Raw genomic sequence first — 72,089 nt, forward strand, 5'->3', positions numbered from 1 at the left:
TTTCTTAGCACAAGCATTAATATGAAACTTAGAAAAATTTGAAACTGTCAAATAATCTCTTTCTTCTGGAACAAAGCCAAACCACCATTACGACCTACACTATCAACAACAAAACAATTCTCAAAGCTCAAATAATACTTCAACTTTTCTACTTTCTTCACGGCCAACTTTGTTTCTTGCATAAAAAGAATAAAGTGAGCTTACTTCTTGACTAGGTTTTGAAGGACATATTTGATATTTGAAATATTATATATAGAAGCCACTGTTTATTGAAGTCAATTTTGCACACATTAGATGTCAAAATATATACCACATGTTTGAGAGGGAAAACGAGAGAGAGAGAGCGAGAGCATAGATGAGAGAGAGAGAGCGGAGATGAGAGAGAGAGCGAGAGCAGAGATGAGAGAGAGTTGAGGAGAGAGAGAGCCCGAGATGAGAGAGAGAGAGAGTGACAATGAGAGAGACCGAGATGAGAGAGAGCTCGAGATGAGAGAGAGCGGAGATGAGAGAGAGAGAGTCGAGGAGAGAGAGAGCCCGAGATGAGAGAGAGAGTCGATCTGATGAGAGAGAGTTGAGGAGAGAGAGAGCCCGAGATGAGAGAGAGAGTTGTTCTGATGAGAGAGAGTCAATGAGAGAGAGAGAGAGAGAGAGAGAGAGAGAGAGAGGGAGGATGAGAGAGAGAGCGTCGAGATGAGAGAGAGAAATGATGAGAGAGAGAGTCGAGGAGAGAGAGCCCGAGATTAGAGAGAGAGTCGTTCTGATGAGAGAGAGTCGAGGAGAGAGAGAGGATGAGAGAGATCTGATGAGAGAGAGAGCGTCGAGATGAGAAAGAGAAACGATGAGAGAGACGATGGGAGGGATGAGAGAGACGGGAGAATCTGTCTGGTGAAAAAAAAAAATACATGGACCATAAGCATCCACGTAGTGAGTGCATTGTGTGCACCCACTATAGTGGATGCTATGTAGCAGCTCTCTTGATATTTATGTTAAGAGACAATTGCTAAAAAAAAAAAAAGAAGAAGAGAGAAATGCACGACTATAATTATAGTTTTATGCACCCGTGTCAACTACTGTTTTAAAAATTTAAAATTCAAAAAATTCGAACTAAAAAACATGATAAAATAGAGCAAGACTTGTAATGTCGTGATTAAAGTTTGGGAAATGATTGTTAGAAATCTAAATTAGACAAATTTTATGCAAGTTTCTGTAGACTTTCTTAAAAAGTTATAAAAAAGTTATTTTTTATTAATACGACTTTTTTTTTTTAATAAAAGAATTATAGAAAATTTATATATTTAATACTTATAAATTGAATTAGTTTTAGAGAATCTTCATTAGCTTGGCCAAATGAGGAAATTAGTTAAAATTTAAATAATTTATATTAAAAAGAATTTATATTGGATTGGTTATCTCTAAAATAATTTAGATTTCTACTACAGTGATTGACCAAATATATAGAATCATAATTGATTTATCAAACATTAAAATAATAACTTTTCACTCCAACTAAAATATTAAATTATTATTAATATTAAATTAATAGAATTATAAAATATGATACAAATAAATTCAATAAAAAAATTATTAGTTTAATAATATTTTATTATTATATAGAGAGTAAATATTTAATCTAATATAGAGATTGAATTTAAATAAAATAAATAAATATAAAAAAATATAATGTAGATGGATTTAATCAATCCAACGACGATGCTGTTAACGGAATAACACGTTTGGATACAGTCATATTGTCCGTACGAAAGCAGTCAAATTTCTCATCTGGTCTGACTGTCCAAACACCGCCTTAAATCAATAAGATGGCAGATAGTTATGCTACTCTCGAACAACCATCGGAAAAAATGTCTCCGGCTAACCTTAAGGACAGTATGGAAGAGCTTCTGAGGTTTACTCTGGAGTCTCATATAGACGAAACCCTACAATTCGATCTACAGCTCTCCAAGGCCTTCTGCTACAACCTCCTCAAAGACGACCCCACCGACACCAACTCTTCCCCGATCGGTAATATTTTGTAGAAAGAAAAAGAATTCGATTTTTTTACAAGTTACTTCCCGTTTGGTTCCCGGTAAAATTTAGGAAAAGAACAAAGAGAAGCAGTGAAAAAAATGTGGCGGTTTGGGAGCCCGGAAATAGAAGAAGTACTCTGAATTTTCAGTTTGTGGGGGTTCAATAAGTGCTGATTTGAAAGGAAAAAAAATCGATTTGTGGGAGCATATTGTATGTTTTTGGAGTTCGAAATAGTACAATTGGAAAATGGGGAAAAATAAAAGAAATGCGAAAACTTTGTTTAATCTGCTTGGTCTCTAACTTGATGTAGGGAAGGAAAGAACAATTAACGATGTCGGCATCTTGAGTATTTGATTTTGTTCGGAACTCAGAAAGAAGTTTGGATTGCCGATCAAAAAAAAAAAGAGGAAGAAAAGTGTTTGGACAACACCAGTATCGAGTATAATATCAAGCTAGAAATATGTAACCTACTAATGTAAGGGTAATGCATTAAGTTCACCATAGGAAGTCGATCGGTTTTGATATAAAGAGACACCTTTGGTCCCAGGGACATGTAATGCCCTGGATGAAATGTAGAGAATGAGTAAGTCCTCGTTTATTTGTTGAGTTAAGGTCAGAAAACAAAAGAGCTAAGGATTCCAGATTTGTAAATCGAAAAATTCTAGACATAAGCCCCACACTCCTCACAACACTTAAAAAGATATGATTTTACTCTTTTATCATCATATTTCATGAATATGATGATAAAAGAGTAAAATCATATATTTTTTAAATGGTGTGCAGAATATGGAGTTTCTGTGTAGCATAACTCTTGTAAATCGCACCTTTCGGAACTCAATGAGATGAAAGAAAAAAGGGTTCACTTGGGTCTATTGCATTTATTTCCTTTGCCTTATGAAATAAAGATATAAAAGGCAGAGATTCAAATTTCCAATTAGTTTTATTTCCAGGGTTTTCGTGGCTATTAAATGGAGTGTTAACTTTCAGATTTAGAAAATTCTTATTCACAAATTTTCTTTTGTATATCATACTCTGTTTGGATGCTAAGAGTGTCTCAGATCATCTGTGAATAGTAGTAAAATAGTTTGTGAATAATAGTGAAATAGTTGTGAATGGTAATGAACTGTTTGTGAATAGTGGTGAAGTAGTCTGAGAAGAGAACAATTGTGTTCCCAAACAGAGCCTTAATACCCTTTGTCATCTGAAACAAACTAGTAGTAATTCATGTCAAGAATCATAGTGAAACTTTCTTCATTTTATTCAGGGGTCATGTTATCTATTATTCGTCTGCAAGAAAATGCAAATGAAATACAAAAAATTCATTAAATGGAACGCAATAATCAAATTGAAAGGTCTAGTCATACAATATGCGTTCTAGGTCAAAGATCACATTCTGATGAAGAACTTCTGTTACTTCTTTTGTTTACATAATTTCTAAAGAGAGTGGTCTGAATTGATTCTATTTTGATTGTAGATGTCTGCTTCATTAAATTAGAGGATTCTAATTCATCATACTCGTTTGACAGATTCTTCTCTAGGAGTCCCGTCATATCCTTTATACAAGCAACTGGCATCGTCATTATTAGAATCAATAGATTCTAAAACCTTCTGTAGGTCACACTGCAATTTTATGTTGATCCCCAAAGGAATCTCCTTTAAGCAGAAAGAAGCTGAATGGCAGAAACTGGTTTTCCATAAGGGATCTGAACTAGTGAATGTAAGTTTTGATTGATGGTGTTATTTGATGCCAATTTTTGTTGATGTATGAAATGTTGAGGCTCACTTCATATAAACATAACTTATGCTGAATTTTAATAGCTTATGAAGACTGCAGTCCATGAACTTCATGTTCAGGAGCCTTTCTTTTCACAGCTAAAAGGTATCCAAGTGTTTCTACTGTGAATTTCGTGTTTCTTGTCTGAACATGACTAAATAATATCTATGTTGTAATAGGAGAATTAGCTATTTCTATGTTGATTACCAATCATTTTCGAAGCATATCTATCTTATCTGGTAATTTTGACATTGGATGTAGATGGCCGGAAAACAATTGAAGGAAGGTGTGCTGTTGGTGACTACAATAGGTATACAAATTCGATCATTTGTAAATTTACTGATAAATGCTTTTTTTTTTTTTAATGCATTTCTCATATTGTATTGTTAGAGATAATATTCTTGGGTTTATGACTTTTTAATGAGGATTTTGGTGCCTAACATGGATATCTAATGCAGTCACCTAATGCAATGCAGAAATTGAGATATTTATTTTGTTGGTTTATCATTGAAACTAAACTAACGTAAAGGCCAATAGGATTAGTTGGGGGCCCAAACTAAACTAACTGAATTTGATGTAACAAGACATAACTAGAGCCATGTTCCACTCCCAATCTAAGAGTCCTCCCCAAGAAGGTTGTCATTGCAATTTTTAACTTGAATGGTTTTTGATCAAATTTTGTCTTCCCAAAAGTAGTCACAATAAACCCATTTAGATCATTGATTAGGTTGGAGTAATGCTAGATACAAGTCTAGGACTTGCAAACCTCCTGCAAGCCTTTTGAAAAAAAAGGAGGTCACAAAAGTTGGTTCAGGTGGTTTTTTCCAAAGGGCTTTTACAGGGCTTGCACACCTTATGCTTGGACAAATAAGTTTCCTTTAGGTTGTTGATCTTGGATTAGGTCAATAGATCAAGTTCAGCCTAAACCACCTCAAATGACATTTGTGGGCTATGAGGGCAGGGTGTAGAAGACCGCTAGAAGAGGTTGAGGTATTTCTCTCATTTCATTATCTATGAGTTGACTGATGGGTCTAATTTTAGATTTTGACATGATGTGTGATTCAGGGGCCAGTTTGAAGACTTTCTCCTTCCGTCCCATTGTAATGGTGCTTCAATTGCATAACATTTGTAGATTTCTGAAAATATGTCCTACTATAATATTACTTTCATCAAATCAGCCCATGATTGGAGTTGAAGTTGTTCTCTTTGTTCTTCAACAAGTTGTATTCTTTTAGTTGGATTATAGGCGGCGATGATCAAGTATGTTTGGTCCCGTCCAAAATATGGATATTTGGGGTTAAATCCTTCTTTAATGCCCTCATCCCTCTAGTCGGCTCACCATTTCTTAGAAATATAATTGGAGAAACAAGTCGCCTTTGAGGGCAGCTTTTTCTTTTTTGTTTGGGTGTCTGCCTTAGGATAGATTTAATTGACATATAATTTGAAAAAGAGACATATTGTACTACCAAACATTGGTGTTCTATGTACAAGTAGAATGAGGAAAGCATTGATTATTTTCTGCTATGTTTTGAGCATTGATCATCTTCAGCACTTTTGAGTATGGGGGTAATCGGTCCGGTCGGTACATGGGGAATTTTCAGACCGGACCGAAAATTTCGATCCACCCATTTTTCGGGCCGAGATCGGACCGATTACCCCTATAGACCAGACTGGACCAGACCATTATCTATTGGTCCGATCGGTCCATTCCGGGCCAGTGCAAAATGGGCCACATACAAAAAGCCCAAAATTACATTCTAATGTGTAGTTTTGCCCAATTATATAGAAAAAACTCAAAATTTTTCCAATTTTGAACATCAACTATTTAACTTTATTTGCACATTTTGTTCTAGAAAATAGCCTAAAGAAAAGTTGGAAAAATTATCAAAATTATCCATATCCATCCATTAAAATTAGCAATCATCATAATAAAATTGAAAACAAAAAATAGAGAAAGAGAAATTGAAAAATGCAATATCATCCAAACTCCAAATAAAAGAAAAAAATAGAAAATGAAAGGAAACAAAATTATGTATCATTGCATATAATATATTAGTTAATTGCTAGTATATTAGTTAATAGTCTATTTAACATTTTATATGGTCAATGGTGATAGTTAGATGAAAATTACCTATTTAATTATTCAACTACTATATAAAATAATATACATAAAAAATATTTAAAAACTATATATACACTTTGGTCGGTCTGGTCCAAAAAAGCCACACCCTTGGGCCAGACCAAAAACTGAAATTCTAAGGTTATATGGACTGAAACTGACCAATATACTTATCAGTCCGGAACCATTCGGTCCAGTCATGTTTTCTGGCCCGGACCGGTAAACTTACACCCCTACTTTTGAGCTTAAGTGGGTCATCCTTGGCAAGTAGTGGAGTTGTTTGCATGCTAGTGGAGCCCTTTCGGAAGTCATTGAGATTCATAATTTTGTAGGATGGCCCTTTTGTGCTTAATCTTGTGCATTTGGCAAGAGACAACTCTGGACTTTTGAAGACAGCAAGAGGATGGTAACATAGTTAAAAAATACAAAATTCAGCACCCCTTGACTACTTACAACAGCTCCTAACTCTCTAGCTTTCTAGATTTCAAAGACTTGCTTCTTCTTGTCGTTACTAGTTGGGTGCATCCTTTTTTATACTTCATATTTACTGGGTTGCACCTTTTATGCTTTGAATAAAACTACGTTATCTATCAAGGAAGAATTTTGGTTTTAGTTTATTAACATAAGTATGAATGGACAACATTCATTGCAAGTTTTATTTCAGCATGCTTGTTAATAACTACATTACTTTTCAGAAGATAACCCTTATATGATAGTGTGCAAGTGATGGCATGATATATACATAAAGATGGCATATGCAACAGGATAATAAGTCAAAAAAGGACAAAGTAAAAACAGCAAGAAAACCTCACGTCTGAAAACTAAGTGGGAAATAATAGAGCAGGGAAAATTCTTGAAATTTCTCTTTAAGGAGACCATAGATTTATATATCTAGGAATTGTAATTCAGTTGGTCATGAAAGAGGTTGTGTCTCTTCTTGTTCTATAATTGTTTGTGTGGAAGTATTTTGGGGGATCTTAGTACTCTATTTCATTTGTAACCTGCTTTTATTGCTTGTTTTCCTGCTTGTGCTTCTGAATCCAATGCCGCATGGACATGGATTTTGGCCTATTTTTTGAACTTCATAATGTAACACCCAGGATTGATTATAAGAAGGTGGTGAATGAGATCTCACATTACTTAGAAGGGATAAGTTCTTGTACTTTATAATGACATGTTTGTAGCATTAATTAGTTACTTTGGAGTATAGACTTAGATGTGGTTTGGGCCTTTATTGGATTGTTACAAATGGTATTAGAGATCCAACCAGAAGTCTAGGTCTTGAGCTATGCCACCTATATTGAAATGACCTGATAAGGACTTCAAAGATTTAAGGGGTGGAGATTGTAATAACTCGGATTTGATTATAGGTTGGTATTAAAGAGAAATGATAGTTGCAGTAGTGAAAGTGCAAGCGTGTGTAGTCACTTTGAAAAAAGTGAATAAATATGGGGCCCACATGAAAAAATAATAATTTTTTAATAGTGAACCCCACTCTTTTTCAAAGCAACTGTACGGCGCTTGCGCATTCCACGACTGCATTTAGCATTACTCATATTAAATGGGATCTCCCATTGCTTGGGTGGGAGAAATTATTGCCCTTTATAATGATTATAAGGGAGTTCAATTGTGTCATTGACAAGTTCTTTTAAAGTATTAGTCTAGATGATGCTTGGACCTTCGTTTGATCGTTGAACATAGAACTTGCTTTTCCATCTTTTATTATAACCCATCCTGGGCTGCTCAATTACATGGACTATCTCTGTGTGTGTTTGTTTTGATCTCCAGTAATGGTTGATCCCATTTTAAGGGCTTCTTAATTCTTAATTCTTGTCCCTTTTATGGTGATAGTTAGGTGTGGAAATAATACACTAAAAGATTTATTCCCCTCAGTATTCAGGATTGCATGTGAGAAAGAAGCTTCAGTGGTTAGTTTTATGGTGATAGCTTGGGATCAAATACAGTGGAACATCATCTTTAGCAGAGCGGCTCAAGACTGGGAAGTTGGTAGTTTTGAGTTCTTTCGACTTTTGTATTCTGTGAGACCGAGCATCCAAGGAAATGACAAGTTGTGGGGGGTACTGGCAGGTAAAGGCAGATTCTCGGTTTGATTGTTCTATAAGTCTTCTCACACAGGTGCAGAACACTCAGTTTTCATGGAAGAGGATTTGGCGGAATAAGGCGTCTCTCAAAGCGACTTTCTTTGCAGGGACAACTTCACTGGGAAAGATCTTGGCGACGGCTAATTTGCGGAGACGTGGGATGATCATCATAGATTAGTGCTGCATGTGCAAGAAGAGTGGTGAAACTGTGGATCATCTTCTATTGCATTGTGATGTTGCTAAAGCATTATTGGTTGAGGTGTTCAGCATATTAGAGTTAGTGTGGGTTATGCCCGCCACAGTGGATCTTGGCTTGTTGGACAAATCTAGGAGGTATTTCACAAATCAAAGCCTTGTGGAAGATGGTTCTTATTTGTATTCTATGGTGCTTATGGTAGGAGTGAAATGATAGGACATTCGAAGACAATGAGAGATCTTTTGAGGATCTTAGATATTTTTTTGTTAGAATGTTATTCATATGGGCCATAGCTATAGATTTTAATTGTTTAGACCTGCATGATTTTCTTGTTTCCTTTTCTTCATCCTAGATAGGCGTTTTCTCTTGTATACTATCTTTTGTGTACTTAGGCTATGCCTATTCTATTAATACAATCGTTTACTTACAAAAAAAAAAAAATTATTGTCCCTTTTTTTTCCTGAGAAGACTTATGGTTTCAATAAGTCGATTTTTCCCATGTTGACTAATTGATTATGTTTTTATTGGCTTTGTATGTGTTTTCATTTTACTTCTCTTTTTCTTTATGATTATGCTTACCTTTTACCTTTATGATTACAGGATTGCATCAGGATCTTTGATCCTTTTTAACAAATGTGTGATTTTTGAAGTCCAGGTGTGAGTGCTTTTATTCATTTTTATTTCATTTTTTTTGGCTCTGCTCTTTGTAACTCCATAAATTTGTAGGATGTACATCGTTATGCTTCATTCTCCAATATGTTGGGTGCGGAGAGTCTTGCAAAAGTTCTTCCTGGAGTTGCAACCATTGAAGAAGGTAAAAACTTCTATTTGTATTGAGTTTCTTGTGGGTGTGATGTTACAATTTGTTCATTTAGGAAAATGAAGTTTTTAGCTCTGATAAATAGCTAGAAAGACTTGATTAGGAAAAAAAAAAATTAGCTAGAAAGAGCTACTTCTCACAAACATATTTATGTACCTTAGTGAAATTGGAGAAATAAATTAATCTTGCATCAAAATATTGCGGTGACCATAGCAAGAACAAAACTTTGTTTTGCATTGTGTGTATTAGTAATAGCAATCAACAATAATGATAGTAAGAACAATAAGAGTATAAAAGCAATAGGAACAGTAATAATACTAGGTCTCTCCAGGATTGGAGAGCTGCTACTGGTTCACACTATTTACCGAATCTTGGGAGTTCTTTTGATCTTTTAAAAATTAGATGCTGGTTTTTATTTGGGCTATCTTTCTTATATACATCCTGTGCATTAGGTAATTTCCCTTTGTTGCACTATTTTAGTGAATCTTATTAATGTACAGAAAATAGCAATGACTATAGTAAACGCTGTGGAAATAAACCGGAAAAATTAGCTTTTAAAATCTAACGACCAAAGGAAAGTCCAAGTCACATCTAGGCCTATTATCCAAAAGGACTAGTCAAGGTTAGAATTAGAACCTAATGGAGTCATTATTAAGGTCTCTTTCTCAAGCAATGTGGGTCCCATTCACAATTTTTCTCTACTCAATCCAGAGTATTGCAATCTCTCCCCTTAAATCATTATCATCCTCTTTAGGCATCTCATCTTAGGAGGCATGGCTCAGGTTCCACACTTCTGTTTGTCTCTAAGATCATTTGTAATGACCTAAGGAAAGCTCAAGCCACATATAAACCTATACTCCAAAATGACTAGTCAAGGTTAGAATTTGTAATCATTCTAATGGGCTCCCGAATAAACAATGTGGGATCCCATTCACCATCTTCCTATACTTAGTTTGGGGTATTACACAAAAAGCTTCACCAATGTTTCAAGCTTATGCGCTGGTCAACTCTGCATGAACTCTTGGAAATCAGTCTTAATACCAATGGAAGGTGTGTAGTAACTCACCTTGAAGTACAACTAAGTTTTAGGGATGTAGGTAGCTTAAATGCCATATCATACAAAATGAAATTTATGAAGTGAAGACGTGGAAGGAGTAGAAAAGGAAAAGAGAGAAACTTTGTTTATGCTCTATATACTTATCATGAAAAAGAAGGAAAAAAAATGAAAAGTTTCTCTTGAAGGTAGCATTATCATTGGAAAATTTGGAAAGTCTCCCTGTGCTTCACCATGATTGAGATTTGCCCCTTGTGCATTTGTTTGAGGAATAATCCCATGTGATATGAAAAATTTGATTTTTGACCCTCTATTACTATTTCCGTCCATCTGACTGAACATAAACACATGGCAGTTTGTTAGACTGACACACGGAAATTCATCTTCTTTTTAATCTTTGGACCGGACATGGTGATAAACTGGGTTTTACACCAACCAATAGGAGGCTGACGTGTTAGTCTTCAATATCTTTAACAAAAAATGTGCCACACAAGATATTTTATCATGAAAGATCCTAGAGTCTGACACATCTTCACTCCATCAAGTTCAGATCCATCTTGATTCTCTTCATCCCCCCATCTATCTTAGTGGTCACACTCTCTTGGTTTTGTAAAAATCCTTCACAGAACGAGTCACTCTGTCCTCTTAGTCACTGCAACACATTTTCGGTTTGCTGGTTTTTAACCATTAAAGAGCTCTTGGATGTGCTGCTTTAGCTCATGAACCCAGGTATTGAGAATGCTAGCCTTGATGAATCTGTTAGCTGCTTGTCGCAATTTCTTATTTGAATTGATAGATTTCAGAATAACAGAAGATCTATGGTTTTAGTTTCATTCAGTTCAGATGTTGAAGGTGCATAATATAAATTTTCAAGAAAACCCACTAGCTCAGAAGAAGTAAGTTTTAGTCTGCTGAAATGGAGAAAAATGGTACAGCCGATGAATTTTATCGTTGTATATGCGATGTGCTCATATTTTATGAAAATTTGTCCGAAAAGTAGTTTTTGGTGGTGAAAAGTGATGGATTACCACAACAAAACCTAACCTGAAGGACTTCAAGTTCCCCCCCAAATCATGGCACACGAAAAAATAAAAAGCCATGAAATCTGGAGTGGAAGCTAGACAGTTTTTTAAAACACACCAAACTCACAAAAGTACCAGCACAGGTTTTCAAACTGAGATCTTGAGACCACAACGGGCGGCATGGATCATGACTATGGTGCAGCAGAACTACGCACAGGCAAGCGAGACTGTCTTGGAATAGGCAAAAGCTCTGGTAACGGGTCATATACAAGAGCAACGCCTAGGAGTGATGTTCTAGTGAGACAAGAATATCATGGATGGTCATGCCATTAAAGTCAATTACAATCGACCATTGGAACAAAGTGGAAAAAAAGAAAGTTCTGAGTACGCAGGGAGAACACTGGGAGAGTATACTCCCTGTGTATTTGGGTTATGCCTAATTGTGTGAATTAATGAAAAAGATTATATTCTGTGGGCAGGGGAAATACACTGTTACCTTAGCACAAACTTGTCAATTAAACCATAGCTCTTAAATTAAGCATCTTTTTGGTCTGGGAGTCTCCAAACTCTTTTTTTTTTTTGGCTTTGTGTTAAGTTATCTTTATAGTCACTGTGATTGGTATGATTAATTGACCACTGAATAAAACTGATTTTTGAATTTTATTTGTGCTTTAAAGTTCTTTTTACTTTTTTCAGTCCTGGAATAATAGGCATGCTGCTTTTCAGGTGTACAAATCTTCAGGAGATTTTACACAGAAGAGAAGGAAATGTCAAATGGTGTTCTTGCAATCTATGTTTCAAAAGTGGATATTCAGCCATACATTTTGTTGGCAACCCTACTTTCTGTACGTGTTTACTTGCTGCCATGTATGATTTGAATATATTATTGAAAGAAAAGAATAACTTCATCCCTTTTAGAAAAGAACGTGCTCCTGATTTCTTGGTATGACTGTCTTGGTTTTCATCATGTTGTCTTCATGTTGGATATGTTCACAAGAGATTCATTTTTCTTTTTGGCTGGAGGTAAGGAATATATGATAGAATATGTAGAATTCATATCTGTTAAGGTAAACGCATTCTCCCTCCATCCCACAGTCCATATTTTTCTTTCCTTTTGAAGGATCCTAGTGAGTGTCCACTGTTCAAAGTTAGAAACACTGACATTTTGCTAATCAACCGCACTTTAAAAAAAAAATGTGGAGACGATTCTCCTTAAAATCTCAGGAAGATTAATAAAATTTTTCCTTATCAATATACTTATTTTTGGATGCAGAGTATATCCAATGCTTCATGCTTAATAGTGTTGTGGCAGAGAAATTACTGGTAAAATTAGTCTGTTATAACTACTTTCTTTTGGTCAAACAAGAGATGAAATCTAATAATGGAAATGATAAACTGATGACCTCAATTTGTTGGGAAAACAGAAATATCATTTGAAATATGAGGATATCCTGCTTGTTTACATGCAGCATGAATTCTGTAGCCTTCCAGTTAAAGTGTACAAACTGAATGCTTGAGCTATTAAGTGGAGACACCAAATTAATACATAAAATCCACGTCAAGTCCCAAATGCAAGTGATATGGATTCCCTAACCTTTTCAAGTTAAAAGGCATTGTTAATCCCAAGTGGTTGGCCTAAGTGGTGAAGGCCTTGGTCTTGAAGTATCACTTCCATCAAGGTCTAAGGTTCAACACCTCATGGGTGTAAACAATCCTTTGGGGCCACACCCCCTGGTAAAAAGCCAGCAATTTAACCAGTTTCGTGTAGGGAAACTTCTAAGGGTGTGGTGTACGGGACTGTGGTTTACTTTGCAGGGGTAGGTCCAAAAGGCCCTGCCTTGGAGAGGTTCCCCAACATAAAAAAAAAGTGGCATTGTTTTTTATATCATTGGTTTTAGATGTTGGGAGTAACAAGCTTTAGTCATGGTAAAAGCGGACTTCTCAAACTTGGGCTAAATCTTTGAAGGCTGAAAATGTTGACATTTCAATAGGATTCAAATTAATAATGCAATGGAATTTTGGAAATTTCGTTGAAATCTTTGAAGGCTGAAAATGTTGACATTTCAATAGGATTCAAATTAATAATGCAATGGAATTTTGGAAATTCCGTTGAAGTCTGTAATTATGATGCAATTTCACCATGATAATTTATTATTTGTTGCTACCAATTCTCACAATTTTTGGACCATGAATCAATTTGTTATTTGAACAAACCAACCAAGAGTAGTGACCTTATGGACAGCTTTTGGTTACTGAACCTTTTGTACCATTTGAGACTCATGCTATTGCTGTTTGGCTCCTTTTGGTTATTGTAATTTTACTTTTTAATAAAGCAATCATGCTAATTGCTATGTATCCTTAAATTTGGGGATATGTATCTTGCAATCATTTTATTGGTTAAGATGGCTTCACTTGCTTGTGGCCTTTTTATTTTTTAACTTTTTTCTGTGTGTGGCCTCTTTCACATGTTTGCATCCCAAGAATGTATAATCATAGTGCTTCTGATAACTTTCACATTCAGCTCTCTAGATTGCCTTTTATTGTCTTTTTTCCCGTCCTGTCCCTCAAGGTGTTGTTAGTGTTCAGCTTGTGATCACCATTCACTTTTTGTTAATATGATCAGTAATATTATTACTCCTCAGTACCTGTGCACCTGCATGCTCGTGCACATATATACACACGTCATATATCTCTGTCTGACTACCTGTACACCTAGTGGCTAGTGCTCCAATGTCCTGATATATGGAGTATTTATCTTCAGGGTCTGCTATATGCCTCCCATATTTGCAATTTTAAGTGAATCAGACTTTTTATATTTTTTTTTTCCAGGAATTGAGTTATGGGGGTGTTCAAGGCCTTCTAGGTCTGACACATACCACAGGGACAGTTCCAGATGCACTTCCCCCACCAAGATCAACTCTTCTATCATCATTTATGCTGCCATGTAAGCCAAATGTAAGATTATTAATTGCTCTGTTCTTCAACTGCTTTCAAAAGACTTTCTTCCTTGTTAGAAGTTGCTTTCTTCATAGATTTTGGAACTGCTTGTTTAATCTTTTAATATCACTATATTGATTCCTGGCACCTCTTGTTGGTAATCCCGTTAATTTTTTCCTTTTGCCCACTTCTTCTATAGGTCGTTTCTTTCCGTTTCTGTCTATTTTCATTCCTACTTTTGTGGGTTGTCTGGTTGGATGCAATGAATACTGTGAGGAGTTTATTGGTTGATACCAAGGTTTTTGAATTCTCAAGGGATGGTGCGTCTCTGTTCTGATTACAGAAAGAAGCTGGAATGACATTAATTTCATTACTATTGGCAAATCGATGATGAGTTGGCTGGCGACTGGCAGTGATGGATTTTACAAAACATTGCGAGAGGGGTAATCACATATTTTTTGCACAATGTTGGTCAAACACCTATGGATGCTACCTGATGATGGTGGAATATGGGGACGGAGCTTAGACGTGGTTTCATCATCATCCTTGAGGGTGTCAAGGGGATGGGCTGGAGAAGTTTCCCTGATACAATCACATCCCAGTGACTGGTAGCAGCAATATATGGTTGTAAGGGAAAGGGACCGTATAGAATTGAGAATACATGGGAAAGATGAGGTTGGGGATGATCCTGTCTCTCTGTATGCCTTGCCACCAGGTCTGAACAGGGCTGGTTTTTCCTTGCATTGGGTATCGCTAAAAGTGAAGGAGATTGAAGATTAGCCTCTAAAAGAGATACAGAATTAAAGAGACTCGTTTGATAAATTGTGATGTTAGAGAGGGAAGCGTAACTAGAGGAGGGACGAAAAGGGGATGGCACTAAACCTTTCTTTATGAAGCCAAAGAAGATTCTTGTGGAATGTTTTGGGGCTGAATGATATTAACAAGTGCCTCCATGTAAAGAATATTCTTTGTCATTGGGAGGTGGACGTTGTTTGTTTGTAGGAAACTAAGCTGGAATTTATTGCTAGAAGTATGATTAGAAGTTTGTGGGAGATATTTACGTGGGATGGACGTTCCTTGCCTTTAAGAGGGCTTCAACTGGTATCCTAGTGCCGTGTGATAAGAGGGTTGCAGAACACCTTGTGGTTGAGATTGCTGGTATGTGCAGTTAGTGGGACGTGCTTTGGTGTAATGGAGGGGATTTAAACATCACTCGGTTTCTAAGTGAGAAGTTGGGAGAGTCTCATCTAAGTCCAATTATGTCAGGATTTGCTGACTTCTTGTTTGATTTGTATGGATTTTCCCCTGGGCTGGGGGTGAATTCACGTGGTCCAATAACTGGGTCCTGTCTAGTTTGTACAAATACCAGTTTGGGGGGAGTCTCATCTAAGTCTGGCCATGGCAGAATTTTTTGACTTCATCTTTAATTTAGATCTCATGAATTTTCCACTGGTCAGGGGTGAGTTCACATTGTCCAATAACCAGGTACAATCTAGTTTGGATAGATTTCTAGTTTCTTCATCTTGGGAAGCGCATTTTCTTGAAGTTATTTCAGAAGAGATTACCTTGGGTTTGCTGACCACTATACAATCAGGTTGAATTGTGGGGGTATCCATGAGGCTCACAGATGCTTCAAGTTTGAAACATGTGTTTAAAAGCTGATGCGTTTGTGAAAAAGTTGAGGCATTAGTGGTCATGTTATTAGATTTCCGGCACTCAAGTTTTATATTGGCGGGCAAGCTTAAAGTTTTGAAGAACAACTTGAAGAAGTAGAATTTGGAAGTCTTTGGCAATGTTGATTGCTTGAAGAAGTCTCTTCTTGAGGAGATGCATGGCTTTGAGGGTAAGGAAGAGATGAGGGTAGTTTTGGATGAGGAGATGTTGATAAAAATTCATGTTGCTACTAGACTTGAGAAGGTAATCCTGATGGAGAAAATAATCATTTGGAGGCAAAAATCTCGGGCTCTTTGGTTGATTGAAGGGTACAAGTGTACAAGTTTTTTCATCGGTGGCCAATTCACATTGGAGAAATAATGCCATTGAGATGCTCCACATTGAAGGTCTTGTTCTTTCGGACCACTTTGAGATCAAGGCTCACATTGTTCACTGCTATGAGAGACTACCCACAAAACAATTTGCTTCGAGGCCTAAACTTGATGGTTTAGCTTTCGAGTCTATTGTTCTTATGAATGCAAATTGGCTGGAAAGACCATTCGAAGAGGAAGAGGTTCATTAGGTGATAAGTGGAATGGCTAATGACAAAGTTCTGGGACCGTGGCTTTTCCATGGAATTCTCAGGCTTTTCCATGTCACAAGGGTTTTTCATGAATTTTATTATTTTAGGAAGTTTGAGAAAAGCCTTAATGCGAGTTTCATTGCACTCATCTTGAAAAGAGCCATGGCCTCAGATGTGTGGGGGTTTCGCCCAGTTAGCCTTGTGAATGGGATGTACAAGATCATATCCGAGGTTCTTGCCAAACGCTTGAGCATGGTCATGGAAAGATTATTTCAAGGTCTCAAAATGCCTTCGTCAAGGAGAGACAAATTTTAGACTCGGTGCTCATTGCCAATGAATGTTTGGAGAGTAGAATCAAATCTGGAGTGCCAAGAATTTTATGCAAATTGGATATAGAGAAGACTTATGACTATATGAATTGGGAATTACTATTTTTTTTGCTTGGGAGGCCCATTTTGGGGAGAGGTCAATAATGTAGATCAAGCATTGTGTATCCACAGCCCAATTCTCCTTATTCTTGGTGAATGGCACCTTTGTTGATTTCTTTAAAAGCACTTGTGGATTGAGACAAGGAGATCTGTTGTGTCCTTTCATTTTAGGAAATTTACTGTTCAGATCCTTAGTATTTGCGTTAGAGTAAACACATGTCGTTAGGGTCAAGTGTCAGATTGGTCAGCACTCAGTCTCCTAACAAAAAGGTTGATGTGTTAGCTATGTGCCACGTCATGACCAATAAGAAGAGGACATGTCATATTTTTAGAGTCAATGTTTAAAAAGTTTAAAAGATGTTGCATGCCACATCAGCATAAACAGTAAAAGTATTAAAAAAAAATAGTAGAATTGAAAAAAAAATAAAGATAAGATTTTAAAAAAATAAAAAATAAAAGCACATAAAAAATAGAAAATAACTTTAATTCTTTTTGAAAAAGTTAAAAAATTTATAGACTCATTTAAAATAATTAATAAAAAAAAAAATAAACTTACAAATTCTTTTAAAAATAAACCAAGTTAAAAAACTGCCTCGGATGGCTTCAGTTCTTGTGAAAAACAAAATATATTCATGCTTTGCTTGTTGAGTAGCTGAATCAGTACCTAATTTTGTAATTTTATTTTCATCCTTATTCTTTTTTTGATAAGTTATTCTCGTCCTTAATCTATGAGGGCTTGATAGAAATTTTGTCCTTTCTTGGCTTCAGGTAAAAGGTTGTACCTTGGCTCATGGAGCTAGGGCTTTGGCAAAGCATGCTAATAGGAGTAGTAGTAAATACTGGGGTACTTTGAAAGGAAATGGTGAGTATCTTGTTGAATTTACTCTTTTGAGATGAATTTATTTTCTCCTTTTCTTACCGTGGTTTATTCTATTACAAGTTTGCATACATAATCTAAAAGCGAAAAAATGTAATATCCTTCTTGTTCTAAGGAATAGTGATGCAATAAATTCAATAGAAACCAATAAGAATTTTAAAGGTGAGACAAGTGGAAGACAAGGAGGAGAAGGAAGAGAATGGGGAGGGGGAACAAAACAAGGCAGAGAGAGGGTCATCAAATTATTAACTCATCAAAAGTATATGACAACGGTGTTGGGGTGTATGCGGTGACTGGTTTTGGAGCTGAAAATCGAGAAACAGAGTGTTTGCTTGACGTAGGAAATGCGAATCTCAACCCGTGAGTTCACTCGACGTGCGCTCGATAGTGGGCTCGAGCGAAACTCAACCCGAGAGTTCGCTCAAGTCTCGCGCGACAGTGAGCTCGAGCCAAACACAAACCCTAGTGTTCCCTCGACCTCTGCTCGACACCCTGCTCGAGCCAATGTTGTTCGCTCGATGCACGCTTGAGTGAAAAATTCAGATTTTGTCAGATTAGGGTTTTCAATGTCATTTGCTATATATATGTCATATTTGACTTGTTTTGTACGACTTTCAGCATATTTTGAGAGAGAACAATTGTCTAGTGAGTGCATATTGTGTGAGAGAGTAAAAAACCCTAGAGAGTGTGAGTTGAGATTGAGTGATTGTAATTTCCTCTGGTTAATAAGATTTCTGCAGTTCTGTGAACGTAGGCAATTTGCTAAACCACGTATATTGTGCATCGTGTGCTTGATTGTAATTGCTTTTACTTTATTTGTCATTGTTTGTGTGTGTTTTGCACAACAATTCACAACAAACAGTACAAGAGTATGTTCAAGTAGACTAAGAAATTAAACCCTAGTCACACTTGGGCTAATAGCCCATTAGATGAAATAACATACAGCCCGAAAGTAACTTAACCCACAGTCCAATAAATAAATAATATGACAAATTCACCACAAAATAAATGTAAAATAACAATAGTAGCGATAACATAATCTCCAGCTCTCAATCACGAAGCCAGAAATTCATTGGTTGAGATTTCTTTTGGTGGCGACATCAATTCGCATGTAATTGGTGGCTTGTATTTGATTTCCTTACCAAGACTTTCGTGGCTGGAAGAAATTGACCTTGTCGAGTGTAGCTTCTAGTAGCTTTGGAAGTACTCCAACAAGTTAAGGTCAAGTTGTTACAACATGTCATTGGTAATTCATTTGCAGTGTATTGACTCCCCAACAAACTTGGAAGTGTTGAACTTCTTTGTTCTTGGCAAAAACAACATGCTTATCCAAAATAGCATCAATATATTATGGGTTGGTTGAAGGGGTAGTTGTATGGGATCTGCAATAGGATTTGTTTCAGGGTATGGGACTCTTCCTCAAAATGGTTGTCTAGGATAGCTATATGGCCCGTTAAGCAACTAGATCCTCTACCTTAATGTTGAGCAAATAGCATGGTTAAGGCGAATCTCAATGGCATGCATTTGGTCCAATGCACTACAACACTTTGAAAGGCCCAACACTACATTCTTGCAATTTTTGATTGAATAGATCTAGGTGGGAGCTGTTCAGGTTGAATTCAAACCACAATATAATCACATATGTTAAATGTAGTGTGACACCTACGTGAATCAGCCCGAATTTATATTGGGCATCATTCGCTAGGATTTGTGTATAGATATCATTCTACAAGGAAAATGTTGTGCAAATGCTTTGGGAAACTTTTTTTTTTTTTATAGGCAAATGAGATTAATAAAATTAAAAGGTACTATAGCAGGGGCTTCAAGGTACAACCTTTTCTTTATAGGCAAATTACGTTTTTTTTTATACCCCCTTAACATTCTCTTTGTACAACCATAACTCAAATGACCTTGTGTGCTTACAAGAAACAAAGCTGAAATTTATTCCAAGAAGAATTGTTTGAAGTTTATGGAGTTGTACATATGTGGATTGGGCTTATCTTGTATTTGCTGGGGCTTTAGGAGGTGTACCAGTTATGTGGGATAGAAGAGTGGTGGAGAAAATAGAGGAATTCATAGGGGAATACACAATGGCATGCTCCTTTAAGAATGTGGAAGACAACTTTTTGTGGGCTTTTGCTGGTGTTTATGAGCCAAATTTGGACAGCAATAGAGGACTATTATGGGAAGAAATAGCAGGAGTTCATACCTAGTGGGAACTACCTTGGTGTATCGGTGGTGACTTTAATGTTATAAGATTCCCAAGTGATCGTTCAAGGGAAAGTAGGCTGCGACCAGCCATGATGGAATTCTCGGAGTTTATTTTCGATTTGAGTTTGGTGGATATTCCCCTCATAGGGGGAGCATTCATGTGGTCCAATAATCATACGGGGTCTATATTGATAGATTTTTAGTTTCATCGGAATGGGAAACTCACTATCTGGATGTTTGTCAAAAGAGGTTTTCTCGCCTATGTTCATTTCCCTATCTTGTTGGATTGTGGTGGCATTCAAGGAGGGCGTTGGTACTTTAAGTTTGAAAATATGTGGTTGAAAACTGAAGGTTTTGTAGATAGGGTTAGCCAATGGTGGTCTTCTTATCAGATCCATGGCACACCTAGCTTTGTCCTTGCAGATAAACTGAAAGTTTTAAAAAGAGATTTAAAGCTTTGGAATGCTCAATCAATTGGCAATATAGGTGATTGCAAAAAGTCCATGTTGGAGAAGCCATAGGAGTTAGAGTGGATACAGGAGGGTCGGATTCTTCCCTTGGAAGAATTATCTCGAAAGTCAGAGGTAGTTTCAGAATTAGAGAGGGTTATCTTATTGGAGTTTTCTTAGTGCCAAAAATCAAAAGCATTATGGTTGAAAGAAGGAGATCAAAGTTCGAAATTCTGTCATAGAGTGGCCAACTCTCATAGGAGAACCAATATTGTTGAGATGCTGAATAGATGGTGTGGCTTGTACGGAGGCCCCTATGATTCGAGAGCATGTTGCTGATTTTTTTGAGCACTTGCTTACTAAACAATTGGGGTGGTGGCCAATGATTGATGTACTTGTCTTTGAATCCATAGAGCAACAAAATGTCCATTGGTTGGACAGGCCATTTGACGAGATAGAGGTTTATGGTATGGTGAGGAGAATGGTTAAGGACAAAGCACCTGGCCCTGACGGATTCTCTATGGGATTCTTCCAAGTTTGTTGGGATGTGGTGAATGAGGATCTAATGAAGGTGTACTAGGAATTTTTGTTTGGATGTGGTGAAGGAAGATCTAATGAAGGTGTTCCAAGAATATTTTTCGGTTGGAAAATTTGAAAATAGCCTTAATGCTACTTTTATTGTACTTATTCCGAAGAAGATTGGGTATTGGAGGTGAAGGATTATCGACCTATTAGCCTTGTGAATGGGGTGTATAAGATTATCTCCAAGGTGCTTGCAAACCGCTTAGAGAGGTTTTGGCGAAGCTCATTACAAAACCCCAAAATGCTTTTGTAAGGGGTAGGAAAATTCTAGACTCAGTTCTCATCGCCAATAAATGCCTAGATAGTAGATTAAAATCTGGCCAACCGGGGATCCTATGCAAGCTAGATATGGAGAAGGCCTATGATCATGTCAACTGGGAGTTCCTACTTTGTTTGCTTGGGAGGTGTGTATTTGGGGAGAGATGGCGCTCGTGGATTAGATGGCGCATCTCAATGGTGAAGCTTTCATTTCTAGTAAATGGTAGTCCCATCGACTTCTTCAACAGCTCCCGAGGCCTAAGGTAAGGGGATCCTTTGTCCCCACTTCCTTTTGTCCTTGTTATGGAGGCATTTAGTAGAATGACATCGGCCTTGGTTAACAGTGGCTTTGTGGATGGATTCTCGGTTGGTGACCCCAATAGTAGTGCTCTTAACATTTCTCAATTGTTGTTTGTAGATGATACATTGTTATTTTATGAGGCAGAACAAAACCAGATTCAGGCTTTGAGGGCACTTCCACTTTGTTTTGAAGCGGCATCAGGTTTGAAGGTGAACTTTGACAAATCAGAGTTGGTGCTAGTTGGTAATGTTCGCAACATCTGACAGTTAGCTAATACCCTTGGATGTAAGGCTTCCTCTTTTCCTTTGAATTACCTTGGTCTTTTGTTGTGGGCAATCTCAAGGGCTAAATTGATATGGGATACAGTGATTGAAAAGGTTGAATGTAGATTGGCAGGTTGGAAGAAATTGTACTTGTCGAAAGGTGGTAGGATCACCTTAATCAAAAGCATTCTATCTAATCTACCAATGTATTTCTTATCGATATTCCCAATTCCAGCAAGTATTGAGTCCATGATTGAGAAACTTCATCGTGATTTCCTTTAGAGTGGTATGGGGGATGATTTCAAATTACATATGGAAGTGGGGTAAGGTACGCTCTCCAATCTCTTTTGGTGGATTGAGAATTTGAAATATGAGGATTTGTAATTGATTGCTTGGAAAATGGTTGTGGCGATATAATTTGGAACTGGAAGCCTTATAGAAGTCGGTGATTGATCGCAAATATGGAAGTTTGTTCCCGAGGGGGGGTTGGTGCACTAGAGAGGTACGTGGGCCTTTGGTGTGGGAGTTTGGAAGCACATTTGACGTGGGTGGGGGGTCTTTATTCGGCATCTAGACTTGTATTGGGAGATGACTCTAGAATAAAATTTTGGAGTGACTTATGGTGTGGAAATAATGCCCTTATGGATTTATTCCCCGCAGTTTTCATGGTTGCTTGCGAGAAAGAAGCTTCAGTGTCTGATCTTATGGTGATATCTGGTGATCAAGTCTAATGGAACATCAACTTCAGTAGGCGGCACAAGATTGGGAAGTTGGCAGCTTTGAGGATTTTTTTAGCCTTTTGTACTCCTTGAGACCGACCAATCAAGGAGTTGACACGCTATGGTGGGTACTCGTAGGTAAGGGGAAATTCTCAGTTTTCTATTTCTATAAGTCTCTCACACAATTGCAGAACAATCAATTTCCATGGAGAAGGATTTGGCGAACCAAGGCGCCTCCCAAAGCGGGTTTTTTTTTGCGTGGACAGCTTTTCTGATAAAGATTTTGACGATGGATAATTTACATAAAATGTAAGGTGATCATAGTAGATTGGTGCTGCATGTGCAAGAAAAGTGGTGAGACTATGGATCATCTTCTACTGCATTGTGAGATTGCTAGAGCATTATGGGATGATGTCTTTTGGTAATTAGAGCTAGCTTGGGTTATGCCCGCTATCGTGGTTGCACTTTTGGCCAATTGGACAAATCTAGGAGGTATTCCACAAATCATAACTGTGTGGAAGATGGTTCTTATTTGTATTATGTGGTGCCTATGGCAGAAGCGTAATGACCAAACCTTCGAAGGCAAGGAGCGCTCATTAGAGGAACTTAGATCACTTTTTGTTAGAACTTTATTTCTTTGGGCCATAACTGTAGATTTTAATGGCCTTGGTTTTTGCAACTTTCTTGTTTCCATTTCTTCTTCCTAGTTAGGTGTTACCTCTTGTATATCATGTTGTGTACTTGGACTATGCCTATTCTAATTAATACAATCGTTTACTTATAAAGAGGAAGGGAGAAACTGCTGCGGAGTTGCTGGTTGAGTTTTGGGATGGATTGGTGGGTGGGTGTTAGAGAGAAAAGAGGAGGGTTTTCATGGAGAGCACATAATCGTCAGCAGAAAATGAGTCTTCACTAGATTCTTCCTCTATCTAATGCTTTGGGGGACTCAAAAACTCTAGCATGCAGAGACATTGGAATATGGTCTAAAGGTTTCGTTGGGTTATAACCACTAATGCCTATTAAAACTATTGACAGAGTTATTGTATGCAAATTAGGCTGTAGGCATTGAATCCTGGTTCCAGTAGTTGTCTCCCACTAGACATTCCAGATGGTTTCATGGAACAAGATTGGCCACTTAGGATTGGCCATCTTTCTGGTAGGCGGAGGAGTATTTAAGCTTTGTGCCAACCATGTGCTAGAGGGTTTTCTAGAAATAGCTCACAAATGTAACATCTCTATTAGACACTGGTTTTTGTAGGATTATATAATTTGACAACATCATCAAAATATAGCTTTGCAACAAGGATATTGATGTAGGGGATCCGGGTCTGATGCTGCAAAACTGCTAGATTTTATATTTGTTTCTTAATCCTTTAGTTCTTGGTGATAACTAGTTTCCAGAATATTCTTAATTTTGTCCGGCATCAGAAATGAAGAGGATCATATTAATAAAAAACACTCCACTATCACAAAGATGGAATAGAGGTGTCTTTAGGGTTTGCTGCAACCCAGGCACTAAGTTCATACTCTCAAAGAGTATTTTCATTATCCAATATGAATAATAATAATCACTTCAAAATGACTCTAGACTAGCCTTTATAAAGCCTTACAATTGAAGACTTTAAAATAAAATATAACTTTAAAATTAATCCTAAGCAAACCCGAATATATTTAAAAGCAAACTCCTAATAACTATTATCTAGTTCATAAAAGTCACAGTTATCTTAAATACTCATTTTGAATTAAATCTTTATCTAAAATATAGAATAAGTTTATTCAGCCATTTTTGCTCGACTGAGGCGCGAGCAAGTTGTTGAGCAAGGTCTCTACTGGATTCTCGCTCAACCAAACGTTGGGTAACTGTCATGCCAACTCTCTGGAAGGATCTTGCTTGACAGAGGCTCGCTGGAGACTCGAGCAATGTATCGAATTGAGCCATTCTTGCATGATTTTGCCCCCTTTTCAAGCCATTCTTGTCCTCTAAACTATTTTATACCTTTGGTAGCCATGCACCTTGCATGTTGAGGGTCATAGTCATTTACAATGGCATGTTGTCCATTTTGTAGGGCTATATCTATCTCTCCAAAATTAGGATGCGGTAAATTATTGGGATTGATCATATTTACACAGGCAATGTAATTTTATAAGGAGACAATAAACTAACGAGTCAAATTATTAATTTGGCACTCAAGGATTAACTTTCAAAAAAATTAAGGAGACAATAAATTACTATCGCATAGTTTTTTATGAATATTTAATGAAGAGCCACATTTATAGTTTTAGTTAATTGATAACGGCATTAAATAATTAATATATTTTTTATAAGTATTAATATAATATTTATAATTGGTTGGAATTGTGAGGACTTACGGGATAACTGAAAGTCAATTCTTGTCGGAGATAGGATTTTGTTATTTCCCAATGCATCCCTACCCTAGCTCTATATAAGGAACCTCTAAAGGGGTGGCAGACCTTAGCCAAGCTTGTGTGTCACAGAAAGAGAATTTAGAGAAAGAAAAATTCTTTCAGGTCTCCTTTATAACTTTATAAGCATATGGAGGGAAAAATTTATTTTGGGTTCCCAAGCTTTGTATTACATGCTGAGAAAAAACTTCAAGGAGGACGTCACCTTCACGTGGCTGAAATCTTCATTGAGAATAGGCCATAAGTTATTTGATTTCCAAGAGCAAGGTCCGAAAGCGTTATAGCGAAAGATCTTGTTTTTAAGAAAGACTAAAATATACTTCTCGATTGATGTTTATGACGATTCTTAATCTGTGCATTCTTCAATGTATGATCATAAGAAAAATTGGAAAATACCCAATCTTGTTATTTCAATTATGTTCGGGTATTGGAATCCATGGAATCTCTTAAGCAACCACAGTGCAATAACAAAGTCTTCATTGGCTTCCCATTAAGACCTTTTCTTCTGCCTCCCTTTTCTTGGTTTTGTTAATTGGCTTACGGGGGTAGAGAGTTGAGCTGGATCTTCTTACCCCTAAACTTAAAGGAGCACAAGTTTGAGAAAGCATAAATTGTGGCATCCATATAAAAGAGCTTAGGACTAACCAAGATTATTTGTCCCCCAGTAAGGGGGATGACATCAGACTACATCTTGTCTGTATATGGTTTGGATCACCCACGGAGGCATTGTTTTTCATGGTCCTCTTCTTGACTTGCACACACTTTCCTGTCGATGACAAGAGCCTTTTTCGCACAATTGGCAAGAACATGACCAGAGCCTTGTCATTTAAAGGGTTTCACTAACCACCCCTTTCCTTTGTTATCCTTAAAACAAGCAGTGCCCTTTAGGATTGACTTCAGCAAGGTTCTAGAAAGGAACTAGGGCTGGGCTCTAACTCCGAAAAAGTCGGAATCCTAGTTTCCGAACTCTGACTCTGAGTTGGAGTCCAAAATCAACTCCCACTTCGAGAAGGCCTAAACACTGGCTCACTTCTGCCTTCTCAGACTTAAGAGTGGAGAAGGCAGAATGGAGTGGAGTCAGGGTTCATTGGCAAAATTTTGCAAAGGGTTTACCAAACAAATACCAAACAAAAATCACACAATCAAAGGGAGGAAAATCAAAACAAACCAATCAAATATGAATTTACAACTGATTTAGAAACTACAATTGATCCTTAAAATTTTGAATATTAACCAAACTAATAGCAGAGCACATAAAAAATTTATAGATTCCATAATATTCCAACATCCACCATTGCTTAAGTTGAAAAATTGAATGAAAATTGTTGAAGATTTACGTGATGGAGAAATCATTGGTAGAATTGCGGCTTTCTAACCTCGTAGTTCGTCGCCGGGCCAAGAAATGGTAGCTTTGGTAAAGTGGCCTCTGAGCTTTCAAGAGCAGAACAAAGGCTTGGCAACATATTCGTTTTAGCTGAAGGCTAGAGTCCCGTGCAAATTGGCTCTGCCGCCTGAGGATTTGTTGAGAGACTAAAGAAATGAAAGGGAGAGGCACCATTTAGGGTTGATATTGAATGGCACTGTTCAGGACTAATGTTAAATGGTGCTGTCTTAGAGGTTTAAAGGCTTGGAAAATAACAAAACTGCTGTCAATTAGCTTGAATTCAGTCTTCATTAGCTGAATAAAAAACATCATACCAACTAAGCCGTCCGACTATTACGGCATGCATGTAGGAGGTGGCTCTGCAGTTGTTTGGTGTTAAACATTTGCATTATTTATCACCATTGTTCTCAAATCTCCTCTGAAATAAAATTGGATTACTAAACAGAGTAATTAATTGAGGGTTTTTCAAGACTAGCAAATTTAGAGGAGATTAGTAAGGTTTATGAGATTAGAGAGCGATAACTAGGGAGAAGAATTAAAGGGAGTTTCAGACATATGCTTTGATACCAAATTTGATTCAGTACAATCAATAGAAACCAAGAAAAAATGGGAGGGGAAGGGAAAGGCCCATGGGAATGGGATTAGGATAGATAGAAGGGAGAGAAACAACCATCAAGTTATTAATTCACCAAAAGTATCTGACAACAGTACAAAAAATAGGTTTAAATAGACTAGTTATTAAATCCTGGTCACACTTTGGCTGATAGCCCACTTAAGAAAATAACACAACCCAAATTCTGATAAACAAATCATACAACAATTAAGTAAAATGCAGAATAACAAATGTGGCAGTAACAGCCTCCAACTCTCAGTCATCCAGACACAGTCATTGGCTGAGCTGTTGCCATCCATCCGCGCATGACTGGTGGCCCCTATCTAGGGTTCACACCAGATAGAGAGGTGCTCACAATGGTAGTACATCAATCATTATATCCTCATGCATTGTGGAACACAAACTATTCTTCACTCTTTATGTTTTGCCTTCCGAAACTAAATATTCAAATCGTTAATCGTTAGACTTGATTATTTTAAATGACCTCTTATGCTAGTCTGCCCTTGAAAACCAAGACAAATCTGAATGAAAGGAATCAGGTACTTTTTAAAGACACAAAGGTGGAATTATTTTGATTGATAGGTAGCCACAAAGTAATGGATATTGGAAATTGAAAAGTTTTACGCATTAGAGGTCAGTATAGCTGTGGGATTCCTTGAAAATCAATTAACTGAAGTACATTAAATGTACAACATGTTTCATATAATCTTTATATTATATTTCTTATGTTGTTTATTGGCCATTGTTTTCCTCCTATTAATTGTGCTCTCTCCAGATTCTGATAAAAATAAGCTTGCAATGGATGTCATACGTCACTTAATAGCACATTGTGGCTGGTTGAATGTGCATATTGTCCCACCTCATGGTGCTGTCTTCGAAATAAGAGTCGCTGGTGGATATGGTGCAAGGTGGTCTAAAGATGGAAGTGAGGTATCTGTTTGACATCAAATGCATATACTCTACTGGTTTTGAATTATTTGTATTTGGCCTAAAGGATTTGTTCCTTGTGCGAGGATGCATGCGTTTTTTCTGTTCTCTTTGAATTAGATACATAGGATGTATAGTCATAAATTTTTTTATCAATTCTCATTTATTTGGCATACCATCCGGAGAAAATATGTCAATAACTACTTTTAATGTACTTGTAAGATACTGTTAATGAGACAGGTGGAGCTTAAGCATATGATATGTTCTTTGGTAAAACAATAAAGAAAGGCTACTATTGCTTCTCATTTCAGTTTATTGGATTTCTGGAGCCGTACATGGAAGACGGTCATTCAAAGGGATAATGCACTAATTTTGTTTGGGGGAGAGTTGTTTTCTTTAGCTCGTTTGATTTGGATAGGTATGTCAAACGTCAAACAATTGTTCTCCTTGGTATGTCTGTTTTTGTTACAGCAGTACACAAATCTGATCATCTTTTTTCCCACTGCACTTTTTCTCGTCAGCTGAACTTGACTGGGTTTGGTAGTTAATGGTTGATTTCATGACTGATGTGTATTTGAAATACATTGTTGTAATAATTCCTGGTGCAATGAACTATCACAAAACCTCTCTTGTACCAATGATGGAATCAGCTGTATGATTGCTGCTAACACATATTCTCTTTCTGACATTTTTAATGTCTGATTTTCATTTTTTGTTGCTGTCATAGATCTTCATGCATATCTTCCACTGTTGTTTAGCAAATCATAAATCTATCGTTCATAGTCATTTTCTGATGGTTATTTTTTCTCGACATTATCTTTTACTCTCTGATAGGTAAAACAACTCATGCATCTGGATGGGATTAAACTTGTAACCTCACCCGCCACACTTTGTTTATGTGGATCAGAGATTTCATATACTCTTGATTGCTGGCATTTCCTGTCTTCATTATTTTCAACACGTTTTATCAGAATATGAGTACCGAGTTATTTTCACTAAAGTGATTGCTTAACTACCTATAATTCTGGTTAATTGTTTTCACCTCGTAGAGAATCTATCCTTCAGTCTGACTGAATTGCATCCGTCACCTTACACATTGGCAACAATCTCCCAAATTGTTTTCATCTAGTTTAATACAAGATACAGTATTGCTTGAGTGCATCTGAAACTCGTGCTATCAAGTTTTTTATCATAACTATGGCCACTAGTACAAGAAGCACTATTGTTATGCTGTCACCGTTTAACCCGTCAGCAACGGTGCGAACCGTCTTTCACATCAAGCCTTTCCATAGGCATTTGATATGTTACACACCTCTTGAAACATGCCACCCCTTCCCTCGGTATAGAATTGGTAGCAAAATCCATAGTTGAACCACTCCTAGATCTGCAGTATCATATCTATATGATAACCACTACTATATCTGTTGATTAAGCTGTCACCATCCCTCAACATGCTTTCGTTAACATCGCCATGGCTCTTGGATCTGCTGTGTCACATCTACCTAATAACCACTACTGCCCCTATCGAACTAGGCGTTGCCATCACCTCAACGTGCTTTTGTCACCATCTCCAGCACCACTGCCGGCAGTTCCTTTAGTTGCTCATGATAGGATTGAAATTTTTTTGTCTAAGCAAGGCTTAATTCGCTTTATTAATTCTGAAGTGGCAATATCCATTTGAGTTAGGCTTGGTTTGTTTTCACAACTTCTCAATTCAACTCATCTAATTATTATAACTTTTTCAAATTTTCACACAAAATAAAATAAACAATTCAACTTTTTCAAATTTCAAGACAAAAATAATATTAAAAAAATATATTCTAATAATATTTTATTGAATTTTTAACTTTAATATCAACTCATCTCATTTCATCTTAATCAAATTAAATTACCACTTGCCCAAGTAATTGAAGTTTTAAAGCATTCGTAGTCGGCTCGGTAATTATATAGCGAACTAGTTAATGAACAATAAAAGGAAAATTCTATACACTATACTATCATTTCACTTTCATTCCATTAAGTAAGATGTGACATATTTATTATCATTAAATGATAATTTATTGTATGATTCTTTATCATCTAATGGCGATAAATGTGTCATATATTACTTAGTATGATCAAAATAGGATGAAAGTGTAGTGTATAACATTACTCATAATAAAAATAGCTAGAGCTATTTTCAGAGGTCAAATATGTTGAGCCAAATAAGTTGATTCAATTTCTTTGCTTATTTTATTTCTTTCGTGTCTTTCTAAGCTCTCCTTGGTAGAACTGGAGCTCTTTAGGTACTATACATTTTGTTGTTATTAACGTCGTGTTTTGCATGCCTTTGAGCCGGGTTCCAGCAACCGAGTCTTCGGTCTTTCACCTGCACAATTGAGCAAACAATGAGAGTGGGAGGCCGGGGAGTCTCCAATGCTAAAGTTAGTATATCCCCTTAGTAGTTCATGCATGAGCTTGGAGGAATCAGAGTTCTTCGTACCTGGAGATCGACTTTTATATAGGGTTTCTGGTGAGAACAGCTTATCTCTGACTTTGAGGAGCCTATGTCATTTCCATTGTTTATTTAGTCAGAATCCTTTAATGCAGAGTAGCATCTGGGACGACGTCATTAATGCGGCGTGGAGTCTAGGGGGTGGCGCCATTAATGCGACGTGACTTCCTAACTCACTTTACTCTACGGGTGTTCCTTGTTAAGCCCTTTCATGCTTGCTATCAGGAGATCAAGAGTTCTCCATATTTATCGCCCACTTGACTGTGCAGGTTTGCCGAGGGTAGGGCATCATCGGGGTGGTGTCAGGGCGGCGAGTCCCATCTGCCCCTACCGTCCGCTTTATCCATGCATGGGTTGCTTCATGGGTGGGTTTCGCTCGTGGGCCGAGTATTCCACAAAGGCCCACTGACTCCTTTTGGATAAGGGTTGTTGGGCTTGGCTAGGCTCTTTGACTTACTTCTCCCGTGAACTTGCTATACGGGCCGATGGGGGGAGGAAAACCACCTTACAATTGTTATTAGAGAAAAAACAAATCAATGGGCAAGTACGTTTGGGTAGTGAGAAGTGTTGAGAAGTGTTGAGAATATTTGTGAATAGTAGTAAAAAAGTAATGAAAAAGTAATAATAAAATATTAAATAGTAGTAAAAAGTAGGTGAAAAGTAATGAATAGTAGAAAAGTATGTAAAAAGTAATAATAAAGTAAAGAATAGTAGTGAGAATACTTGAGGTACTCTCATTTGCCAAACATTACATTTAGTTGGTGTATGTTTGCCAAGTACTATATATTATGTTGTTAACTTTTATTGTGTGTAGTATGTATGTATTTCATTCCATTCAACTCAATTCAAAAGTGTACGTTTATAAGTAATTCAGTATTGCTACATATAGGCACAAACTTGTGCATGTATGCGAACCCCACTAACTTTGCATTATATTATTTAAAAAAAATGAAAAAAAGAAAGCCGGAAGAAGATTTTCCATTCATTCGAGTTTTGAAGAATTTGCTTCTCACTTCCATACATTCATCACCATCATTATAATACTAAGATAATAACCCACCCATTATTGCTCTCTTTCAAAAAAAAAAGTCCATAATAACATAATAATAAACTATAATTAATACTTAAAAACATGCACCCAAGTGAATAAATATACTAATAAAAAATACTTGGTCAAAAGTAGTTAATATAAATTACACAATAGAAGAACATAATAATAAACTATAACTAATACTTAAAAACATGCTCCCAACAGAATAAATAGCACATTTAATTAGACTTAAGAAAATCATATAGCACAATTGATTGGATTTAAAAAAATCATATAGCACAATTAATTAGATTTAAGAAAATCATATAGCACATTTAAATCATATAGTAAAAAAATAATACCTTAATTATATAATTATTTGTTGTTTGATATATTATTGTATGCTAAATTGTTGTTGTGTATTACATGAGAGTAATTGTATGTTGCATAGAAATAAAGCTTAGATCCATTTGAGAGTTATCAATCCCATTGATCAGTTAATCGATAACTCTTGAATTCTCCAGATTAGATAGTTTGGGATTGTAAGATCATTCTCGCAAACTATCCAATTGTATCTGTTCGCGTTCGACATTATGATTTTGGTAGAGTCATCCCTTATTGTTCTCGCTATATGCAATTTCAGTGATGGTGTATCGACGCTTTACTCGTTTGTGCACACAACCAAACGAGCATATTTGGAGAACTATAGGGAGATATTGTCAAAATTTCGTTAGACGTGACATATAGTTGATAGATGGGTGACTATGATCTTACAATCCCTAATGGGATAGGACTAATTACCCGGTGAAAAGAAGAATTTCACAACATGTTAGATACATGATTGCTTGTTGATGCCCACGTGACTAATTGTAATAGGGTATTATGCATAGATAAGAATTGGATGCAAGTTAAAGATCGCTTGGGTGAGGGTTACAATATATATGCTGATGGTGTTAAGAAATTTTTGGAGTTCGCATGCTGTACAATAATGACGGGCATATTAGATGCTCATGCCGACAACGCAAAAAATTGAGTTATCATAAGATAGACTGGTGAGAGAGCATCTGTTTGTCAAATGTATTAATCAGGGTTATACTGATTGGGTCTTACACGGCGAACTATATCTAACGTCATTCGAGCCTCCACATGAAGAAGAAGACATCGATAAAGATGTATAGCCAAATGTTGTTGGTGATGAATACGATAAGGATATGGAGCAAATGCTGAGTGACATTGGTGCGTAAATGTTTATGGATGAAGGTGATACGAATACATCAAATTCAAATGATGCGAGTCATAACACTTTTGCACACTTGTGGAGTGATTCACTGCGTGAGTTATATCCAAGATGTAGAAGACACAATAAGTTGTCATTTATAGTTAGACTGTTTCATATAAAATTTATGTGCCGATTATCTATTAAGACTGTCAATATGTTACTCAAGCTGTTTAAAGAGGCACTTCCATCAGACAAAATTTTACCTCACAACTTTTATGAAACAAAACAGTTGAAAAGAGGACTCAGTTTTGACTACAATGTAATACATGTATGTAAGAATGACTATGTATTATTTTGGCGAGAGAATGAGCAATTGAACAAGTGTCTTATTTGCCATGAATTAAGATAGACATCTGAGAAGTAGAATGTGTCGCAAAAGGCCGTACGCCACTTTCCATTGATACCTACATTACAACAGTTATTTATTTCATGTGCAATGGTTGTAGACATTACACGACATTCGTTATCTAGAGTCAGGAATGATGATGTCTTGTTACATCCTGCTGACTCAAATTTGGAAGGAATTTGATTTGGAACGCCCATGATTTGTTTAAGAACCTCGTAAAGTGCGACTTGAGTTGGCAACATATGGATTTAATTCGTTTGGGAATATGAGTACTAGTCATAGCACTTGGTTAGTTATACTTATGCCTTATAATCTACCATCGTGGGAGGGTATGAAATATCTATATTTCATGATGAGTTTGCTAATTCCAGGTTTGAGATCAACGGAAAATTATATAGGCTTACACTTACAGCTATTGATTGCAGAATTGAAAGATTTGTGGGAGAATGAAGTCCTAACATTTGATTTATCGACAGACAAGTCATTCAAGATGCATGTTGTCGTGTTATGGACAACAAATAATTTTTCCACTTATAGAAACTTGTCATGTAGTACTAAGGGAAAAATAGCATGTTCAACTTGTAACAAATATACACAATCTGAATGGCTTATATATGGGAGGAAACTATACTTTATGGGTCATCGTCGATTTTTACCTGTGACCATAGATTGAGTGAAAATTCTAGGTTGTTTGATGGCACTGTTAAATGGGAGCACCCTCCACCATATTTGTTTGGCAAATATATACTTGCATAATTTATAGATGTTGGTTGTAATGAATTTGGTAAAAAGCAATGAAAAAGAAAACGAATTGCGAATGAGTTGAACTCTCGTATTAGTTGACATTAAAATTGCAGCATAGTGTTGATGTTATGCATATTGAGAAAAATATATGAGTCTGTGTTGGAAACATTGATGTCAATTGAAGGCAAAACGAATGATACACTAAACTCATGGAAGGATCTGAAGCAGTTGAGAATAAGACCAGAAATGCATTTGCAACAAAGTGGTTCGTTTGTTTACATGTCAATTGGGTGGTATATATTGTCAAGGAATAAAAGGGCTACATTTTGTGAGTGGCAAATGAAAATTAAATTATTAAACAATTATACCTCAAATCTAATAAGGTGTGTACGAACAAATGACTGAAAAATTACTGGATTAAAAAATAATGATTATCATATATTTTTACAACGTATCTTGCCTGTTGGTATCTGTGAGTATTTGACGAGAGATGTGCGTATGGCTTTTGGCTGAGTTGAGTGCATTTTTGAAAGACTTCTGTGCTAGAACGTTAAATGTAGAAGTTTTGGATCGTATGGAACGAGAAATTGATATAATATTGTGTAAGCTGGAGAGTATTTATCCACCATTATTCTTTGACGCTATGGTTCACTTAGCCGTTCATTTGTCATGTGAGGCTCAACTTGTAGGACCAGTCCAGTATAGATGGATGTATTCCATTGAACGGTTCATTGGAAAGTTAAAACACACAGTGGGTAACAAGGTCTGCCCAAAAGAATCAATTGTAAAAACATATATTGACAATGAGTGACATACATACTATTCCATAAACTTTCATAGAGTTGCCATGAGGTTTGATCGGCCGGAAAGAAACTGTGATATTGACCAAGCAAGACAACGAAATGGGTTTTTTGTGTTTTCCCAACAAGTACATCACTTGGTGCAGTGTGTGGTTATGATTTGTGTGGAAAAGAGTTCGAAAAAGTTTAATAGTATGTTCTGAACAATTGCCTTGAGATATAGGAAATAAGTTGTCAGTATTTTTTAATTAATATTGTGATTTACTTAAAAAAATTATAAGAATATAACTTATTTGATTATCTTCAATTTCAGTGATCATATTAATGTGTTCAAAGAATTTGGAGTAAATGATATAAACTAGAAATATGAAGAGGAGTTTCCAAAATGGTTTGAATAACGGGTAATGACATTACAGATGCGAGTTTGCATTACCAAAAAACTTTATTGATTGTTTATTTTTGTATGTTTATGCTTTATTTAATATGTAGGTTGTACAAATTCATGCGAGTAATCCAAACGATATATCGGACGAACTGTATGCATTGGCGCGTGGCCCCTAGAGACTCGTTGCACGATATTCTGCAAGTATTTCTTGAGAAAGTAGGTATCATACAATAGACCGAGAACGCTATAGGAAAACATAAAATATTGTCGATATAACTGGAATGAGATATTTGGGAGAGCTTATGGTGTATTCATTTAAGTGTGATTTGTGGGATTTAAGCAATTCTCGAAGAGGAGTCCGCGATGATGAATGATTTTTTAGTATTAATACATCAAAAAAATGGTATCAAGATGATCATTTTATTTTGGCTTCTCAAGCATATCAAGTATTCTACTTAAATGATCTTGAGTTAGGAAATCAATGGCGAATAGTACAAAAGTTTTCTCCAAGAAATATATATGATGTTATCTCTGAGGCGGAAAGACGAAATGAAGAAGAAGATGATCTCTCTACTCAAAAAGAATACCAAGAGAGTCAACTTATCTTTTAACTTATTTGTGGATTTGAGCTAGTACGAGATGATTCCATTATATAGGAAAGATATTGAGGCTGAAATTATTGATGCGACAGTTGAGCAAAATGTTGAGTCATCTGAAGTGTCTATAGATGATGAGAGTGAATGGTCAAATGAAATTAATACAAATGATTGACCAGTTTTGTGTTCATATTACACTTTATGACAAATCTTTTATGTAATGCATGTATCAAAGTTTTGAATTTATGTCACTGAAGCGGAAGAAAGTTCACATCTCATCTCCACCTATTCCTAACTCTCCGTCTGACTCATCACTAAATATTAACTCTACAGAACAAAGTAAAAATATAATACTCATTTTGTTTCAATTAAGGTCATAAAATAGACATATTACATCATTTCTAATTATCATTTACTTCATTTCTACAACAAATATTATATTTTATTGAGTTAACAGTACAATCTCGTCAAGGTCGAGGCACTACTAGAGGCGTGACTTTGAAAAAATATCGTAAATTGGGTAAGATTAAGATTAACATTCCTGACGAACATACCGGAGGCGAAAGACAACCAGCAGCTTGGCTTGCATCGCATATGAGTACTCTTACACGAACTTGTACACCTTTGGTTATGAGTTCATGGTAGAAAGTCCTCTAAGATGTAAAAGAGCTTATCAAGAAGCGTTATTTGGTAATGTTTAAATAATTTATTTATATGAATAATATTTAATATGTATGCAAAATTTAGAATATTCTCGGTGATAATATCTTTGTGTATATATTTTTTCAATGATGAATTCAAACTAAATTTTGATCGGAGAGATGAACGTAAGACTGTCAAAAAGTTTATGTGTAATGCATTCCACAAATATAAGGTAATGTGTCATGAACATTATAATAAGTTTGAAAACAAGGAAGACGCACGCCAACATCATTTTCAGAATGTTCAACCTTCCGATTGGGAAAAATTTTGTGACATGTTTGAGGATCCATCATATAAAGTAAATTAAATGAATTTTTTTATTTATCCTATTTATAATTTTTGCTTCCTAATATTTACAACTTCTATATAGGAGTGAAATTCTATAAACAAAACAAATAGATCGAAGTTGAAAAATATCATCAAATAGGCTCAAGATCTTTCCATCGTCTCTCTAAGAAATTAGTCATGCTATTTTTTTTATTATATATAGTTTGTTATTTGGAGGTATTCTAATGACTTTATATTTAAACAAATTTCTTTCGCAGCAAGAGTCAGATACCAATTATGATCTAACAAAATTATATATTGCATCACATACTGATCATAATGGAGAGTGGACTCATCCCCTGAAAATTATATAAGTATTATAATCTGTTTAATTAAACATATTTGAATATTTGTGACGATATTAATTCTTTCGCTTGTGTGTAAAATAAAATGGTTGCCCTACATGCTAAATTTGTGTCAGATCAAAATTCCTCAACAAGTGATGTTGAAATTTTTACATAATTTATGGATCAACGTTCAAGATATTTGAAGGTTTTGGATCGTTGTGTAAAGCCTTCTAGCTTTTCCTCATCGTCCAGGTTTGCCTCTAACACTTCTATAGCGTTAGAGAAAGTGAATTCTAACATCGAAGAATTGACTACAAGTTAGCATGAGTTAGAAGTTTAATTGGCGAAACAAGTAGACATGAAGATATACATGAAACAATAAGAACAACAAAAACAAGAGTTCAGGAGAGATGTGCAACTCCAAATTCAGATGCTTATGCAACAGTTCAGGCCTCCAAGCAACTGACTTACAGTATATGTACAGATTTTAGGATCTATTAATGTACAAAAAATTCTAGTGCTACTATTTTATTTATTTAATTCGCACTTATTATACTACTTTTATGAGTATTGAACAAATCGTAATGTATTTTTTTAAAAATATTATGTATGTCTATTTGATTTTTCATTATTGAGTAAAATAAAATAGTTACCGTTCGAACTACCAAAAACCTGTTCGCACAAAATAGTAAAATCATTCGAACATTGATAGTGAACATTTAAATGTAATCGATATTAAACATTCGAACAGTACTTGAAACTGTTCGATCGAAATCAATCAACAGGAAATAAACGTTCGAACGTCATCTCATAACAAATTATTCGATCCTATCATGGTCCGATCAAATGTCTTACTCAATACATTCAAACATATTTTACTATTCGACCATCAAATTGTTTGTTCGAACATTTCCTCATGCCTATTTGGATGAACAAACTTGTATCAATTGACTGCTCATGAAAGACGCGTTCAAACATATTTTGCATTCGAACATTACATTTGTACCATTTGAACGTGATTCTGGGATGAAATTCAATCGTCCCAAAAAAAATATTATGTTTGAACGCGATCAAAGAGTTTTGCTCAAGTTCGTCCCAAAAGATTTTTTTTTTTTGGAAGAAATTGATATTTTCGTTCTAAAATATATTTATGGACACTATTATTAGAACGACCTTGGGACGATTTTTTTTCGTCTCAAGAAATTTATTTTGGGACAAAAATTTTCATCCCAAAAACCCACTTCTGTTGTAATAAAACCACTTATGTTGTAGTGGTTTGGAAAGGAAATTATTTTTAATGATCTCGTCTAAGTGTCCAAACATAGCCTTCATCTCCAACCATTTTATTATTGTTCATTGTTTTTTAATGACTACTTGCTCGTTTTTAATGGCTGGTTACTTTTATTTAATGACTAACAAAAGAATGACTGTTTGGTTTGCACTTCAATAGTAGTTATCACATGAATCTCCGTCTCTTGCTCTTCCACTCCACACATCTCATTCCTCTCAAAATCGGTTTGTTTTATAATATCTAATTAATTACAAAACTATGACATGCACAGTTTTTGAAGCAGAAGCTTTGTTTTTTGTTGAGCCACGTCATTTTCTCCTCCATTAAATGTCCACCAGTTTAGTCATTTAAGTTAAAATATTATTTGAAAAAAAAAAAAACTAGACAATTTGAAAGTTTAGAAGTTCAAAACACTTTATATTTATTTCCTATATAACGCTTAATTCGTCGTCGACTATTTTCTCTATCTTAAAATTTATTACTGTTATAATTTAGTAATGCTATATTTAAAAAACTCGATAATTAGATCAGAAATAGAATTAAAAATTAATATAAATGCTCTTGTGCGACTAGTTTTCCATAAAAATGGAAATGGTTTAACGGCATTGATTCTGACAGTGGTGGCAATTTGGTCATTTTATAAAGTACTTCAGACCAATACCAGAAACAGAAAGCATAATAATCATGTAAAAGATTAATGCGACCAAAGTTAGAGTTGTGTTAAGTTTTTTAGGTTCTTACACAACTCTTGAAGTACTGTGACGTTTTCATGTACTTAAACAAGTCATGTTTAGTAGTATCGGTGAAAATAGGTGGTCAAAGTAGTACATTAACAATGTCTCTTGAACTCGCTTTTGATCATTTTTAACCAAGCATATTATACTGTTGGATTATATTCATGAAATTAATCTATTTATCTTGTCAAGGGGAGTTTTGGAAGGAAGAACGTACAGCATCCTGACAACCTTGTTTCTATTGTAATATTAATGTACGTGGGTCGAGATCAGACAAGAATCACCTTTCGATAGATCGAGTATACATTTGATCTATAGCTAGCGTTCATGATCATGAGGCGATCGAGGGGCTCGTAACTGCATAACCTACCTGATCAGAAATTGTGGTTCTTGATTGATGATGATGATGACGATGATGAGGGTCATGATCATAAGGGTTGCTAACCTTGCTGCTTCAGCGATCTATATTGTTGCATAGATCGACTTGGTGTACGTGGCCATTCGATAATGATAATGACAACTTCATTAGGATATTCTCTCTCTTTAATTTCCAATGTTTTTATTTTCAAAATTCCACCTTCTGGCCTGGGGTTGTTTCCATGCAATAGCTAGCCATAGTACCCCTAATTACTACCCAGTACGTCATACCATGTCATTGTTGTTCAAAAAGCCACTGTTCTTTCTTTGTTTCTTTCTTTATATATATATTACTTCTCTTTGCTCAGGAAAAAAGGGAAAGAAAAAAAAGAGAGATATCATGATCTATATACGTTTTGCTTGGAACAGGCTGGTCATCATTATCTCAACAAGTTCATTTTCCTGTCCCCAGTGGCTTGCATCTAACTAAATATATCATCAGTGAGCCATCCAAATCATATCTCCTTGGGAATTTTTAGCGTATGTTTTTATCTTCAAGTGGTCGATCTGTTATTTTGTTTAGATATATATGTCAGATTCTTGACGGCATATATCATACATTAGCTAAAGACACTTTCTGTTTTCTCTGGTTGTATTTTAGAAGATCATAGAAGCAGTAGTACTTCAACATATCGTTATGGTTTGGCATAATTAATATTGCATTTTGAAGTTCCGTCATTTAGTGTTTGTCTGGCCTCAAACATGGTGTCATTTCTTCTTTAGTCTTGTTTCCTGATTCTACTACCTTTGGGATGTAGTGCCTTTGTTCCAACTCATGGGATGCTTATCTTTCTTTCTTTCTTTCTTTCTTTCTTTTTCTCTTATATCTTCTGTTTGGTTGCAAGTAAACTCATGAGAAGACCCACCAGCTAGCGGCATATCATGACTAACTAATTTTAGGCATAAGTGCGCATGCATGACCTGTTGGCACTAGCCCTTATTTTTCCATCTTCAATTAATAATGTGAATTATAAGTGATTAGGGCTGGCAGTTTTTTACATCATGACTTGCGAACTTGATACGAGATACAGGCCGGTTAGAGTCGAGCATATATATAGAATAGGATCCGAATCAATTTGACAACAAATCCGATTTATTCAATTAATAATCGTGTCATTTCCGAGTCAACCTGCATGTGTAGCCTGCAAATTGAAGCCTTTCCCATATATAGTATAGTTTTATTGAGGGGCATCCTAGATCAGGATATATATTTTTGTATTGAAAGTTTTTTATATGGGGCTTCACTTATGAAGTACCATCTGTTTATAGTGACAACTCATAACAAGACCACACTAGTTGCATTTGACTTTATGGTCACTGGAGTCACAATCATTCACTTTTGTGAAATTGTCTCGAACAAGAGTACTACTTGTGCTAGATTTGATCAGATGAAAACGTATATGCCAGGCATTAGAACTAGCTTCCATTTCTACTGACTTTTGTTAGAGGGACTAGAGGATGAGTAATGCTATATTCAGTCGTAGAGTATGCAAGTGCTACACAATTATTTTGAAAAAGAGTGAGATCCACTATAAAAAAAAATGATTTTTTTTTCCAACTGGGTCCTGTATTTATTCACTTTTTTCAAAGGGATTGCACAGTACTTACGCACTTCACGACTGTAAATAAGATTTCTCCTAGAGGATATCTAAACAAAATAAAACAACATAAATTGCTTTGGGTGTTTTCAATGAGAATTCATAAATTAGGTTAGGGTCTCAAACTTGGAAAACTTTGAAAACTTTGAAATCATAAATCCAATCCCTAAATTTATCTAGGGTTTCTTTCTAATTCTTCAAATTTGAAACCCAATTAACGCCATAATTTGTTTATGGTCTCAAATTCAAAACCTTAATCCGAAACCCCTAATAATTTCCTCAATTTGAAATCTATTTAGTAATCTTCTTATTCAATAATTAAATAAAATATGAATCCGTCTATGATAATTCAGATTGGGATTCCAAATCACATTAAGGTTTCAAACTGAAACCCTATTTCTAATTACCAAATCATGAATGCAATTAATTAGAGGGTAGGGCATTTACTTGATTGTTGAAGGCCAAGAGCTTCAGTGTGGCACCGACCCCGTGCGGGAGAGAGAGAGAGAGAGAGAGAGAGAGAGAGAGAGAGAGAGAGAGATCTTGTTAAAGAGAAAAAAAAAGAGCCAAAGTAGGAATCATTTTCCTTGAGAAACTAGGAGTCCTAAAGCTCATTTTAATTATGTATATCTCCTCACTTATCTTCCAACCTTTATTAAAGGTACCTTATGGTCTTCAAAGTTCAAATTCTCCAAAACCTAACCTACCTTTCGAATTAAAACCCTAGCCTTCCAAGCTCTGCTTGGGGTTTGATGGAGACTAAAGTGTCGGGACATGCAATATAAGATTATATACTCTCATACATGATAGATAATATCAAATGCACCTAGCATGCCTCTACCAATATGCAATAATCGCAGTGGATTTTTTTTTTTCTTTTTGTTTAAACATAAGTTGCACCAAAATAAACTAAATCCCAAAGTGCCTCTCATAAACATTAATGCATAGTTAGATTAATCATTCATAAAAACATGACATTAACATAAAAGAGACATCGTACTAAAGCATGAGCTCCTAAATTATCAAAATCCAAATAGTCTCAGTCTCATGACTACAGACAGAATTGCTCATGTAGCTCTGCTATTAAAAGTAAGATTACATTCAGAAATTGGAGAATGGACTCCAGCAAGTCCTCTAAACTACGCATTTCGTTAATTGGCCTCGTTGAGTCCGGTACTTCTTTCTTCATTTCCACCTAGAACGGCTTCTACCATTCCGAACGAGAATGGTGATTGACACTACCACGGTGAGATTTTACAATCTTAGAAAGTTATATAACTAAGCTACCATCGGTTTATAAAGCATGCAGAATAATAAACATAGCATGTATGCATGATTCACATGAACTTCCTTTTACAAAACTTAACTTCAATGACATGAGAATTTTCATATTTCATAACATATTTGCTTTCATAGAACAAATTTCGTTCATTCATATTTGTGTTCTTACATGTCATCAAAAATATTCAAACAGAGCAGAATGCCTACACCGTAAGTGTTTTATTCATTTCATCATAGATACTCAAACAAAGCAGAATGCCTACACCATGAGTGTTTTATTCATTTCATTAAAGATACTAAGACAGAGCAGAATGCCTACGCCATGAGTATTTTATTCATTTCATCAAAGATACTCAAATAGAGCACAATGCCTACGCCACGAGTATTTTATTCATTTTAGAGTGGACATGGGAGTTAACACTAGGAAAACCCCTCATCCTAGCATTTGGAGTCGTTATAAAAACATAACATTTCATACTTGACTCAAAATTCGTGATAAAATCGTATGTTTCATGACATATGTGCGTGTTATGTCATAGATATTCATGCTTGTAACATATGGCATCATGGTATAACATATTTATAACAAATATAACAAGAATTTAGATAAAACATTATTTACTTTGCATAGAATTTACTATCTAACATACTATCATACACTGAGAGTAAGTTAGAAGCTAACTTATAGAAATAATTACGTTTAAAAAATTGAGTGGCTAAAAAAGAGAGATATAGTAAGTTTAGAAAATCTCATTAACATAGAAAATTTCAGAATCTACACTCTTAGAGAATTATTTGTAAAATTTCCCCTTAACTCTTTGAAATTTGCAAATAAGCTCTTAAACTTTCAATAATTGCAATTGGGCCCCAAATTTCACCAAACTTTACAAACCTCAAGTATTTTTAATCTAAATCCATTTTTGAACTTAAAAATTAAGAAACCATAAATCCACTTCATGAAACTTACTATGGCCGAAACCCTCGCAACCCTCAATTTCACCTAATTATATCGAACTTAACACCTAAAACCGAACTTAACACCTAATCATATCCTAATCCCAAGTTTAGTAACATGTTAAGATACTAGATTCATATTCCTCATGGTCATATTTTCATCACAAGATTTAACCAACACAAGCACAACATCAACTACACAATCCGAAATCCTAGCATGGTGTTCTTAGCATTTCTTTTGCAAATGAACATCAAAAACTTCAAAGAATCACACCTCCTAACTTCTATCATGCTAAGAAATTAGGTTTAGATGGTATTGCACAATTCTAAGCAAAAAATTCAAGATAACAAAGAGATGGAAATCGGATCGCACACAAAACCATAAAACCGAAACATGCTTGTTCTTTGTTCTTGAATAATATGACCAAGTCCTTATGTAGCATGCAAATTTTCTTGAAATAATTCACCCATGATTGTCATAGTCAAACCTTAGCTAGATTGTAGCACCATTTTAATCATATCACAACCAACTTCAAGATTAAAACACGTAATTAGGCAAGAACCTCAAAGCTTGCATCAAAATCATGTGTTCATAAATATTTATCAAGGACTCAACCCAAACCCTAGTTTCATGGCTCAAAATAGAACTTAGTACATAGATATAACTCCCATTAACATTCAAGATCAATTCACAAAACCATACTTTAGAAATCAAAAGAATCAAATCTTTTAAAGGAACACATGCTAGTTTTCAGTTTTTGTAAACCTAATTAGTGCATGCCACCTTTTGAATGAAATCACATGTAGTGCAAGCTCAAACCAATGGTCGATACATCATACATGTCACTAACTTCATTAAAACTTGAAATCATCAAAACAAACCTAAGACTAAATGGAATTTCAAAACAAAATTTCAAAACCGATAACACAAGCCAGCCGAAATCACCGTACTCCATCATCACTAGGATTCAACTATTAAATCTTAAGGAAATCATTCCAACACCCAAGCCATCAAGTTCTTAACTTAGAGTGACACAAAATAAAATATGAGAGTTTGAGAAAAATTAAGCTTACCAAGCTAATCGCCAAGAGAAATGCCTAGCTTCATCTTACTTCTCTCTCACCCTCTCAGTTTTGCTCTCAAAATGCTAACTGTTTTGTGTGATCTTGTGTGCGCTCAAGTGAGGAAGCTAAGTGACAGAGAATGAGGTGTGACCAAGTGAAACAAGTGACTAACGGTGAGGATATGTGGTTTTCGGTCAAGTAAGGCATGGGGAGATGTTGCTTTTTGAACTAAACAAAATCCTTAGTGGTTGGTGGATTGAATTTGGTTGATTGTGTTGAGGGGGGATGGGCAATTTGCTTGTGTGGGAGCGTGGGAGAAGTTTTTGGGGGCTTCCATGGGTGGTACAAGGTAGGGCATGGGGCTGGGTTGGTGGTACAATGGGGTGTCTTTGGGGCATTTTACACTTTCCAAGAAAGATAAACGATCTTCCAAACCTTCCAGCCTCTTTGTTTTCAAATTTAAGGCTGAATAATTTAAAAAGAATGATTAAAAATCAAAATTAGAAGTTTGTTTCACATTGGAGGTATGGAAATCCTTTGCTCTCCATCAACATTTCCTTCAAGTTTTACCCATAAATTATATTTGGATATATTTTAATGAACCTATCCAGGTTTGAAACTCCAAATTTCAAGCCTTAAATTGAAACATTTATGATTTCTCTCTTCTTGTTACTACTACATGTTGGTAAGAAAAATTCTTTATTTTTTCTTTAAAATTCTGACTTAAGTAATTTGTAATTTATTTGATCCCCTAGTTTAATTTGATATTTGTCTTTTGCTCCATTGTTTATCTGGTTTCCTTATATTGTAGTTTAGAAACTTATAGATTGACATCATTACATTATACACAAATAGTTGAGTAAAAGTTTAATTTATTTCATTTGTGGTAAGAATATGTTATGCATAGTAAAGTTTTAGAAGGGGTATGGTAGTCATTAAAAGCTCATGATTTTTTGTCTTTGTAGGAATTTTCTGAGTCTTGTATACCATAGTTCAAATCCTGAGTCAATTTTCTAACAACTAAGCTCGTTTAGACACTAGAAGTATCTCAAAATTCTGTGAATAGTAATAAAATGGCTGGAGTTTAGATTTTTTTTTTTTTTTTGAGAAATAGGAGATAAAAAGTTAATAAAAATATATAAAATTGAAAATTTGTTTGAATATAATTTTTTAGTATAATTTTTGTTTAGAAGTTTGAAGAAGTTGTATTGATTTCTGTATTTGTTTTGAAATTTGTAAAAAGTTGTAATGATTGTAAGAAAAAGTTGAATATTTGAAATTGAAAGTGTTTCATGTTAGAGTGATGTTTTGGAATGAAATTGTGACAAGTTTTGAGAATTTCTCATTTCATCTCTGTTACCAACCAAGCCACTATACTCTTTAAACAATTTTAAAGATCATATCAAGACAAAACCCACTAGTATGCAGTTGGATGACAATGCAAACATACTAATACTTGTGCGGTAAAATTTTAGAAACCCTAAAAACTTACATTTAGAGCCCAAAGTCCAAACTTCCAACACAAGCTTGTGAAATAAAATTAAACCCTATAAAAGATACACACAAATCATTACATTCAAGCATTTAAATAGTAAACAAAACCCAAGTGTATACTTGCTAGAAATTCATATAGAGTCAAACCCCCCGACGCAGTAGATCTCATGATGCAAATAAATGTCCCAAAGTAAGAGTGACAATATAGGACAAGACTGTGAACCTGATATGAATACGATACGAGATAAGATTTGGGTTTGATATAAAGGAGTTTGAGTCAAAATAGATTGAACTGATAAGACACGATTAATAAACTGGTCAGTTGTAGGTCAACCCACAAAACCCACAATCAACTCGTGTAATACAAATAAATTCTATTTTCAAATTTTATAAAGGTTTAGTTTTATGTCATTTTTTTGTTGTTGGGATGTAATATAAACACTAATATTTGACTACTTAATATTTCAGACTATTAAACTTGTTTTGTTAATACGTGATTTTATTTTATAAAAATATTAATTTTCTTATATATTATTTGTTTAGATATTGATAATAAAATATTTTATCATGAATCTGGTTGTAATTGTAAATGGTTTATATCGTTATCCTTGTATTATACATGAAATTATATTAATTAGGGTAAAAATAAATATACGAGTCAACTCCACCTATTTATACAAAATGGGTTAAATGAGCCATGTCCAAGTTAACCCAATAAAAGTTAATTACTAAACGAGTTAAATGGGTTGTGTTAGTGTTTCAGAGTCTAACCAGTTTAATTAAACCAGTCGTGTTCTAATTGTTTATCAAATAGCTTAGAACATTTTTTAGACATATATTTTATATTATAGTTTTCTTTAATTTTGAGTGTTTTAGATTTATCTTTTTTGTTTTTTTGGATATTTTGGATTTGATTATTACTTTTAAGTTTTAATAAAGTTTGGACACTATTTAAGGTTTCAAACATTATAGAACTCTAATTATCAAATACTATAAAAAGTGTGAAGTATTATCTAAATCTCATCAGGAATGAGGTGTTACAATACAAGTTTGGTACCTAGTTCAAGTTTTAGAGATTCTGTAGACTCATAAAAGGGCATGGGCATAAAAAACAAACAAAGCTTGTAAGACTAATTTTGAGGATACACCATAGATTAGAGGTTTAAACCAATCTACTGTTGTTTCGGTTGTACTTCTATAATAATTGAAAAATACATAAGATAATCTTGCTCTTAATCCATGTAACCAAAAGCTCTAATATAATTGAATACGGGATGTTGACAGTAAGAACAAATAAGGTTTGGCATGTGGCTTGCAAGACTGATTTTGAGGTTCAAAAGCAATAAAAAGTTTAACAAATAAATGTATAAATGAAAACTAATGAAAAATAAAGTTAAGATAAACCTCAGATGCCACTCGATCAGGCCAGGTAGAGGATGTCACTTCACTATACTAATTGCTAATGTCACTTAAAGCGACAAAGCCAAATGCTTAAGGAGAATGAAGGAGATGCACTAATTAACCTCAGAATAGCAAGGATGCAAAATTTTCAATCTAAAAAAAAAAAAGTCCACATTTCTCGTTCATTTAATTGGTGTTAAATAGAAACTAAATGAAAACTTTGGCTAATTAACGTCAACAATTTCATTGTAGAATCATGCTTACAAGTGCTCATGTGTTTCGGCCAAGCATAGTGAATGATGTTATGAAACAAGCTGTTTTACCATTTGATAAGTGTTGAATGCATTGTTCATGTGTGAATCAAGTATTCGCATGTTCTAATATTTTTAAGCCGTAACCTGAGATGTTCAATGTTTGACCATATGATTGCATGACTCACGAAATTCACATGTTCATATAGTCCATGAAAAGAAACATGTTACAAGTCTTATGTCATATGCATTTGGGTTGCAAATTATTTTCAAAGAAAAGAGTTTGTACATGTTTCTCACGATCTCAAATGCTAGGATAAGAGAATATCTTGATGGAACTTCCCTATCCACTGTGGAGTGACAAAAATTGAGTAGTAGTCCATGGGTCGACAAAGTACCGTCGGCGAATCTCGAATGAATCCTTGTGGAAAGGATACAAGAGTGAGGTAACACCTAAAACTAGTGAGTGCCTCACATGTATTGTATGCGGTGAAGGTGAAATATGTGAACTACCGCATAAGTTAAGGATTATGACGTAGTCACCGTGGTCAAGTGACCCGCTGGATGATGCGATAACTAGCGAGGAACCAATGGTGCATATGAGAGCCGTGAGATCTAATTATATGTTATAATAAATTAACAAGACAATGAGCTTAAAGATATGATACATATTTATTAATCAATATGAAAAGATGGAAAAAATGTTTTATTTTAAAGGTCAAAATTGCATAAGACAAGTTTTACGTTAAGTACATATCCATGCATTCATTTCATGGTTTGCCTTATATGCCTATGTTATTTGTTGTATGTTGTGTGTTTACTTACTGAGATTTTTTCAAAATCTCACCACGGTAGTTTCTACTACCATTCCCAACACAGAATAGTAGAAGTTGTTACAGGACAAAAAGAGACCAACCATGGGGAACCACAAGAAGTCAACATCCTAGATAGTCAAGGAGACCCTGAAGAGCCATGACACTACAACAATATTGGTTTTTTGCGACAAATTAATTTTCATTCCTTCATAAATCAATGCTAAAAATTATTTTTTGTGTCCAATTTTGTTTGGTCGCTAATTTCCATCGTTAAAGGTGATTTTGGGAAAAATCAACCCTTGTGAATATTTTGCAACGATATGTTTATTTTTTGCGACTATTTAGTTCGACACAAAAGGATTATAGGATTTTTGTGACCATATTATTTCTATACATACCTAAGTGACGATAATACATGATATTTTTGTGTCCAAGTTAAAGTTATCACAAATTTTCAGCGCAAAAGATAGATCCAGGAAAACGAACCATTTCACTTATTTTTTTGTGTCCAAATTTGGTCCTTTTGCATCATTTGTACTTGATGCAAAATGTTTGTAGCCTGATTTTATCCCTTCATTGTCTAGGAAGACTCATTTTTTATAGTTTATACACCCTCATTGGCAACAAATTCCCAAAAAAAATTTCCAAATTTTTTCTTTGCCCCAAATCTGCTAAACCAAACGAGCGTCTATCATGCTAAATTTCTAGTGAAGTCATTTGAATAAATTCTATGGAAGATCTTCACATCATTCTAATATTTTCCCCAAGTCATTCCATCGTTGGTTTTATTTTGAGAAGAATGATCATAGACAATGTTTCAGAAGATTATTGATCACAAACATATTGAAATGATTACAAGTAGGCCCATGACCAAGTATTTTATATTCAAGCGCTTCGTGCTGAGGACCCTGACCAAGTATCTGATGATCTTTATGCAATAGTTTTTGGTCCTAACCCTTGTGTCATCATATGCTGGTTGTATAATGAATAGTATAAGGTTTCATACAAAATATCGTGAAATAAATAGTGGTATGCTAGTTACAAGTCACCACCAATCAACTATGGTAGATTTCTATGGTGTTCTCAATGACATATTGGAGTTGCAGTACATAGGATGGCGATATGTATGGTTGTTTAGTTGAGATTGGTTTGATGTCAGTGATACCATTTGAGGGATATATGTTAGTGAGTATGTCACAAGTGTCAATATGTCCCGAACTTGGTACAAGAATGATCCCTACGTATTGGCTTGCCAATCGTCACAAATTTTTTACCTCAAAGATACAAACTTAAGTGGATCTTGGCACGTTATGCAGAGGATCACATATATGAATGTCTATGACGTTCCCCAGTTGGAATTAAATGATGACGGAGATGATTCTAGCGAGGGTGATGTATATCAGGAAGAACAGTCTTCTGGCATTTATAGAGATGTCGAGTTCGACGAGAATGACCTTCAGTCCTCATTACTAAGGCAGATGTTCTCCCATAAATTGTTTCTGCTGCTGTATTAACCATAGGAAATAATGACATTCTTGACGACTAGGAATTTATCAACAATGTCTTGGAGGATTCTATAGATGACAGCTCTGATACCATGTTCATTACTTCCACTAATGATGAAGACCCACTTGAAGACACTGATGCAGAGACAGAGGTTGTTTAAGGTATCGATACACTTTTATTTCTAATATAGCTATGCATCCAGGTTGTACACCATACTCTTGAAATATCCTAAGTATTTTAGCATGTATTATGCATACTTGAGCATGTGTCTCTTATTAGATGTTTGAATTTATAACATTGTGGTTATGAGATATTTTCAAAGGAAACATTTGACTGAAATCTCAAGTATGTTGTCATTTTCTTTCCTAAAAACCAAATATCTTTACTTCCATATTCAGTATAATGAATGGTGTTCCCACTACACAATATCTTTACTTCCACTTCCTATTGTTCACCTAGCTGCAAGTTATATAATTGAATGAATTTTTGTTGGGAATAGATTCTTGAGTAATTTATTTATGATCTATAAAATTTCCAAACCATGATACACATTTTTATTATGTTACTAGACTTAACAAAGAAATCAAAGGGGAGTGGTTTATCCAATTATCCTGCTTCTGAAGATGAAAAGAAGAAAAGAGACTAATCAGTTGAATATTACTACAGAATGTCTCATGTTGTGCCCTACAACAATGGAGGGTTCGGCATTATACTGGTAGATGTTTGTCATTTTCTTTTATTGATTACAAATGGACAGCATGCACCATGTTGGGGTAAACGACAATGGAGTTGTAGGTTGTGAGGGTATGTAATCAATTCCATGGAAGTTTTTGATCTATTGAATACTGACCTTGTGTGATGCTATCATACAATGTCTTTGCTATGTATTTTAACTATAATATTTCCAAATTCTGGTTTGAAGGGTTTATACCAGCGGCATTTTATACTTGATATGATGTACGACTTGTATTTCAGAGGTCAATATTTTGTATTGAAGGGTTTACTACTGAGAGATGAAATATTGTAATTTATATGTTCTACTAGTGGTATTTTAGAGATCTGTATTTACATTACTGCACCAGATCTATTGTGTGAATTACTGGAAATTGTGGTAATTAATATGAAATATTATAGCAGTTCTTTTGGATTATGTTGCCAGTATATGCCATCTTTTACGTGTGTGCTTCTAACTACCTTAGTGAATGATTTTCATAAATCATTACAAATGTTGCATTCATTCTAGATGAAGTTTTAGTGAAGGAGAGTTGTGTAATGATGAATTAGTTGTTTGATCAAATATCTGACCTTGAAAACCCAATTGATTATAATTGGATTATCTATTGCATATCTCTTTTCTACTTATGGTGCCATGGAACTATTCCGTGAGAAATGTAGATTTATATTCTTACAGTAGCATTTATAGAAGGAGCATCATATTGATATTTAATGGGCAGTATCATTTAGCTTTGGAGTTGTTAAATCATGGAGGAAGGATTGAAAGTTCACATTCATAAAACACTTCTGAGTTTTGGAGGAAGTTGTGAAATCTGAAACTATCAAAACACTGTGTTTGTAGACATTTATGTAAAGAGGATTGTGTTGGTATTTATATTTACACCAGAAACGACATCTTTGTTACTAAATAAAGAGGAATTAATTTTCGTTAGGTGTTGGTATTAATTTTGTTGCCACATAGCCAAAGAGTAACATGTTGGTATCAATTTTGTTGTTTTAATAAATAACAACATAGCCAGGTAGCACCATCTTAAATAAAAATTGAATTATTAATTAATATATGAAGTGTATTTATAAAATAAAAATAAAAATTGTAAAGTATACTTTAAAATATGTAATATTATATTATTATTTTGACTTTAAGATGGCAAGTCCATTGTAGATTCATCTAGCCAAAGTTTAATGTTATAGCCAAAATTTGAAATTCTAGTCAAAACATTAGACTTAGCCATTGCCAAATGCTCTCAACAAAAAGTGTGAAGTTAGTGCTTTCTAGACAACCCAGGGCGGAACTAGGATTTGGTGCGTGGGGAGTCAATTAGCAAAGTGTTATATGTATGGGTGAACAGTAACCAACATTTAAAGTAGTTAAGTATGTCACCAACATTTAACATTAACCATGTAAGGTTGTTATCTAAGGACATATTAAATTATTAACGACAAACATCTAAACCTCTCACTTGAGCTCCATCGAACTCAAGTAAAATATAAAAATTAAGATAGAAATAGTCATGTAAGATTTTTTGAAGCAAATGATAAAAATTAAGTAAACAAAGATAAACTTTTTTGGTTGAATCTAAGATTGAATATTGTAAAATCTCAATAATATAGATAGAAATAGCTATGTGAGATTTCTTACATTCACTCTTAATTGTTAACTCGATAGTAGTATATATGTATTTACTAACAAAACTAATCCAAACAAGCTAGTTAGTAGAAGACTTGAAAGGAAAAATGTAAATAAATAAGAAAAATGAAATTATAAATTTACCAAATAGCTTATAAAAAGTGACTAAGATTTCTTGTCTCTTATGAGATGTAAAAAAAATGAGAATGTGAGATTTTATTTATGATAAAAAATAGGTATAAGTATGAAAAATTTACTAAAAAACTAAAAGAAACCTAGAAAACTAAGCACTAAATGAGATTTTTGAAAATATTTTAGGGGGACAAATTATCTTTATATTAAGATATCTTTAAAAAAACCATATACTAAAGGTCAGGAATGGTGCAAAGTAACAATAGACATAATATTAATGAGACTTAATATTAGGTGAACTTAATAGCATTGAATAGTTTCATTTTCACAATTGGAAAAATAAGTACTGCAAAAGCACAAAAAAAGTCATCAAAATGTGACATTTACATTAATTTACTTCTTAATAACAAAACTACTTGTTAAATAATTAATTTACTTCTTAATAACAAAACTACTTGTTAAATAATTTGTACACTGGCAACATCATGGTAGATTTATGAACAATTCATGTATGGTACAATTATTCGTAGCAAATAAGATTAATAACTAATTCGCTACAAATTAAAAAAGTGTCAAGAAGTTACAAAGTCCATGCATGCTTACCAAACGTGTCAAGAAATTACAAAATTACAAAATCATTTTGTGATTGCCATTCATTTAATATTCAAGAGCTTTAATAAAAGCTATGTTTTGACTAGTGCATTTAATAAGAGCTATGCTTTGGTGGCACCTAAGACCAGAGGCGGGAAGAGCCATTTTTGCGTGGAGGGAAAATAATTGGACCAGAGAGACTGAAGTGACATTTTTTCACTCCCTACCAAACTTTAGGATAAGTAAAATTTAGAAACCAAACCTACATTTTAGCCCTTGCTCATGTCTTGAAGAAATACACCGATCGCCCTATGCTTACAAAAAGGGATTTAGCAAGCCAGCCTCAGGTTTAAAGTGTGGTGCGGCAGGCGAACTTCACGATCGGCAACAGAAAGTACTGTATTTTTTGGGTTTGTTTATGTTTCTTTCGCATTATATATCCTTGACTATCCAATAGGATTTCAGTAATAGTTATTGATAATTACCGTATGCTGACTAATGTTTCTGTGCCTTCATCGTCTTTATTCCATTACGTGCAAATAAATTATCAATATGCTATGTTTATTAAGTTTCGTATTAGCCTAGGAATGAGAAGCTTGCTGCCAATCCGTATACACAACTGTTTTGTTGTGGTTATTGTTTTTCTTTTGATTCAATCCTGTTTTTCAGGAATCTAGAGCAGAATGGGGTTCGTTAAATTGTGTAATTGGGCTTACAAGTGGGTTGCTTTCTTTGGTGTTTTGGGGTTGGCTGTGTTTAAGTTTGTACATTTATTTATTTAAATTTCTGTCGATTTGTTTCGACCTTTTCTTTATGGCCGAGTCATAGAAAAATGTAAAGCTGTGGTTTTTTAACGTCTGATTGAATAATCTGGGAAATGGTGAATATTTCAAGGTTCGATTACTTCAACGTAAGTTTTATCTGGTCTATGTTAGGTTTTAAGCAGAACCTTTAATAGGTTTCTAAGAAAACGTCTTTGTTTCTGGAATAGTATACAGTCTCTCATAGTATTAAGCTTCTTATGCTTTATATCTTAAGTTTGATGGATATAGCTTTTTATACAACACTCAAATGGGTAACTGTTTTATGTGCTCTTTCTATTAATTGCAACAAACGATTTTGCCTTTTTTATGTGCTTTCCTGGATGCATCTGTTGCATTAACAAATATTGACACTTTTTGGTAGATTCATTTTTATCTTCTTATGTATTATATGCTGGGACTAATCTGTTTGGTGAGGATGTCGATCCAATTTCTCTTAGTATGGATATGAATAATAATTATATTAAATTAGTCGTGGAGATTAATTCTCTCATATACATTTGACATGATTGTATGAATGCAACATATCTAACTTAGGGGAAAACTTGTTTCACAAATCACAATGGTGTGAAGTTCAAGAGGAGGAGTTCGTGGATGAGGGGGAGGCTTTAGGGGCTCTGCGCATAGGGGGTTATAGAAGATGAGCAATCACCACCAATGCATGGACCTAGACTAAGAGAAGACAGTCTTTCCTCATCAGATGACTCTACCAAACCACTAAACGTGGTATTTGAAACCGAGTTTCTGGATCAGATGGATTGTACAGGTAGATTGGCATGTCCTTTAATTCTGCATGATAACAAATCTTATAAAACATTCGAGATTATTTTTTTTCTACATATCCAACATGCTACATGGTTAATTTTTTATCTGTGGCTGTCATATATAGTATTGATATGATTTTTTCTAAAATGAGAATTTTAGTATCTACGATAAGACAAACGGTCATGGAGATTATTTTTTTTCCATTGATGACAACATGCTACATGGTTAGCCTTTTGTTTGTGGCTGCCATATATAGCATTGACATGATTTTTCTAAAATGAAAATTTTAGTATCTGTGAGTAAAACAAATGGTCGTGGACGAGCAAAAGGGGCCAAGTTTGACTTGTTGCGACAGCTTGGATTGATTAGTGTGATGATCAAGGATGGAGACACAAAGGCATCATGTAAGAATGCAACTATATTTAGTGGAATAGTGACATGGATAGTGAAATAGTATGCAAACATGAGTTACGAACGTTAAAATGATGTGTTCGAAGTGGAAAAGAGGAGTTGTGTTGTCGCATCCACGTAAGGAAAGAATTAATCATACAGTCCATGGTTTTAATGTTTTATTTGTGTAGAAATTTTGGCTAATTGATGTATACTTTTGTTGTGTTTAGGCCGATTTTTTACTACAATGGGATAAAAAAAAACCATCAGAAGGTGGTTATCAACTAACTACGGAGGAGATTTAACTCTTTCCAATACGAGTTACATAAAATATATTAAAGTTAATAAAAGTAATAAAATGGCATGAGTAAGAGGAACCGAGTTGGTAGATGAAGCGGTTTTGAGAAAATTATGTAGTAAATGGGGGAGTAAAGAGTTCAAGGTAAAGCCAGTTTGTCTTATTTAGAAGTTTTAGTTTTCAATGCATTTCTAAATACATTTAATGCAATTCACTATATACCGTAGTTTGTCATTGGAATAAACTTTATAATTTTGGTTTAACCATATGCTATTAATAATATTTTGGACCAGGCATTGTTATTGAAAAATAAGTTGAATAGGGAATAACTATGTACTAATCATACAATAGGAAGAAAGTTCTTCGTTCGATTACTCGAAGAGAAGGTATTAATTGTGTGCATATTCCAATTAATTAATGAAATTACATTCTAATAATTACATAGGTTGGTACATATTTAGAAATTTATTAGTTGGTCTTATGGTTTTTTTTTTGTTATTGGCTATTGTAGCGGGAGAGTGTGACCAATCTGGTTGATTTTTATAAAAAGAGCCGATGGTCGTGGAAGAAGAGAAAGTTCGTGACAAACGTGAGTGAAGATATCCATGTGAGTAACATTAAACAAACTGCCTCCTTGGTCGTTATATTGGATTCTAATTAACTGAGTTAGCCTAGATTTGTACTGGTTTTGTATAATGAATGGTGATTAGAACATCATCTTTAATTATTGTGAAAGAACCAAATGGTGGAGAAGCTGAATGTAATGGAGTTGGAAGCTCGAACTAAGGAGGCAATGGCAGTTGTCTTCAGGGAGGTAATGGGCAAATCACCTGGATATGCAAAGAATTTAGGCAGGACGGTTGTGTCAAAAACACAAGGACAGCGGGAAGTGGTGAAAATGCAGGTGCATTGCCACAGGATGCTCAGTTTTAGAAGAACCAACTTGAAGCACTAAAAGCATATGTTTAAGGAATTATGTTAAAACAAACCGAGTTCGATAAATTCATGACGTATTCAATGTCATAATAGCAATCGCAATGAGAGTCTCCAAGGGAGACTCAGTTTGCTGCCTAATTTTGGTTATGTTCCAATTTTTGGGTTTTTTGAATTTTGGGAGACAACATATGGCAATATTTTGGTGGTCAGGTAGATATATTATGTTAGTGGCTTTATTTTGATCATAGATGGGTTTGTCTCAAGATTTTGAAAGATGATTGGTGGATTGTCATAATTTTTTTATTCGGAATGTGAAGACAGATAAATGTGATTGCAATACGCAATTTTTTAATGTCATTATACTAGCAATGGAGCATAGCTAAGTTGACAGCATTTGGCTTACTGGTTGGGCAGCTACATGCCTTTTGAAAGTTGTGGAGCCACTCAAGATAAGCAAGTACCTATTCAGATCTTATGAGTTCATTGGAAATATAATATTTTGGGTTGTTTGGAATTAACAATATTATATATGTATTGTTGGCTATTTATTATAATATAAGTTGAAGATTTAGGCTCTTGTGATGGTAAATCTTTATGATCTATTTTTCACATCTAATGATTGTACATAGCATTGTTAAATATTTAGGTTAATGCATAAGTTGATGTGTAGTTAGTATAGTCCACATTGAATTTGTGAGTAGATTCCAAATTTGCTCTTGTTATTGTCCTTTCCAACCAAAGGGTGTTCCACAAGCTTTACTATCTATAAAATGAAAATACATAAAATAATGTCAGGATTGATTTTCATCAATCAAAAAGTTGGGCAACACATTTAAAAAAATAATTATTTCGGCTCTTTTTCAAGTGAGATGATTTTGAGGAAGTAATGAAAATATCTTTGATTTGAGTTGTCAAAATAAACATCACTTAGTTAAAAATATGACTTTCAAGTTTCTTTTTTTGTGGTGCACTTGATCATAATTATTGCATTTGTATGACCATTGTTTTTTTTTCCCTATATCTGGAGATATTTTGAATTTTTTATTTAATAATATGAGGATGTGACATACATGTATATAGGATATTAGTTAAACAACTTAATACATATTAGATTACTAGTCTTTTATTGTCCTTTTAATATTTCTCAATTTATTTAATTGTAAGAAAAAATCTTGTATGCAGAAAAATGTTACTCTACCAATCACAAAACTTATGGGTGATCGAAAAGACATTGGAGCTAACGTTCTTGGGCAAGATTTGACTATGCTTCCATCAAGAACATTGTAAGAAGTTCTTGTAGTATGCCACATATATAGTGTACATAGTACATATTGAATTTGTTTGACAAATATTTAGTACTAAACTTGTGTGTAATAACATTGTAAGAAATTGCTTGACTTATATAGTTTAGGCACATTATCTGTAATATATGTCCCATGTACTTTAGTTTACTCGTTATGAGCACTAAGGAAAAAAAGTACTACTCAATAGCTTCTTTTGCATATATAGATGAGATGAATTCTAAGTGAAAGCAGTTATATATTTTAGTTCATATGAAATCTATGTAAATATTTTGATTTTTTTACTTGGCTAGTAGGATATAATAATTGGTAATTCGACTTTTTGTATTTACATGTATCTGGAATTATTTTTTTATTGAAGATCCTCTTTTTTTTTTTAACTCATTTCAGATTAATTAATTGAATTTTTCCTATAAATTCAATAGAAACATTAATGTTTATTTAATCTATTTTATGGAATATTAAAGTTATTTCTCATAATAAACATTATTTCAAACATATTTATCAACGACCATAAATTTAGACATGCTATCTCGCTAATAACTTATTTGCGGCCAAAAGACAATTTTAGTGTCCAAAATTTACGACGGGAAAAAGGCTATTTGCGTCCATTTTATTATCGGAAGAATATAACATGAACATTCATATCATTACCATCCAAAGCATGTGTGATGCCAAAACTACAAACGCAAATAAACTTTTTACTTTTTGCTGCACCATTTTTTATATTTGTGACAACTTACATAGTTGCAAAAGATTATGTATTGTAGCTCCAAATTCCTTTTGCGACCACATACATGTGTCGGTAATAAGAATTTATTTGCGACTGTATGTTTTTATGACACCATAACATCGTCGCAAATAGGTACTTTTGTCACTGTATCCAACATCATTTATGACTAATAAATCTAATTTTTGCATCATAATATTATGACTCAAATAGTCTAAATATTTGAGACGTTATTGACGTTGGACACAAAAGTAATTTTGAGACGGTATATTGTATCCCTTGCGTCATTAAGGAATGGATGAAAATCATTATTTGCGTCTATTTTAAACTTTTTGCATCGATATTAGCTTTCGGGAAAGAGAATTGATTTGTGGCTTTATGTTTTTTCGACCCCATAACATTGTCGCAAATAGGGACTTTTGTCACTATTTCCAACATCATTTGCGACGAAATAATTTATTTCTTGCATCGCTATATTATGAGGCAAATAGTATTGTTTTGAGACCTTATTTACCTTCGATGCGAAAGTACTTTGAGAGTGAGTATTATCGTCTCCCTTGCGTCGATAAGGAATCGATGGAAATACTTATTTGCTTCACGATTTTGATATTTTTGCGTTCATTTAAGATGACGCAAAAAGTTGAATTTCTTGTAGTGTGAGAGCTCATCGGAGCCATCCATTGTGGAAAGGCTTGAAGCTGCCGACTAGTTTATCACATAAGTATTTCAACTCTTTGAAAAATTAAGGAAGTACTAAACAAGGACAAGGCAGAATAAGGATGGCCTTGTAGAGTTTCTTTTGAGGGGGGTCTCAGAACTTGTAGTGAAAAAGAGGATTTATGGTTTATTTTGGAGATCCCTTTGTTTGGGAGAATTCAAACAGTATCTATTTTGGAAATATCTTGAACAAGTAAACTCTTTTGGGATGACTAGCATATGGTACCATGCTATTTTCACAATTGCTATAAATCTTACTTAGTTCTACACAAATTTTTTTGATGCGATTTATTGCACACTGCTAGATTATAATAGGTACGTTGCATCCTGTCATATGCGGGAGTAAGTAGCCTTGAGTTATACGTCCCAATGTTTCAGTCACCGTTCAATCCCAAGCAGAAGTTGGGGGCATCACAATGGACAGTGCAATACATCTAATGGTGTGAATGTAGTCTTAGAAGATGCATACCCTGTGACAAGAGGCCACTGAGTCTTGTGTGAGAACAACCCTATGAGACGAAGGAGAATAAAGGGCGCACAATCCAGTTGGGGCTAAAACCATACATATAGGTTTCAAGATACTACGAACAGTGAACAATAATAAATGTGTAGGTTTTGGATAAGACAAAATAAAGATAAAAGAATGAGCCCATTGATAAATACTAGATTATTTTATGTCCTCTTCATATATATATATGGCATTTATTTTTAATATTGGGTTGATAATTGTTGCAATCCTTTGTAACACGTCATTTCGATTAAGTTAAATACTAATCTGTCCATTGTCATTCAATAATTGCTCATTACAAAATGATCATAATAATCTACTTATTTGTTCATATTACCAGTACTGAATTCACTTACTAAGTTGTTGAGCTCACCCTTCCCTTCATTATTTTTTAGATGGAACTAGATACAGTTACTAGATGGAAGAATGAGAACTTTCTCCTAGGCAACTACCCATTCCAAAATAATAAATGGTTAATGACAAGACGTGTGGGGAAATCCCTAGTTTCCCTCCAATCACCCAATAATGGAGTTATATCAGCCACCAACCACCCTTACCATAGTAATCCCAGCCCTTCCACTAGAGAATGTCTATCTAGATTTTCCCATGGAGAAAGGGGATTTGTATGGAGTTTATCCCTAGGAAGGGTAGAAATATTGCCACGGTTGTATGAGATGAGAAATATTGTTATGTAATAATTTTAAGTAGTAGGAAATTTTGTATCTCTTGTTAGTCACTCAAACACAATCCACTTTTTGATATATGGTTCATCCTTGAATTTTGTTGCGATGTTGTTAACATATTCACTTCCATTAGTCACTTTTGTAAAATGCTCGCTACTAAGCCAGCATTATGGAATATAAGTGTTCGCCACTTGGTGGGCAGCGTAAGAAAATTATTGTCCGGCAGCTCGACGAAGCAGAATTGGGAAAAATATTACTTATGTGTTAAGCGAGCATTACGAGATCTAATTGCTTGCCACACAATGAGCAAGACGCCATCTTGGTGAGCAATAAGGAGTATACAGTAGGCGAGCATTACCACAGGTAATATGTCCACCTCAATACAAGCATTACGGCGAACAACTAAAAATTTAACAATATCTACCATCTCGATGAGCAATGTAAATGGTAGTGGTACTCGTCATCTCAGTGAGCAACCTACTGAGATAAAACTCGTATAGTATGCGAGTAGTACTACAATACAGTGCTCGCCATCAAACAAGCATTATGGGTACAATTCTTGCCTCTCAATGAGTAAAGGCACAATTGAAGTAAAGTGCTTGTATCTCAGGCGAGCACCTCGGGGATAAAATGGAAAGGGATTCAGATTAGACAAAATGATAAATATTATTATGAATTTTATGAAAGCATTATTGGAATATTATTAGCCTAACTATTTATTTATTTTATGAGTTAAAAATAAATATGGGCCTTGACACCTTGCCACGTGTGTAAAATATGGCCTCTGTTATGAGTGCACTTACTTTTGAGATAAAGTACTTTCTGTTCTACTTGGCTAACCGCAGATATGCACTACCCTGCGACAAGATAAACATGGCCTCTATTTCTGCTTCCGTTGTTGTTTCAGTTATCATTTTGCCTAAGGTCTATTTTCTATATTATTACTGTAATGAAATGCTTCCGAAATACTACTGTTATTTTTTAAACTACTTTGTTTTGTATTATGTAACCAGCTCATGTTTACACACTAGTATAAGTTCATTGTTTTTTGAGTTGGTGGACTTATGCGTTTATCTCCACTATTTTGTCTTTCAACTGATTTTGATTGTTATGATAGTTGGAATAGATAACACATGACAAGATTAGAAGAGAAATGTGAGATAAGTGTCATGTGACATACGTGCGTTTATGAAATTTTAGAGAATATGCAGTAGTGTGGAGTTTACCTTAATTCGTTGAAAGGACTTTTGAGTTATTTGATTTTGTAGGATTATTATATTTAAGTTTTATATTTTGTGGATTTTAGGTTCAACGTTTTCACCCTTAGATCTAGGACGTGACATACTGATTTGGAATATGTCTATCTTGGAACATACTTTTATGAGAAATGCTTTAGCCACAAAAAGATTCTAAAAAAATAAATCTACAAACTAACATGGTTTGAAATGGTACGTTAGATTGTAAAATTGCTTTTATTGTAAAATAGATCTAATTTATTATATGAAGTCATGTCAGTTTGTTGTTTACTTTTGTAGGATCTATTTGTGACTATAGTACTTCTCTACTCTTATTTGTCTTGGCTTGGATAGGTTTAAAGACTTTCGAACTACCTCAGGTCGGAAGCCAAAATATCAAAATTTCAAACTGATCAGCTCAGTGTACACTCCTATTTATAGGTTATTATTTTTCTATCAATTTTGGCTTTGAAGGTTTGTAATTATGATGTTAGTGGCACTTTTGCACCTTAGCATCATGCTTTATTGATTTGTTGTAATATCAAGGCGTTGGAGTTTTTCACTAAAATAATCTTACGCCGCAAGTGATAACTGTATAATAAAATATGAAAAATGTTGTAGCCACAAAGAAATTTTATAAAAATAAATTCATAAACTGACATGAATTCATATATATGATACGGCATTAAATCTACTTTATAATAAAAATAACTTTACAATCTAACATATTATATCAAGTCACGTCAGTTTGTAAATTTACTTTTATGAAATATTTTTATAGTTAAAAATGCATAAAATATAAGATACCACATCTTTTTCTTCGTGACGGTTCACATGCGCAACGAAGGGTAAAGGTTAGGGTGAAGGCTGGGGCAAGTCCTCTCGACTCCTCATTGGCGTGTGCTATGCTTTGGATGTTTGTAGTGAGAGCTCCCTAATCCATCCCCCGGCCTGATGTACGTACGTACGTGAGTCTCATGGAGGACCCTCCTCTACAAGGCCCGAATTACATATGGTTGGGAGTTCATGGATGGATGTTTTGGCATTGATTAAACGTCATTGATTTAGCTTACATCATGAGTGCCCTATTCATGACCAGCTTCAACCATAATAATTTTTTTATGCAAATTAATAGGAAAAAGGTTATAATATGATCAGGTGCTGTAAAATTATAGTACTCTAGACTTGCTCGGATCCATGCATATACATATAATTAATAATGATATTTACAAGTCTACAAGTTGTTTCGTGTATACCTTTCATAAAAAAGTAGACCCTACCATAAAAAATATGAAAAACTCAATTTTCCTTGTTGTTATCCACCTTTTTACGAACTTGACCCTAACATTACATTATACATACATATATATATATATATATATATATATATATACATCATGTATACATACATATATAAATACATAGAGACATACATACATACATATATATATATATGTATGATATGAACCCTATATATTTTGTATAAGCTGAAAAAATGTGGTGTACGCGACAAGCTGGAAGGCTGCAAAATCATGGACCACCAATATGGAAGGAATCGCCCTTAAAAAAGATCATATTTTACAAAGTAAAGAAGGAAAATAATGAAGAATAAAGATGAATGCATGATGCCGAGGCAAAGCCATTTTCTCCAATGATTGAATGTTTTGAAATAGATAGCTTCTCCCACCACGTACGTACAGCTTGTCGTCTTGTTTGATCATTGTAGGGAATAACCTTCACTTGGATACCATTCAATTTTTCTTTATTCATTCGCCTTCTAAAAAGCTTGTTTCTTTCTTCTTTTTTACATGAATGGAAGATTTTATTATTATTATTATTATTATTATTATTATTGTTATTATTATTATTATTACATATGCTCCTATAAATGTTAATTTTATATTTAGCCGCCGCAAGAATATGAAAGTTATAAAAAAAACTCTTGAATTGGGCCCAGTGGTTTTGGCATAATTGAAGACTTTGAGGGGTTGGAGTGTTTGCTTTCTTGTGTTTCCATATATAAGAGGATGACTTCATGAAAAATGTTTTCATTTTCTTGTTTAATGTTGGTCGATATATATAGGATTAGAAAAGTGCATGATACCTATAATATTCCATATAATATTATTAATTGTTGAACCAACAAAATTACTTAGTCTATGATAGGAAATCATAAAATAAAGAAAATGAAAAAATGTTTTAGTAGATTCCACAAAAATAAACCAACAAACTGATATGGTCGCTTGAAGTGAAAACTACGTTAGTTTTTAGATTTATTTTTATGGAATCTCTTTGTGACTATAGCATGCAGTTCTTAAAGAAAATTATACTCTCTCTCTCTCCCCACTTTATAGAGGAAAAGAAATTTCATAAGGTTAAAATAAAAATCTATATAGTTAAAATAAAAACACCTATCTCTCTTATTCTTCAAGAAGACTCAAATGGCTGAAATAGGGTTACAATATATTATGAGTTTACATACTAAACAATTTCATTTTTTTTTTTAAAAAAAATAGTTCTTTTAAAATTTTCAACTTGAAAAATTTTCTATTTCTCCGAAAAACTTTTCAATCAATCATTTAGCTAGAGTTTAGAAAAAAATTTACTAAAACAAAATAAAATTTAAAAAATATATTTAAAAAATTTTCTCATGCATCTATAATATTATATCTAAGTACGTAACGACTCAAGGAAGGCTTAATTAAGTCATATTTTCTATACTAAAAAAAAACTAGTTAATCATGATACAATTGAAATTCCTCAGAATAATTAAAAAGAATAAGAATTTCTCGTTCTCAAACAATGTAAAATCCTAATATTTCACCCCCTATAGTACTACCTATTCACCGCCCAACCGGGGAAGCCATGCATGCACCTCCAATTGCTTGCCCCTTTCTATTTTTCACAATCTACCCATTTTTCACCAACCCCAATATATACAAATCATATCTTAACACTTTTTTATTTAAACAATTCTTAAAAATATTTTCACAAAATCCAATAAAAACTACATCTCAAAACTTTTCAAAAAGCTCTTAAGCATTCTCGTTAATTTCCTCACCCAAACATGCACAGTAACCAACGAGCTGTATATAACATCCGATCCTAAACCATGCATGGCCACAACATTAAGTACTATCATGTGCTTGCTTAAAAAGATAAGTAAAACGAAGTAAATTCACTCGCTTATATATATTGCATGTGGTCGACCAAGAAATTAACTTACTAAGCTGAGGATCACTATAATGACCAAAAGTACTAAAATCTAAAAGATAAGCCGTATTATAAAAAAATTATTTATTTGTGATCAGTTATTTTTAACGAAAATTATTATTTTCTGTCAAAATCAGTCTGTTTTTGTCGTAAATAATCGTTATCGTGGTAAATAATTCGCCACAAATACTTGTTTTTCTTAAATAATCATTATTGTTATTGTCGCAAATAATCCGGCACATAAGATTATATATTATATAATTAAAAAAAAAAACAAACATGCTGCATGAGTGGTGCTAACTAATATGTGATATGACAATCAAGTTCAATACTTAATTGACAATTAGCTAGTTATATAACTACGTACACTAGGGTCACCAGATGGTGGTGGAGCACACAATATAAAGCTACAACTCCCTGTAGAAGAAATTCTATATATTTCTTTTTGAAGTTTATTAATTAGTAGGTAACATTCAGGGAGATGTCATGGCATTAATATTTTATTGCTATTATTATTATTAATGGGATTCATTTCTTGTACTATATGCTTATATATTAATGTCGTAATACATCGTCACGGCCGTCGTCCTCTCGCTATCTCATACATATATATATATAATTTAAGAGACAATGATAATAACATATATAAAGAAAATGTCATGTGTGTCTGTGTGAAGGCACAAGTTTTAAATGATATGATATAATTGCTTTAATAGTAATAGTAAAGTTGACTAAGTTGGTTTAGGTATAATCTGGAAACACAGTACTAAATCCCAAGAATCTGTCAATTTCAAGTACCACACAGCGTTTATCGTCATCTATTTGTTTGATTTAACTGGGAAAATATGTTGTTTGTTATTTCTTCTTTAGCTTTGATCTAATGCTATTTAAATAATGGAGATTCCTGCATGATATATTATTTAATTAATGGGAATTAATGCTTTATTCCTTGCCAAACCAGCTCCTGCAACCTACACAAACTTATTATAATAAGCAGCTTTTTGTCTTATAATCTGTATATATATGATTGAGAGCAGCAGTACTAGTACTGCTGCAGGCAACTCAATGCTACATGAATCATCTCATGATTATTCTCTAATCTTAACCCACTTTGTAGATATTGCATGCTTGCTAGACCTCATCATGTTGACCCTAGATTACATGACTAGTACTCTAGCTCTAATTCCATAGACCGGCCGTTTTCCAAAGGATTAACCCACGAGGAAGACATTTTCTAGAATACAGTGGGATCAGGACTTAACCATATGACATATATATAGTTTATTTTCTATTTATCATGTAAAGATCAAATAGAACCATAACTACATGAGATCCTAATTAAGTCATGGTTGCAATCTTGTTGTTTTTCCAAGCATATATATTATATATAGTTTCTTCATTGATCTATAGGTTTGTGAAACCCGGAAAAACATGATATGCTTTTTGTTCATAAGTGCATCCTGATTTAAATTATAAGCCTTTAAATATTAATAAATGTGATACAAAGCCATTAAAAAACTGGAATATTGAATATGACCTCAAATTTATAATATAATACATATGGCTTTCTACATCACAGAGTTGTACTTGGCCATTTCTTAACTTAAATGAAATTAAGCTTAGCAATTGTACTGCCATAGAGTCAAAGGGACTTCCCATCAAACTCATGGACATAACCCTTTTCACTACTCCAAAAGAAGCACCGCTCTTCAGCTACTCCAACCAGAAGATCAGCAATGTTCTGCAGGCAGCAATAGACATGCAAAGCAACAATCAGCCCCAGAATAGCCACACATCAACAAGCCGATCATCGGACTCCGGCGAGCTGCCTAGTGCATCAGGTAAATGGGCCTCAAGGCTCCTAAAGGAGTGTGCAAGAGCGATATCCGACAAGGAATCTGGCAAAATCCACCATCTTCTATGGATGTTGAACGAGCTTGCTTCACCTTATGGAGATTGTGATCAGAAATTAGCATCTTATTTCCTGCAAGCTCTATTTTGTAAGGCGATGGGGTCCGGTCAACGATGCTTCAAAACCTTGAATGCAGTGGCTGAAAAGAGCCACTCCTTCGATTCAGCTCGGAAATTGATACTAAAGTTCCAGGAGGTAAGCCCATGGATGACTTTTGGTCATGTAGCTTCAAACGGTGCTATTTTGGAGGCATTAGAGGGGGATACCAAGCTTCACATAATTGATATAAGCAACACCCTTTGCACCCAATGGCCTACTTTGCTAGAAGCTTTGGCAACAAGAAATGATGAAACCCCGCATCTAAAGCTCACTGTTGTTGTAACGGCTAGCACAGTGAGGTCAGTCATGAAGGAAATAGGCCAAAGAATGGAGAAGTTTGCAAGATTAATGGGAGTACCCTTTGAGTTTAATGTAATAAGTGGATTGAACAATTTGGGAGAGCTCACAAAAGAGGGACTAGGTGTTCAAGAGGATGAGGCTATTGCTGTGAATTGCATAGGGGCCCTAAGAAGAGTGGAGGTGGAGGAGAGGGGAGCTGTGATTCGGATGTTCCAATCACTTAAGCCTCGAGTTGTAACCATTGTTGAGGAAGAAGCTGACCTTTCAAGCTCAAGGGATGACTTTGTGAAGTGCTTTGAAGAGTGCCTTAGGTTCTATACATTGTACTTTGAGATGCTAGAGGAGAGCTTTGTCCCAACTAGTAATGACAGATTGATGTTGGAGAGGGAGTGCTCAAGGAGCATAGTTAGGGTTTTGGCTTGTGATGATGAAAGTAGCACTGAAGGAGAGTGTGAGAAAAGGGACAGAGGAAGCCAATGGTCTGAGAGACTCAAGGAGGCATTTTCACCAGTTGGGTTTAGTGATGATTGTGTCGATGATGTTAAGGCATTGCTGAAGAGGTACAGAGCTGGATGGGCACTTGTGCTACGGGCACAAGGAGATCATCATGAATCTGGAATCTACTTGACATGGAAGGAGGAACCTGTGGTTTGGGCATCAGCATGGAAACCCTGATTGATATTATAAATATCGGTGATCAGAGAGCTAGGGCCGCCATTGCTAGCTAGCTATAGCTAGCTAGCAACTAGCTCTAGAGTCCAGTCAAAGTACTTTAGCTCATGGCATCGATCCATATCATGGAGTTTGAAGCCATCGATCGATGATCATGAACATATAATTATTGTAAGGGGATTCTGGTCTGGCAGCCTTTCTCTTTTTCCTGGCTACCTTATATCTTGATCGATGATCTCATTCATGCATATTTGTATTTTTACATTATGTCCAAGTTTTCTTCTGCTTTATGCTTTGGAGTTTGTGTTGCTTCTTTTTCTCTTTATTTCATTGCTCTTGTTTGAAGGTGTTTGCACTTGTGCCTCGCTTTTATAAATTCCATGGCATCGTATTGCGCGTTTGGATTGCTTTCTCATTTCTTTCCCTTGATCTTTATCTGTTGCTTGATTAATTCCAACCGCGTGCTAGCTTATTATACGTATATACAAACATATAACATTCATACATATATATATATAATACATGATATATATATATATATATATATATATATATATATATGTGTGTGTGTGTGTGTGTGTTCGCGCGCGCATATTTGAAGTTGAACTAGCTTTTGCTCAGGCCAAAATGGCATAGCTAGGGTTGAGACTTGGTTTCGTAATTACAAGTATTGCCAAGGATTTGAATTTTAGTAACGTTTATGGGCGGAGAGAGCAATAGCATATTAATGTCGCTCTTGTAGATTAGTATGTATGTAGTTTGGATGGATGGATTTGGGAGGCAATTTTGGATTTGGGTCTTCAATCCAAATCCCTTGTTTGGATCGTATATCTAAAATCTTGAATTTAAAATCATGATTGATTTGAAATCCAAATCCAAATTATTCAAATCTAAATTCAAATAAATAAATAAAAAGACCTAGTTAGATCATAATTATATATACAACGTAAGTAAAAAATAAAGTACATATGAACACACACACACAAAAAAAAAAAATCAATTCAAGTGGATGCAATAGTACTATATGACTATTTTCAAAGCTAAACAAGTAGATAAGAGGGGAGGTGCTCAATGATGATCTTGATTTTTTTTAAATATTCTTCTATTTTATTAAAAAAAAATTATTTTCATCAATTACAATTTACTATCTCATATTTTATAAAAAATACTCTTACATTCTTATGTGAAAAAATTATAGGTGTGGAATATGAAAGTGAATATTGATTAATGTTTAATAAAAAAAAATTAAGTAATAATTGTAGACCCATTTTCATAATTTTGACGATTTGATTTTATTTTCTCTCTTATTATAAAAAAATTATTTATTTGTGATCAGTTAATTTTAATAGAATGATTATTTATAATTAAAATAAATCTATTTTAATCATAAATAATATTTTAGTCACAATTAAATGATCATAAAAATTTATTTTTCTTGTAAACCCTTTAGGGGAGAGAAGATCGATCAAGAGGAAAACGACAACTCTCCCTATGAAATTCATGACATCTAGAGATTATAACCACAAAAACAAGAAGGGATTGGCCAGAAAAGTTTCCGTAGATGATCAGAGTGGCGTACGTGGCCGCGCGCGTGGGTGTGGAAGTATACAGAAAAAAAAAAAAAAAATGGATAATTAATTAAGATGAAGGGGGTCCCAGGAGAGACGACCTTGGTGGCAAGCAGCAGTAGCCCAACTAGCACTGAATCCCATACTATGAGTGATCTGAACAGCATATAATTTGCCTTTAATTACCAGACTGATCATGTTCCGACTTTTGGCCAACATTGAGTAGTGGAAATCCACTTTTTTTGTACCACTTTCAGACAAGACTGCATGCAGCTGGCCTTTAATGGTAATGTCAGTTCGCCATCGGCCCTTGATCTCATGATCATGTATTTATATATGCTACCATGCATGCAGCTTGTAATTTATTATTACAGAATAATGTTATATATAATTATAAAATATGTAAATATCGTATAATTATTTTAAAAAAATAAAATTTGTTATTAAAAATTTTTTTTTATATAAGTCTCGTATTTATTTATTTTTTTCAAAATAATTATACAACACTTGCATATTCACGATTGTAACTATTATTTTTTTTTTCTTCTTCAATCACGTACGTGTGTGGAGAGTCCGACGTCATATGTACCAAGATCTCCCAATGGAAAGGTGTTGCTCCTACCCAACCTATAAGTTTTGTTTGATTACTGAACTCAGTTGAGTTAGTCTAATTTTAAACTGAATCTAACATCTAAACATTCAATTCTCAAATTATTAAATACATCTTAACTCAAAACTTTTTTATACGTGAGATCCACAATCTTTTTCAACTTAAAATATCTTTGTACGTGGGACCAACAACATTTTTCAATTTTCCATAAAAAGTATTAAACTCATATTAACATTCTAACACATTTTAAACTCAGTTTAGATGAGTCTCATATAATTCTCTTCACCACTCAACTCACTATTATTCATAACAAACTCAACTCAACTGAGGTTAGCTCACAAACGCGATCAATCTGTCATGTTCTAGTTTTACATAATTAGTATTGATTCATAAATAAATTTATCTATAATATATAAAAATAATGCTAAATGCAGTCTCATAATGTGCAAGAATATATGCAATATTATGAGTTTGTAATTTATCCATAATCTTTATTTTTCCTTTATAGACTTCTTTAAGCACCTTGTTTTTATGGCACCCATTCTATGTATAAATATAGGACATGCATGTAATTTCCATTCAAATTTTTTAACAAGAAAAAATGAGAGGGTGAAGGTGAGATCATCTAATTCCCATATCATAAATATATATATATATATATGTATATGTATGCATGCATGCATTCTGTCTAATCTAACCACTACGGGTGATACATACATACTGAAGAAGAGAGAGGAAAGTACTGGTAGATAGAGTTTTGCTAGGTACAAACGGATTTGTGCATCATATCACGTACCGATGATTTAATTTTTTATTTTTAAAAAAATATTTTGAGAGAAGAAGAAAATCTCTTATATTATAAAAATTATTTTTATCTTTAATTCACATCGTTTCGTTAAACATATACATTATATATTAATATCGATGCACGAATTGATGCACGAACTTGCTTGTAAGTAGATTTTTCCGTAGATAAAAGAGTTGTGAAAATATATATTATAATATGCAAGTGTGTGCGTGTGTGTATATATATATATATATATATATATATTATAATAAGAATCATGTAGATCATCACTCCCTAAGACTAAAAAAACATGTAAGAAAGAATACTTGGGCCATGAGCATTGATGCTTCATTAAACCCAAATGCAATCCAATACCATTACTACTCCATCTGGTTAGCCGAGACCAAGTCATGAATCGAGCCCATGAATATTGAATCGCTTAATCTTCCGCTTAATAAGACATATCAACATGGGTTATAAGAAGAGTCGACCAACAACAAAAGCTCTCTATATATGGCTTCGAGTGTGCTTCATATTACTGATAATGATATATATTAATTGAAAGATCAACATGAGAGCTGGGTTTTGGCCAAACTCCAAGCCCCTTAGAAAATTAGAAACCCATGCATATATAATTGAAATGGTATTTTCGACTTCATCTTCTCAGTTCCATTTTTGTTGCACAACGACATTATGGGCATGCCTGTGTATCTGTGTATCCATCTACTTATTGGTGTGCATGTGTTTCTTTCTTATGGTGAAAATTGGTTTTTATGCCTTTGTATCTCCGTTGTAGTCTAGCTAGATGTTGCAGGTTAGGATACTCGGCTCTCACTCGAGAGACTCAGGTTTGTCCCAGCAACAAAATATAAATATATATGAGAAATGATATTTGCAGTCTTGGAATGCATAAATGTCGCACAATTTTTTTTAAAAAAATGAATAAATATGAGATTCACATAAAAAATAATAATAATAATAATAATTTTTTAATATGGTCCCACTCTTTTCTAAAACGATTGCACGATATTTGCACACTCCACGACTGTACGTAACATTACTCTCTCTATATATATATTTTTAATAGAGTCTTTGTTATAAGCATACATGTATCTTTTATTTTGGATTTTGTTTTGATTTGCTCATTTTTTGTCTTTGAATACTGAGCTTGAGTTTGTGTACCTGGTGACAAGTCATGGGAACCGTTTTTTTAGTGGGATTACTCATGCATATTTGGCTGCTTGCGATCGAGTCATCTGATCATTAGGTTGAACTTATATGATTTTCACAGATATATATTAAGAATTGAGGCACTTAAGACATCAATGAGGATAGAATGAAAAAATTTCGACCCAAGAGAAAGCTTATATATATACAAGAATACAACAGTTTTAGAAGAGTTATTTCAACAATCATCACTCTTCATTTCTGTTAATTATGATTTCTTAGCGCGACTCTTCCAAACATGTGAATAGGGTTCATTTGGTTCCTTGACTGCACTAAGCTCAGCTAAGTTCGGTTCAAATTTAGACATATTCTAATAAACAATTAACTCTCAAATCACTAAATTCATCTCAACTCAAAACTTCTTTACACGTAGAACCCACAATATTTTTCAACTTAACACCTGTTTACACGTGGAACCTACAACATTTTTCAACTTTCCATAAATACATCTAAATTCATTTTAACATTCAAACACATCTAAACTCATCTTATGTGGATCCCACAAAACTCGCTCCACCATCTTAACTCACTACTATTCATAGAGAACTCAACTCAGCTCAACTCAGCTCAACATCCAAATGAAGCCCTAAGTGTCATCAGCTTTCTATATATATCATCTAATTGTATTAAACGCATCTTCCAAGACTTTACAAATTGTATTAATGCATGTCAATCATCGTCCAAGACTCCACACTCTCTGTAGTGTACAAAGAG

At 34.5% G+C, this 72,089-nt stretch overlaps 2 protein-coding genes across 6 annotated transcripts; both read left to right on the forward strand.

The window, feature by feature from the left end:
• The first annotated feature begins 1,744 nt into the window (after positions 1-1,744).
• On the forward strand, positions 1,745-30,786 carry LOC108985315. Of its 5 annotated transcripts, XR_001995167.2 has the most exons (14): positions 1,745-2,019; positions 3,552-3,742; positions 3,844-3,904; positions 4,061-4,109; positions 8,817-8,871; positions 8,943-9,030; positions 11,839-11,957; positions 13,942-14,067; positions 17,482-17,575; positions 27,570-27,724; positions 28,033-28,139; positions 30,067-30,233; positions 30,311-30,375; positions 30,485-30,786. XR_001995167.2 is itself a non-coding variant. In XM_018957575.2 (11 exons), exons 1-11 carry the CDS (start codon positions 1,818-1,820, stop codon positions 28,081-28,083), a joined length of 1,191 nt encoding a protein of 396 aa, XP_018813120.1. In that variant the 5' UTR covers positions 1,745-1,817; the 3' UTR covers positions 28,084-28,359. The 5 variants fall into 5 exon arrangements, 1 of the variants encoding a protein (XP_018813120.1); XR_001995165.2 differs by having other exon boundaries at positions 30,311-30,786; XR_001995168.2 differs by lacking the exons at positions 30,067-30,233; positions 30,311-30,375; positions 30,485-30,786 and adding an exon at positions 28,556-28,629.
• Positions 30,787-65,718: 34,932 nt separating this feature from the next.
• On the forward strand, positions 65,719-67,580 carry LOC108985305 (protein SHORT-ROOT-like). The gene has a single exon (XM_018957560.2). It carries the CDS (start codon positions 65,867-65,869, stop codon positions 67,184-67,186), a length of 1,320 nt encoding a protein of 439 aa, XP_018813105.1. The 5' UTR covers positions 65,719-65,866; the 3' UTR covers positions 67,187-67,580.
• The last annotated feature ends 4,509 nt before the right edge of the window (positions 67,581-72,089 follow it).

Source organism: Juglans regia, chromosome 7 (assembly GCF_001411555.2).
Source record: "Juglans regia cultivar Chandler chromosome 7, Walnut 2.0, whole genome shotgun sequence".
In the NCBI taxonomy this organism is placed as follows: domain Eukaryota; kingdom Viridiplantae; phylum Streptophyta; class Magnoliopsida; order Fagales; family Juglandaceae; genus Juglans; species Juglans regia.

Bases quoted from the DNA above. Each gene is read 5' to 3' on its own strand.
- LOC108985315 (XM_018957575.2), top strand. From the start codon at position 1,818: ATGGCAGATAGTTATGCTACTCTCGAACAACCATCGGAAAAAATGTCT. The intron at 9,031-11,838 runs GTAAAAACTTCT...GCTGCTTTTCAG, and splicing joins AGTTGCAACCATTGAAGAAG to GTGTACAAATCTTCAGGAGA. The intron at 11,958-13,941 runs GTACGTGTTTAC...TTTTTTTTCCAG, and splicing joins TGTTGGCAACCCTACTTTCT to GAATTGAGTTATGGGGGTGT.
- LOC108985305 (XM_018957560.2), top strand. From the start codon at position 65,867: ATGGACATAACCCTTTTCACTACTCCAAAAGAAGCACCGCTCTTCAGC.